This window comes from Excalfactoria chinensis, chromosome 3 (assembly GCF_039878825.1).
Source record: "Excalfactoria chinensis isolate bCotChi1 chromosome 3, bCotChi1.hap2, whole genome shotgun sequence".
Classification (NCBI taxonomy): Eukaryota; Metazoa; Chordata; class Aves; order Galliformes; family Phasianidae; genus Excalfactoria; species Excalfactoria chinensis.
Window position 1 is genome coordinate 96,016,234 of NC_092827.1, and position 69,900 is coordinate 96,086,133.

At 47.7% G+C, this 69,900-nt stretch overlaps 3 protein-coding genes across 3 annotated transcripts; 1 reads left to right on the forward strand and 2 right to left on the reverse strand.

Moving 5' to 3' along the window:
* Window positions 1-30,556: 30,556 nt before the first annotated feature.
* On the reverse strand, window positions 30,557-41,129 carry LBH (LBH regulator of WNT signaling pathway). The gene is made up of 3 exons (XM_072333538.1): window positions 40,970-41,129; window positions 40,645-40,747; window positions 30,557-32,986 (listed from the first exon to the last, which is right to left on the reverse strand). The coding sequence occupies exons 1-3, from the start codon at window positions 40,993-40,995 to the stop codon at window positions 32,795-32,797; spliced, it is 321 nt and encodes a 106-aa protein (XP_072189639.1). The 5' UTR covers window positions 40,996-41,129; the 3' UTR covers window positions 30,557-32,794.
* Window positions 41,130-41,314: 185 nt separating this feature from the next.
* Window positions 41,315-52,014, forward strand: LOC140249943 (uncharacterized). Its single transcript, XM_072332219.1, has 3 exons — window positions 41,315-41,511; window positions 50,023-50,426; window positions 50,735-52,014. Exons 1-3 carry the CDS (start codon window positions 41,315-41,317, stop codon window positions 52,012-52,014), a joined length of 1,881 nt encoding a protein of 626 aa, XP_072188320.1.
* A 7,943-nt stretch (window positions 52,015-59,957) lies between these two features.
* On the reverse strand, window positions 59,958-69,782 carry YPEL5 (yippee like 5). The gene is made up of 3 exons (XM_072332046.1): window positions 69,679-69,782; window positions 63,360-63,533; window positions 59,958-62,097 (listed from the first exon to the last, which is right to left on the reverse strand). Exons 2-3 carry the CDS (start codon window positions 63,498-63,500, stop codon window positions 61,873-61,875), a joined length of 366 nt encoding a protein of 121 aa, XP_072188147.1. The 5' UTR covers window positions 63,501-63,533; window positions 69,679-69,782; the 3' UTR covers window positions 59,958-61,872.
* Between the last annotated feature and the right edge of the window lie 118 nt (window positions 69,783-69,900).

The following is a 69,900-nucleotide window of genomic DNA, read 5'->3' on the forward strand; positions in this document are numbered from 1 at the left end:
CAGGCTGTGAAGGGAACAAGTCTCATCTGCTCCCAAGGCCATGCAAGCCTTGACTAGGCTCCAGATTAAACAAACCCTGCTGATGGCACGGGAGCATGGCTGACTAATTCTGAAGCTGCAGCCACACCACTTGTAAAATGCCTCAGTGCTGCTGCAGGCTCTGGGTCATCTGCTCCAGCACGAGATCAGGGCCAGCAGGATCTGCCTGCTGACACCAAGCATACGCTCTGCTCTTCCACACTGTCCCCACCACCCCCTGCATGTGCTACTCCCTCCCCACAGATCGAAGAGGGGATTTACGAATTGCAGGGCTGAGGGCAACATTTCCGCAAGGCAGCTCCATTGCTCTCCTATTATCACTGTTGCTTTTAAAAGCAACAATTGTGCACAAGGAGGAGGAGGAGGTCACTTGAAGGATGCCTGAAATTCTTTCCAAACCACAGCCATTTCTGACCCATCACAAATTTCCCCACTTGCTCTGGCCTGTGAACTCTCTAAAATGCAATTAAAACAGAAAAAGCAGAGGCCTGAAACCTCTGATTCAGGCAGTCTCTTTGACATTCATTAATGAGGACAGCCTTGTGCAGTGCTGATTCAATAGGATTGACTGTCTGCTTCCAGCCCCAGTTCATCAAAAGTTCATTAGATCTCCCATCCAACAGAAACCCACATGAAATTAATGCCACATTCCCAGAAGCGAAGGGAGCAGCTTATTTAATGGAGGCAACTCACACTCTTGCTCAAACCCTGCCCTCACGGCTGGAGCATCCAAGCAGTGTGAGATATATGGGGCTCAGTCAGGGAACCACTCCCTGTCACAGCATCTTCTGTCTATAACCACACGCTCTGTGTGCCCCAAAACCCTGTTGCCCTGGTGAGGGGGTGACTGTCAGACACAGGAAGCAATATGAGCTGGAAGAGTGTTCATGATGAGTATTAAAGGTTTAATCACATTCAGTCCCAGGGGAAGTTGGCCCCAGGCCCATTGTCTGGGCACCATGTAACTGAGCTACCATGAAATGAAACCTTTGAGTCGAAGGAGAGAGGATGTGCACCTAGGAACAATTGGGTTTAACTGTGAGCAGTGCATCCCTTCCCCCTATGGGGCTTCAGCCTCCTTCCCCAGTAAATCTCCTACTGGGTCCCCTCAGCACATAAGGCCATCTGTACAAAGCTCACAACCTGATCCCTGCGGTAACATTATCTTCTGCTGTTTAATAACAGTAGATAGAACTATCTGCACTGGGCCACCTGGGTAACTTGAGAAGCTCCAGGAGGTCCCCTTCCAGCCAAGGACCATCCTGGGAATAAACTATCCATTGCTTGGGGCTGCTCCAGTTGTTGGCAAAGCAGAATCCAGCTCCATCTGCCCAGGATCTGCACTTGGCTGTAGTGACCCCAGATGGAATCCTATGCTGAGGGCCCCATGCTTGGACCTTGTTTCTTTCTTCATTGCAGCCTCACGAAATACTTAAAGCACATCTTGATAAGAATGTTGAAGAACTCAGGTCCCAAAATGGATCTGTGCAGGACACCACTCATTACTGGCCTCTACCTGTGCACAGAGCTGTTAACAACAACTTTCCTGCTACGATCATCCAACAAATTCCTTATCTTCCTAATAGCCCTGCTTCCTAATTGTCCAGGCTTCCAATCCATCTCTTGCCAATTTAGAGATGAGGATGTGATATGGGACCATGTCAAAGGCCTTGCAGAAGTCCAGGTAGATGACATCAGTTGCCCTTCCTTTTCCACCAACACCATCCATCATGGCAGGCCACCAGATTGGTCACACGTGACCTTCCCTTGGTGAAGCCATACTGACTGTCTTAGATCACATCCTCATCTCCCATGCACCTCAACATCTCTTCCAGGAGGATATGCTCCAGGATCTTCCAGGCACAGAGGTGAGGCTCACCGGCCTGTAGTTCCCTAGGTGTTTTTTTCTCCCTTTCTTGAATATGGGAGCAACATTTCCCCTTTTTCAGTCACCAGGGAACTTTCCCTGACAGCCATGGCTTTTTTAATATGATGGAGAGCAACTTGGCAGCTACGTCCACCAGTTCATCCAGGCCCTGGGATGTGTGTTGTCTGGCCCCACAGATGGGGCTGCTCTGAAAGTACTGCCTCCTATTTTTTTTACGTTGCCCTTGATTCTGAGACAGATGTTGGGTGGATGACAGCAGATGCCAAACCTTCCCATTAATATCCCACTACATTTGCTGCTGTGTGACAAGTGGCAGCAGAGGGGCAGTCTGACACAGTGGCCTCTAATGTGGGAGTCCATATGAAGCAAAGCGCTGTCCCTGAATTCCCTCATGATGAAAAAATGGCACCCATTGACATTCACTGACATTTGCTGAACATTTAAGGGCACCAAACAGTGGAGACGAGTACAGCAAGGCAGTGGGTGGTGTGTTTCAGCAGAGGCGACAGCATCACCTCTGCTAGTACAGGTTTGTACAGGCAGGGCATGTAGACTCTTGTTCATTGCTGGCAAAAAAACTACACAGCTAATGGCAGTGGCTGTATGGCAAAGTGCTGTTTTGTAGCTGAGAAAACTGCTCTATCAAATAGTGTTATTGTGCTCTTTGTGTCTATTGTAGTTTCCATGGAAGTAAATAGGAGGCGTTACTTTCAGAGTGACATACAGACATGTTCAGCCTCATGAGGTGATCTCAGACTTGCTCTTCTCTTACAGTGGGAGAGATTTTGCTCCCCCCATCCCTGTCTGGTGGCTCAAGAACTTGAGAGATCCGGGAAGCCTGACTGACAGCGAACGCTGAGGTACCTCTATAACACCAATACTTGGTATCCACAGCAAAGAAATCCTGAGGCCTGATGATTACAATCAGCAGGAATATTCTGCCCTTCAAGATTTCATCCAGTGCAGGGCTAAACTGCTGTGGGAAGAGTTTATCTTTTAAGTTTACACCGGTCCAAAATTATATAGCTTTTAAAAACCAGCCCTTGCCTTCTTCCCCTTCCCAGCCCTCCCCTCCCCCAAGAAAAGTGGAACATTTTCATGCTTCTCTACTTCAAAGCACAGAATTACAAAAAGGCTGCCACGGATTTGAAAAATACACTCTCACTCAACGTGGAGCCAGACCACTGCCTGGCTTTTACCCTGAGCTCTCAAAGCTTGTCTTAAAAGAGATTAAGCATCAAAGTCCATTTTACAGATGGGGGAACTGAGTCATATCTTGGATAAGCATCTCAAAGCTGTAGTTAGAGCAACATTGGAAAAGCCATCTGGGGCTCCTGACTTCTGTACTGGTTTGTCATGCAGTGACAGAATGAGCAAAATACCCTTCAGACCTGTCATAAGGAAAAGCAAGAACTGCAGATGAAATGCCCATTAAAAAGATATTAATTTGTACCCTCCTCCAACTGCAGTTAAAGTGATAAATTCCTTCCACGGACTGTGAGAAACCATTTTGAAACCTGTGTGTTTAATGGCAGATTCTTTCCTGTGATTTGCAATGAGAAAATACATCAAAGACATCATTGCCACCTCAGATGAGAGTGGCTTACCATGGCTCTGCATGGCAGCAGGCATGGAAAACCATAACTCACCCACCCCACATCCAGACCTAAATGCGATCTAGATGTGTGTGTCTCCACATGCTTCCTCAGTGATTTCTAGACAGATTCCCTCAGCTCTGAGCTGGGCAGGATGCACTGCAGCAATGAGGATGACCACTGCACGGGTGCTTGGCTCCGAACCAGCCTCAGAGCAGACCCATGGAACAAAACACACTGGCAACCATCAGAGGAGAGGAGGTGGGATCTGAGGAGGGTCTTGCCATCCTTGCTATGGAAGAGCTCTCATCATAGAAGAGCCCACTGATGGGGATTCTAGCATCTCTCTGGGGAGATTATTCTAGTGATGGATTGGTCTCAGTGCAATATCTCTCCCTGTGCAGCTCGTACCCATTGCCCCTTGTCTTCTGCTCAGGGCTTCTTGCTCATGGCTAAGTGCTACTCTCATTTAATACATCCCAGATCAAGAAAAAGGAAAAGCATCCACCTATAACATGAAAAACAATATGTAGTTGACATTTGGGACTGCACGGAACAAACTCCAACAATTCTAAAGGACCTGGTAGTATTTTAAGTTACACAAGCTTGACTTTTTTTCTCCCAGATATCTGTCTGTGGCCATAATTAGATTTGCTGGATATAACAGCTGAGTGACAATCATGTTTCCAGGGAGAAAACAGTAGGTACAGCTCATCCTCTAATGTGCTCTTATCTCCAGCTTCCTCAGAGGCTGCTGCCTGAAAAGCTCCCTCCTGGTGAAGGCAGAGCCTGAGGAAATAACTGTGAACAGAGACATGGCACTCTGCATCCCAACAGCCTCACATGGGGGGCTGAGGAGTCTGCTCCGTGCCACATCCCTGCTCCTCAGGGGCTGGAGGGAAGATGCAGAGGGTGTAATCAATGGCAAGCAAGACACACTCTAATTTACCCTTTTTATAATGCAAACGTGACTGAATTAATAAGCCCTGCAAAGCACAGGACTGCCTTACACAACTTCTAATTACTCGGGGAACTCAGCATTTCTGTTGTAGGAAGGTTGGCTATAAGCTTGTATTATCTCGACGGTACATCAGGCCTTGCAACATTAAGAGAAATGCTTTCTGCAACTTTGCACAGCCAGGTGTCTGAAAGCTTTGTATCGACTCCAGGATCTTCATGTTTCCCTGCCATTGTTTCCTCAGGCCAGAACATCACCCAAACACACTGTTATTGAGAAGCAAACATGCACAGAGTGGACACAAAAATAAATAAATAAATGAAAAGACCTTTGTGTTGAAGGGTTATTTCCTAGGAGCTGTCTATGTTACAAAGATAAAAGATGAGACTAAAGGGCGTTTGACATGTTGCATGGGGCCTGACTCTGAAAAGCACTTAAGAAAGTGAATAAAGCTCTTAAGCATATGTTCTCCATGACTGGAGCTTGTGTTTTATTAAGCACTAACATGAGTAAATGGGTGTTTGCAGAAAGGGGAATTAGGCTCTGACCTGCAATCCTGGACCAATCAGATTTTTTCCAGTGGCTTTAGCAGTAGCCAGCTAAAAACCTACTCATCAGTCACAACCAAATGTCCTCATTTGATGGGGATTGGCATGCCAAAAGTTCTAGACGGGGCCAGAAGCAGAACTCCTCTGTCCCTTCACACTTCATGCCATCAGTAGCGCTCAGGAACTCCTTAAGTTTCATTGTTCCCCTGGTCCTGGGGGGTAAGCCTCGCTCCATGTCATTCCTCTTCTCCTCAAAGCAAAATCTACAGGCCACTGATTTTCTGGGCCTCAGGATAACACTGGTTTTGCACAGCACAGATCTCATCAGTGTTACTGCTGGTATGTTATCTGTAGAACCACAACCAGAATCAAGCCCAAATATAAATAAATAACAATAAAAGAAGCAAAATTTGGTATTTAAGGCATTTGCGGATTCCTCCCATTTCACCGCTCTTGGGCTTTTACGTGCAATTAGCTCTCCCAAGGTCCCGACTGGGGACCATCGCATTAAATAATAACTCAACGTTGGATTACAGAAATGGCTCTATAAAATCTTACAAGGCACGTTAAATGATGCATGAAAAGGTCAGCTGGGGAATAGGGATTTCTGTTCTATGAGGTCACTAGTGAGATTACAGCAAGCACAGCTATGCTCAGCCTGCCCTGCTGGCCCAGCCTGGTGGCATTTGCCCTGGCCCAGCAATGACAATGCCAGGAACACAGGGGAAGATATACAAGATAACTATGGATGGACACAAGAGGTATAGTGGCACATGGTGTTAACAGATCCCTATGTACGCTTGGTTCAAAACCACAACACGGTGGTGCCCATGGTCACAAAAAAAAACATGGTAAAAACAAGAGGGCAGAAACAGCCCACAGAAGTTACTTTAGAGATGGAGAAGGCACGTATAGGGAGGCATCTGAGAGCAGTGTTTTACTGGGAAGGTGGATGAGATTACAGTGCACGAGTGTAAAACTCCAGGCACCAGAAGGCTCTATCTACAAAAAGGGGAACAAAAAGCAAAAGCTTCAGACTGAAGCTGGCCAAACTAAGTCAGAACACAAACAGCACAAGTGCAGGAGTCAAAGCCCAAGCACCGAAGGAAACAAAAAGCTGGGACTCCATCTTTTGAAACAGTCAAAGTAAGCTTGGAAAACTGCCTAGAGGAAAAGATTTAGCCAGACAAACAGTCCAGCTGACTCAGTGCAGGGTTTGTGAGGTGAGGTTGTACAGACTTAGCTGAGGAGAAGGTCAGGCTGGCAGTGCCTTTTAAACTTGTGGACAGTGTAAGTCAGGCCATACTGTACAGTCTAAATTATTTCCAAAAATACCCCATCTTCTCTAATAGACTTCAGTGATATAAAAGCCTACAGCCATCAGACCTCCCTAAGGTCCCATGCTGTCACTGCAGCCCTTGTCCCTGTCTTGCTGGCACAGGCACCAGGGTCCTCAGAAATGCTAAGGATGCAAAAGACTCTATTTGTTCAAGGATGCGGAGAAGGAAAGTCACCATTCAGCCATGACCCCTGTGCAGACGAACCAGGGAAGCACAAGTGAACTTCTCCTGTAGTTAGTTTTAGGTATTAAAATAGTTTCCTGCTTCCATCAACTTCTCCTGATACAGTAATTAGCGTGCCTTCCTGCAGAAGGAATCCCAATAAAGATGAAGCCATGACCTGGAGAGAGCTGGGCTTCCAAGGAAGTGCTAATTAGTTCTCATCTGAGAACCACGGTTAAGGCAAATGAGCAGGTGTTGCTAGAAATTGGAAATAATCTGTACAAACGTGTTCTTCCCTATGTGACAGCCCAGCTAATTACACCTCCTTGAGTTCACTCCATTCTACAGAATCTCGCTCTGTCCGAAGCGTATTGCTGCCAGGTCCACAACTTTAACGCGTTGTGTCAGTGCTGGATTAACCCTTCCTGCCATCACAGCTTGAGAGGACAGATGTTGCTATCAAACTGTCTCACACCAGAGACAGCAGAAAAACCTCTTCCAGGGCAGGTGGTCGAACCTGGGAAAGCCAGTATAGCTCCATTTTCAGTGTCCAACTGATGAAAACTCCATAGAACCTTTTCCTCTGCTATCTACCTGGTGGCCAAACCCATAACCAGACCAGAAGCATTCAGGACACTTGGCCCTGCCACCACCCATCAGGCCGAGGTACTCTGCAGGACACCGTCCTGTGTCTGCTGTAAATTCTCCAGCCTATTTGCCTCACCTGATGTCAACACTGGAGTGGTTTATTCATGTTTACCGCATTCCACTTCCATGGCACGCAATCAAAGCTTTGCACCCTCCTGGAAAATTAAAATGTCCCCTGAGGGAAGATGGTAATTAATACACTGAAAAGGATGATTCCACAGCAGTAATCAGAAAGCTAATTATTTTTTATATAAACTCTTCTGTGTGCAGGCTTTCACAGGTACAACGGTCTCATTCCATTGGGTTGACTGGGGGCCAGTGTGATGTGTGCATACAATCTGAGAGCTGAAACTGGGAAGAAAATGGAAAGCACAAGCTTTCCATAGGAGGGGAGCAGCCAGCTGTGTCTTCCTTTGACAAGGAAGAGTTTTCTAAATGAGAAGAGCACCCTCTCCATACCAAGTCACCTCAACATTATTAAGCAGCCATCCCATAGTCTTAATTCCTGGTTTGCATTACATCTCTATGAGGAGACAGAGGCCAATGCATCCAACAGGCAGTCAGCATGATCTTGCAGGTCTTCTCCAACCTTAGTGTTTCTCTTATTCTAAGTACACATTTGTTGCAGGGCATCTAGTAAGCTGCCACAACTGGCAGCTACTTTATAGCCCAGTGCAAGGAATGAATGGTCACCATACACGACTCATTGAAGCCTTGAGGCCTTACTTTATCCATAAGACATGGAACAGCCCTTACCATGAGGTGGAAACCTGGCCAACAGCGAGCAACTGATGCTCAGCATGACTTTCTGGGCACCCTGCCTTTGTGACATGGGACAACAGTGGCCAATATCAGTCTGAATTAGCTCTGCTTAAGAGATGAATGGTACAGAACAGGCTTAGCAAACTTGATGTGAAGTGTGGTTTCAGGCAAGCCCTGTGATCTAGCTGTTGGTATGTGCATAAAATCATGCAAGGCTTCCTCTTGACCAGCTCTTCTTGCTCTTTGGTCCTGGCAGCTCCTATCTGGGTTGCACGGCATCTGGCAAAGAGCTGGGAGGCAGGAGAAGATCAAGGAGCAATCCCTCTGCCTCTTAGGACTGCAGAGGTGGATAAAATAAAAGCACCCTTTCTATTGGGCAGACGCCTTCCAGCTGTGGAGAAGCGCACTTTTCTCCTGCAAACAGAATCTATTCTGCCACCTCTGATGCTGTTTCAGTTTGCAAAGAAAAAAAAAACTGCTAATGTACGTGCCTGTTGACAGAGCAGATTTGCAGGATGGTTTATGGCACCTACTGTACTCTCGGCTCAGAGATGTAAAACAATATCCACTGCAGCTACTGAAAAGGCTTGGCTAGAACAGCCACATCCAGAAGTATCCAGCAAGAAAAAAAAACAAAGCTATTAAAAACACTCACACACAAGCCAGGAAACATCTTATTATAGATCTAAGGAAGGGAAATTAAAAACCCAAACCCACACTCAGCATATGCCCGGCTATATTTGTTTGATCCATTTATTATCTTTGCCAGTACCACTTAAAAGCTGCACTACTCCAGAGTTTCATGCTAAAAAAAAAACCAAACCAAAAACCCAGCACACAAGATGACATTGCTGGCTTACAGCTGAGGCCTATCCTGTTTCCCTGAACATTTGCTGATCTGGCATCAGCACAACTCCAGGGGAAGCAGGGGGTGGGGGCTGTGATCTGACTGGAAGATGCAGATCACAGAAAAACAGACTCTTTCTGTATTTATAGCATTGCTCTGCTGGAAGGGCAGCAAGTGGTGATCTTTAAAGCTGTGGTGGAGAATGCGCTGCTTTGAATGGGCTCCTTTGCTGAAGATGTGCCTCCTGTCTGCACTTCTAGGTCTGCAGTATTTAAAATAAAAACCCTGGGAGCGCTACACCACACATACAAAGAGAAATGTGAAACAGAAAACATTACAACTAGCTGAGTTATTGCTCCCATAGTGTAAAGTCTGGAAATCAGCACTATAAGTTCTTCATTAAGAAGCACAGATGGTGATGGATGACAGGCCAAGCTGACCTGCAGCTGGGAGGGCTTCTGTCCTCATAGCAACCAGCCACCCTGGGATCACAGAATCTGGAAAAGACCTGCAAGATTATCCCATCCAACCATCCACCTACCACCAATATTACCCCACTGAACCACGTCCCTCAGTACAACATCTAAACGTTTCTTGAACACCTCCATGGGCAGCAACTCCACCACCTCCCTGAGCAGCCCGTTCCAGTGCCTGACCACTCTTTTGAGAAATATATGTTTCCTAACATCCAACCTGAATCTCCTCTGGTGCAGCTTGAGGCCATTCCCTCTAGTCCTGTCTCTGGTTATGAAGAAGAGGCTGACCCCCACCAGGGTGGGGCCCAAGGTATCATTCCCCTTAACTTAGAAGAAATTTGGCACCTAGGTGGACAGGGAGCTACTTATGTGTCCCTGATGCAGCAAGCTTACACAGGGCTCTGAAACACTCACTTTTATTAATAGCCTGGATGTCCCAGGCATTTTTCCTCTTTGGTTCTCATGAGTTATTTTCACTGCACAGCTTCCCAGGATCACTCAATTTTGGGAGTTGAATAGACCAACTGGCGGGATAAATCCCCACATTTGGAAGGAGGAAAAAAAAAAAGACCCAGAGAATCAAGGGTGATTCTATAAAAAGAGAAGAACACAGGCACAGCATTGTGGGTACAAACAAGACTCAAGCATGTATCTGCCTTTCCGCTGCCAAGAAAAGCTCATTCGGTCACATGGAGTTTTAAAATGAAGAAGATGTTGGTTGAGCATCTTGTGCCACTTCTCACTTCTGATGGCACCTGGTCCTCAAGAAGCCCTCTTGGGCAAGCACGCAAGGTATTACTCAACGGGGAGAGCTACAGTTTAGTTCGAGTTCTGCTCAACAGCAGCACCTTTGTCTTGGGAAAATCAATAGCAAAGGTCTTCTGGATCCTGAACTCAATCCAGATTGTGGAAACGGCAAATAGTGCAGGCATGAGCTACAGGAGTGAACACTCAACATGACCTCCCAATGGCCTCTGAGGTTCATTTCCTCCAACAGCAAGGTATAAAAGGAGCTGGTAGAAAGGTTTTAAACAGCTTAAGTGAGAATTGTACAACACGAGTCTTCATAAAAGTCCAACACAGACTGCATAGAGGTATGGGGACATGTGCACTGAATTCACGCATAATGCTATCTTGCACACATACCTGTGGGACCATAAATACATACCCATGTTTGCACATGCAAGAAGATTCCTGTATCTACTGAAATATAGGGGCCATCCTCTACTGTACAAATCTCTGGGAGATGTGCATGCCAGGTAAAATCATCCCAGCCCACACTGAAACGCAACCCTTTTGCTGAGCCTATAACGTGAAATACTCTGAAACATGCTCCTTAACTCATTGTGTAGGCAGTACAGCATAATCACCAATTACATGATTACAGACTATTTCCCCCCTTCCCACATTCAGTTCCTACTCTGGATGGTGATTACTCACTGAATGAAAGCTTAATCTCTATGCCCCCTCCTTTGTTTTTCTATTGTACAAGCCTTGTTCTGAAGGTACATCTATTATCATTCTCAGGGCTTTCTGTTTGATCTTGGCCATGGTCTGAGCAGTAACAGACAGAACGCTAACAATACAGGAAGAATAACTTACAGCTTCCATCTCAGGTATCTGGATCCAGATTTGGTTTGGGCTTGCTATGAGAATATAAAATCTTCTGTCAATTTCCCTGTAAAACCTGCATGAGCATATGCAAATCGCTTTGGGTTTTTGTTTGTTTTCCAAAGCTTGACCATAGCGAAGCCTAGATTGACCGGGCTGGAAGATAGACCAGGCTCCATTAAATTTTGTAATTCCCAGAAGAATGAATATTAGAGCTGCTACTATAAAATAAAAGAATTTTGCTAGAATTTTCACTGGGGAAATTAAGAAAAAACAAACCCTGAGTTTTCACTATATTTTCAGCAATGTCGGAATATCTCTAAATAAGAAAATTTTAGCTGGAGGTAGGAACTGATAACACAAGATATGTCAGACTGTTGGCTGAGGCTAAAGCAAGTGGAAAGTGAGCGATGGTACCTACATGCACCAGCACTCAGCCTTGCAGTATGAGATGGTGCCTCCAAAGCAGCTATGGATCCTCTCATCACAGCCCCCTCGGTGACAGAGCAGTAAGGGAATCTTGGGAAGTGGCGAACCTGGTCTGATGGACTGAAGAACAGTAACACACAAAGCAAATCTGTCTAGTGCCCAATCAGCTGGACTGTGCTCTCTCCATGACGTATATGACCATAGACCATACATGTGTTTTACATGGGATGTGTGTGTGTATCTGTGAGAAAGGCACGAGACTTCATCTGCAACAACGTTCAAAGCTGATGCTTTTGCAAATGGAAAATGTGAAGATACTCTTTTCACGGTCACTAACAATGTGAATGTTTTAGCAACTCCCTCCACATAGCTGAGTTAAAAAATAACCTTTCTATAAAAGCACCACTGTATTCTAAGGTCAAATAAGTCACTCCAAGGCGTTCAGAAAACAATTTGCTATTTATCTTGCTGAAGAAAACAGCTCCCTATTTTTTCCTCGTCTTCACTTTCCAGGGTTCTAAAACCCCCTGGAGGATAACTATTTTGATAAATTGCATAACAGAATTGTATTTCAGGGCTGCACATCTCCGTCACAGAGTATGGAATCAGTGTAAGGCAGCCTGTTTTCATGAGCTATTTTGAGACGCGATGGCCAACACTGGCTTTCTCAGAATCCATCAGCACTGCAGGACATGTTTTTTTTCCCAGGCACGCACATGTACACGCATCGCTGCATGTCTCCCATTGAACCAACAGTTCCCACATACCCCCACTCCAAACAGAAGTTTCTACTCAAAGAAGAGGACAGCCGAGGAGACGCTCAGCTCCAGAAGGCCCGGTAGCAAAAGAGGAAAAAACAAAATCAGCTTGCCCTATGGTGGTTCTCCTAGCTTTGATCTTGATAACTACTGCATATAGTGACCATCTACGGTCAGGAAAAAACTAGGCTTACCCTGGGGAGGTCATTTATTATTAACCGAAACCCTTTCCACCTTGCTGCCTAAAGAAAACAAGCATATTCAGCAGAACTGGTCCTTGAGAGTCAAAGCGGGCTATCATAACCTCGTGTTACTTTTGGCAAACAGACCGGTATCACCTACTAGCCCAGGCTCGTCTGTGTACAGCGCGGCTGCCAAAAACAGGATGAAGAAAAGGATGACACACTGCTAATCTGTAATCATGCTTGTTCAAAGTGCGAATGGAAAGAACGGGCACCCTTGACCCTGCAGTCCCCTGTTTATCACTGGAGTAAGTGAAGCCATGGCTGCAGCCAGATAACTTCCATAGCATGAATATGTCTCTGTCCTAGGCAGAGGGCCAAGGAGAGAGCTGTCACTCCTACCTCTTCAGCTCCAGAGCTTCTCGGCTGGGAATGCTGATGACAGTAGCAGCGGCAGGGATGCGGGGACACTGAAACTGGGCTGTATCAGATGACCAACAGCTCCTGCTGCAAGAGAACAGAGAGCAAGAACTCACTGTCTGGACTCTGTCTATGGCTCAAGAAGACCTAAAAGAAGTAAAACCCAGGAAACAATAGGAAAAATAAGTAAATCTTTCCCACATCCTTTCTTCCCCATGCTCAGTCTGGAGAAGTGGAAAGCAGTGGGGAGCACTGCCTTGCCTCCTTTCCACACCTGCACCTCTGTGCCCTGGTAATCACTCCGCTTTGTCTTTGAGATGGCAGAGCTCAGATGCTGCCCTGCATCTGCTGCCACATGCCTTGTGCAGCGCGGCCTGTGTAAACAGTGCACATCTTGACTGTACGATGTGGAGATGTGCGTAAATGTCTGAGTCACGGCTCTGGTGTGATTGACAGCCCTCTGCTCCAGAAGACTGCAGAGTGCTTAAGCGGTGGGAGCTCGATAGGCAAGGATGTTATGTAAGCGCGTGGTTATTTTTGTTCAAAGTTTAGTTTTGTGCTCTCAGAGACTAAAAATATATGCATACAAAGCTAAAGGACGCGGTTTCAAAACTCATTAAACAGTCGTGCCCTTTCTCTAATCGTCCTCTTCCTATTGTCAGCAACTGCCAACTGCTGAAGGCAAGGCTTCTCCTTCATAACCAGCCTCCTCTGCTTTCTTCCTCCTTCAAGACTACAGATACACTTGGGACAACACGGAGAAATACGACAGCAGTACTGGTGCAGAGAATAAGAAAACTTACTTAAAGGTGGCCACACGTTACCATTGCAGATCTAAAAGCAGCTCTAAAACCAAGACCATGCCCAGGGCTTGGGGCAGCCCCTGTCTGTGAAGACTTCTGCTAAGTGCTATCACCTGTGACCCAGATGACAAGGATGAAGGCTATTCTGCCAGGCAGCTAAGGGCAGCACTAGAGGTTGTGAGCTACCAGGAGAGTAAAGGCAGCTTCACAGCTCACAGCTGCCTCATTTTAGCATAAGTCCCTGTTCAGTGCAAGAAGGAATCAAGTCTCACACAGGTCCAAGCCCTGATCTCAGGGCAGCACGTAGAGATGGCTTGGCAATGTAGCACTGTCACTTCCCTGCTCTGCTCACAGTTTTCTAAGTAATCTCGGGTCAGTGCCTTAAACGAAAGCCCTCAGATGTCTATTGAAAGGCTTTTCTCGTGCACCAAACAGCAAAGTCAGGTCCCCTCTGTGGGGATTTAGTCTTTCTGTGGGCCTTGCTTCTTTAGAGAAGCATGGCCCTATCTCCCTAAAAATCAGCAGTGTACACACTGAGAAGGGATCGAGGGGCTGGGAGGTGATCGAGAGGATGGGAGCAGGAGCCCAAGTGAAAGGCACGAGCTAAGCCAGCGCTTCTGCCCTGTGAAACTTTTCAGATTGAATAAACTGGTTCTGTTATCATTGAGAAGCTTTGAAGAAAAACACTGAACTTCTAGAAGACTGCCTGCTGCTGGTTTAAACTTCAGACAGTTAAATGACACAGGCTAATTCTGGTGCTCTGCTACACCCAGACATCTATCCCTGCTGGCAGGTCTAATGAGGACTTCAATCTGCACAAGAAATGGTTATTCATCATCACCTCTCCTTGCCCCTTATGTAAATGTTCTGCTTTGTCTCAGAAGAAAGAAAAAGTCTATAAATAAAGCGTAAGCAGCTATTTTTGGAAAAGAATTTTCTTCCTGGTGTACGTGTCCGTGTGTAAACAGTCATCTTCCACATTTCTGTCAGCTCATCTAATCTCTTAAATACTGACGTCGTTTTCTTTTTTCCACTGCCTTGCTGTCTTCTTCCATCTCTCTCAGGGATTCTTTCAGGGGTCAGGTTCTTCAAACCCAACTGTGTGTCCTAGCAGTGCCCATCATGGCAAGTGGTCTCTGGCCCTCAGAGTCATCCCTTGACCCCATGTCCTGTAAAGACCTGAATCCTCATCTGCCCAAGTATTTATGCCTGCATATTGCATATGCTTTGATTTCACTTATCATCGTGTTGAAGGAGTATAGAAAATGAAGTTGTAGTTTGGGAAGGGTAAGTACCTTGGGGAAGGAACAGGATAAAAGGGAAAGCAGCTTTATGAGCAGAAAGAAGCTGCTAACAGCAATGGCAAAGCTTCCCACAAGAGACAGCAGCCTCATGTGTGCTGATAAGAGACAGGGTTAAGTGAGTGGAACATCACATGCCTGGGCTGTTCAAAACTCTCCTTCCTACGCAAGCAACAAGAGCTAGAGGTGGATAACACAGGAATGTCAATGAAGAGCTAAAAAAAACCCTTTCCTGTATGCGGTTTTAAATATTCCCAGGAACTCAGAGCTTGTTCTGAAAGCATCCAATTCAAAGCCCAGGGAGGGCTTTTCACTCCCCTGCTTGTGATAGCTCCACTTATCATGCTGCAAGGCAGGCAACAGTGAGGAGGCTGGAAACACTGAACCGGACTTGCTGCTTGTCAAATAACTTTCACCAGAAGCAAAGGACCAAAAGAAGAGACAGAACAGACTCAAATGACAGGTTAGGTAAGAAGGCAGCAAGCACATCATAGAAAATAAAAAATAAAAAGCAAGTGTCTGACATATGCTCTGTTCCTTCTGCCTTCATCCCAAACTGCTCGCTGCTGCCCAGTGGCACAGACAAGCTCAGACAGACCTCGAGTCCAACAAGAAGTGCTGGTTCCTAGGAGGGACCATCAAACACATCATAATTTTTAATTGTTTAGCTGAAATCCCAACCAGATTGAAGACAGCGAGAGCTTTGCCACTGCATTCAGCACAGGCAGAATTGTGTTCTGTGGGCACCACACAGCTACATTATTTCTTGAAGCCCAGAACTCCCTCTATTTTTATTGTTCTTTTTAATCCTCTTTTACTTGCCACAGCTCTCTGGAGAGAACCTCATGTCTAAACCCTTAACATGGGCATAGGAAACTCAGGAGCCTTAGACCACCTGATCTCATTAAGGCTTTCTTACTAGTAATTTGCCCCCTTTCAGCCATCTGAAGTTCTGCCTTGGGAACTTTCTCTTCAGTCCCAGCACTTCTCTGTGCTTATGAGCACTGAGTACAAGCAGAACATCCTGTGGGCAAAACATAGTCCAAACTGGCCCCCATCCAAAGCTTTCACTGGTTTCTTACTGAAAGAGCCAATTTTACCTGGGTCACGACATGGGGCTTGCAGAAAGTTCAAACCAGCGTGTGGGTTTCTCATGTGAGAGAAACTCAAAGGTCAGAGTTTCTAATTTCCTTGAAACAGCTTTGAAATCTTCCACACCAAAAGACCTGTCCTTTGATGTGATGTCTGCTGGAAGCTTCCTCATTGCCTGCCTGGGTAGAGCAGTGACAGCTAACTTGCCAAGACCATCAGGATTTGTTTCCCTGCTTCCTGTGAACCTTAGGCAAGTCTGTGGGTTGATTAGCAGATTTTTGGGTCTTGAGGATGCTCAGAGCATTGTCACAAGGCTGGAATTAAGACTGTTTTCAGAGAGAGAAGGATGGCCTGGCTACAGCTTCCCTTTATTTTCCTCTTTCCCCTCCTCTGCATTCTCTCCTGCTGCTGCTTTTGTGAAAAGGTCTTTACTGTGCCTCAAAGGAAAAGTGCCTCTGATGGCCTTGCTTTTCCCCAGCTGCTTGGGGCCATCTGAGAGCCAGTCCAAAGGCTGCTTTTGTCATAAGGAAAGCTTCTTCCAGACAGAGGAAGGCGATGCCTGGGGCTTCTATATTCACAGCCTTTCTATTTCTGGCTCTCCCTTTTCACAGGGCTTTGTTCACTAAACCCTGCTCTCCCCAGACGGGTTATTAGTGAGAATACTTACCTCAGAAGCAGAGTGAATTTGGGGAGGACAGGATGCACACAACACCACCAGTGCCAGACCTTAGATCACCCCCCAACCACCAAAATCCAACTCTGGCACAGTCTACCCCACCGATGATGGGCATTTTTGCATCTCACTGATCTGCCTTTCCCACTTCCAGGGAGTCTGCTAGAAAGGAGGTTCATTAATAGGGATGTCTCAAAGGCTTAATCTTGCTCTGCAGACTCCCATTTTCCTCTCATGGTGGAAAGCAGAGAGTAATCTTATTTTCAATACGTAGAGTGGTAGGCTGTGTAGGCACCAAGTCCAAAGCATTTCAAGAAAGGTCACTGGAATAATGCAATGCATGAGGTCAGAAAGCCTTGAGGAGCTCCAGGGAAATAACATGAGTTGTGAAGGTAACTGCAACAGCTCCAGCCACTCCCTCTGATCCCCAGCACTATGATTTCAGCCCATGGGATCAGCTAGGAGCAGATCTCCCAACCTGGGATTGCTGCAGATACCACACAGCAAGTTGGGTACCCCTTCCCTTTTCCCTTATCCCATGTGGCAGCTGCCTGCCCTGTTCCCAGCACTTCATTTTGGCTACAGACCTTCACTTCCTTAATTCTGACCCTCATATGCATCACCACTGATAGTGCTACCAGTCCAGGCAGGGGGTGCTTCGCCATCTCTTGTCTTTCTGATACAGAAAAACTCTGAACATCAGGTTTACCCCATGTTATAAGTATTCCAAACCAGGTACCAGCAGGTTTACCTGTTTTTAATTGTGACAGACTCCAGAAGTAGATTACCATTTTCCCACCCACTGAAACTACAGTTCACCCTGCCATAGATTCTCACCAGAGGCTCTTCCAAACAGATATTTCTGTTGCCTCTTGAAACCAGACAACGCTGGGGCACAAGCCTGTCTGACACACACATATCCTAAGGTCAAACCAATTATCACACTCCTTGCCCACAGGCACCAAGGCACTTTTTGTGCCAACCTTACAGCGTTCTGCCCGACTCCAGTCAACCACAGCCTTATCCAGGGAGGTTTCTTGTTATTAAACTCAACAAAAATATGAAAACAAAACAAAAAACAAAAACAAACCCAATACCAAAACACATTTGCTGCCTTCCCAGCACTTTCCAGTACTCACCTGAGTAGAGAATGTTTACTGTATGGCTCCCTTTCCAAGCTTAAAGCCAGCTGGTCATACAGCTAGAAAATTCTCTACGTTGAACACAATTTTCGCCAAGATTTGGCATGGCAGCACTCTGATAAGGTACTGATAAGGAGAGCGCGTGGTGGTTTCCGTCAACACATGAAGTCACGCTTTTCCCAGAAAGATACAGCCAGGGACTTGGCTGTAATATTGGTCAAATCCCCAGGCTTCCAACTACCACTGACAAGGTCTGATCTGCCCAAGTGCACTTTAATCCTTGTCTTATTATCCCATCCAGTTACTGCTGTTCAACATCCAGCCCACCTCCTCAGTCCTTCTGATTTAAGCACACACCCATGGCACCAAGCAGATTAGAAAACACCTGTGTGCTCAAATCACAAACGTGCACCAGTACCAGCTGGTCTAATCAGAGTTAGTTCTTCCAGAAGTTTCTAACGGGGTAATAACAGTCTTGCCAAAACAGCTCTTAGTTCCCTAAGCACTTGCTAGGAGGCATAGCAAGAACAGGGCTTTCTAGAGCAACTATAGAGCTCCTCATATGGAGCATCACTTTATCTTCAGAGGGAAGACAGGCCACAGAACATCTGCTGGCTGGTCCCAGGAAGGAGAGGACCTCTTCCTGAGCATAGTCCAACCAAATCAACAAGCTCAGGGAAAACACAGACAGATAAGTCACCTGGCAGGAGTCATTATTCATGAGCAGCTTCTACTGAGGAACAGAATCAGGAGTGAACTTCTCTTCTGGGGCTGCTTTCACTTTCTGTTGGGCACCAGAGCCTCAAAGGGGAATTAGTTATTCACATGGCTGCAGTCATGTCATCCCATTGTTTCCATGCAGTCAGGAGGCCACCAGGGGAAAGGAAGGCAAAGACAAGTGTGCCAGCAGGGAGCTTTAACCCTTGCTCCCTGCCAGCAGGCACACCTTGCAGAAGATGCAGTGGAGTTGGTGATTTCCCACCTCTTGTCAACGGAGCAGAGCAGAGAGGGGCAGCCATATGACTGAAAGCACTTCTCCCTCCCCAGACATCTACTGATGGTGGAAGAGACAAGAGAGAGATGGAGAGAGATGGGAGGGCATTCTCTTTGGAAAGCTAATTCAAATATATGCCAAATACAAGCTGAACAAAAGCTGTCTTTGGATTTAGCTCAGGAGGATATTCTTCAGCACTGTACGGCACCTCCATTAAACAGGGATGTTTCGCTCTTGATGGAAGGACTAGAGAGAGATGGGAGAGAGGCAAACCAGGAGAAAGTTTTGACCCAGCTGCAGAAAAGGGCCTTTTATAGACAAGATGGGGGTGGCTAAGAGATGCCAGAAAACCTCCCTCATTATCTTCTTTACCCGTGAAAAGTGAGACTGGCACCTCCTCGGGCTGCAAGAATGAGCCCCATAAAGGTGATGACAAAGTAAAACTTCCTGTTTCAGCTTGACCTGTAGCCAGAACTGCCTTAGTGACCACTTGATCCTACCAGATTGTGAAGTTCCTCTGGATTTGTACTTAAAGAACAGCTTTGACGTAGCACTGGTCGCTTTTCTGGCACAGTGTTTGTATGGATTAGGACTCAGCCTCTCTCAGACAGTATGAGGGCAGATATGACATTTTAAAGCAAATGAGACATACAAAACTTGGTCCGTAAGAAAGATCCAGCCTCCAAACTATGACAATTATCTGCAGAAGAACCAGAATTTCACTTACGTATCTGCTGACCTACCAAGCAATCACATAACGCTTTGTTGAATGAGAACTTCTGCTTCTTTACACCTCTGACATGGTTTTCTACATGATGTTTTAATTTCTTTCGTTTTTTTTGTTTGTTTCCTTTCCTCATTTCATTTCCTCTTTAAATTCCAAGACAGCTGCCTGTGTGCAAGGATAGCAGCTGTTTTATTCCTGGAGTTAGTATGCAGCCACAGGACAGATAAACACTGGGCTTTCTGCAGGAAGCCCAGCTTTCCTTCTTCCCTGATTTGTTGTTGTTTTCCTCAGGCTGAAGTTAACATCTACTTAGAGAAAAACAGGCATTTGGGGTTTTGTCTATGGAAAGAAAGGGCTGACTCTGTCAGGAGCAACGCGTGTCCTTTCAGAAACAGAAATATTTTCACTCTTGGATTTCAGTAGGATATTTTTGCCATGTTATGAATCCAAACAGAATCACGCAGGCACCGAAACAAGAGAAAGGCTTCACTGAAATACAGAAGAGTAAATGGGATCACAGCTAGGCTCTGCACGAAGAGCACAGCTTCCAAAGAGAAGCTTCTTCTGCTGTGCCCACAGATCCCATTGGCACAAGAGGTGCACAGAAAGGGATTGAACTGCAATACATGTTTTGGCATCGTAGAGTACCCTCACATCACAGCTGCTGAAGCTTAGTAAGTCACTTGCAGAACCACAGCACTTCCTACTTCCACACATAAAAAGAACAAAATCCTTTCTCAAAATTAAGGGTTTGTATTTTGGGCCTGTAGAACTGCAGGGTATGGAGCTTCCACATGCAGCAGGGCTCTTGGTGAGCCCATGGGCTGTTTCACAGCAGCATTGGCAGCCAGCTCTACCCCTACCAAAGCACCTTCAAACCACCCCTTCAAACAGCTACTGAAAGGCTAATGCTTCTCAAGTGTCAGCAGCTCTGGTAGACCTAACCATCGCCTACACTGGCAGAGCCTGTTGTGCCGGACAGCGAGGTACCTCTGCAGGAACTGCCCTAAGACAACACACAAGCAGTTGGCATGGCCAATAGCAAAGCAGCAAGCACTCATGTGCAGGCGTGCACTTTGGGCTGATAGCGACTTGGAGAAATAAAAGTCCCTGGAGAAAATGGGGAGAAAAGAAAGAAGAGCAAGGGTGGAGCCTCAGCATCCACACTGCTCCACCCTGCAACCAGCGAGTGCTGCCTGCTCCTCTGCAGGGTGAGAGCCCAACGCTGGGCCTGCCAAGCCCAAAGGCTGGAAATGTTCCTTTCCAAGCAGAAGGCAGCTGAGACTCTTTGACAAAGATGAGTCCAGCTGCTGGGCTTCTGGGGACACTCTAGAAATGACGAATCTCCCAATAAAACCATCAGAACTGGCAAATCCATACTTCCCCCAAACGATTTCTTTGCCTGTGGGAATGGCTGTGTTGAAATGCCTATGAAATTCCTGCCATGTCATTGAATTTGCATGCGTTTCTTTTTGGTTCCTTCCTTCTTCAGCCCTCTTCCTCTGCCAGAGTGCAGACATTCCTGAAAATCAGCTAACCACACTCCCATGCTTTACAGCCTGAAGACCTTGAAACAAATGAGCCTTGAAGAGTAATTGTAGCATTACGGGCACCAAATGAAGCTGAATTATGCAGCGTTTAGTGGATGCTGCTTAGTGGATTGGTTTGGGGGAAAGTGTTATATAATTGAATTTTAAAAGGTTCAAAAAGAATTCAGCTGACACTGCCTGATGGAAAGCGGCGTAAAGGTGCAGAATACAGCCCTCTCTGTGCAGTGGCCGGGTTGGGAAGGGTCTGGCACTGTAACATGAGCTATAGATGGCGAGTGAAACAGCGGGTTGAGTTTCTCATGGGTTTGATGGTGCTGTTTGTGTGGCAGAAGCCTTTTATCCTCTGACAGTTATTGCTATGGCAGAGCTGAGGGGCAGGAGTGGCTCTAGCTACAACATGCAAGCACAGTGATCTGCACTTCTTCCAGAAGGTCAGCTGAAACTGGAGGGGAAAAAACAAGTTCCCTAAATGACACAGCAATGCAAGAAAAAGCTTGTGCTGCTTTCTACTCCATTAGCAAAAAGTATGACCCTGCCCATACAAACCTGTACTCAGAAGGAACTCGCTTTGCAGAAGGAACTATGCCTTTGCTGGGAGGAAGAAGAGCAATGGCTCAGACACAGCATCTTGTCATAGCAGTAAGACCTTTTCCATGTAGAAAAATAGAGCTTGGGCCCTGTCCCAGAAAGCGAACAGACCTGAGGGAGATTACTGATAACGGAGGTGTTAGGATCTTTCTTTTCTTTTTTTTTCCATGGACATACATTTGTCTAGTTCTTATGTAGCATCCAAAAGAAAAGCAGCAGTAATAGAACTGATGAACCCCACACAACTGCTCCACAACGCGGCACACATTCAGCAATCACTAGAGGTGTGTGTTCAGCAGTCACTGACCATCCCTGCATGCATTCACATGCGGTGCACGTCTGCACATCTTACAGAAGGAATCCAGTATTATTATCTCTGTTCTTCACAAGTAGAAATTAAGTTGAAATTAAGCATTAATTAAGAAATGATTGTAGAAGGTAAGCAGCTTACTCAAGCTCACACAGGAAATGGGTAAGGAATGAAGAATGGGAAACAGGTGTTGTCCTGACCGTGCCATCACATGGCTGTGGCTTCCTACCAACACTTCAGTTTTGCTGAGGTCCTGGAAAACAAAATGTTTGGAAGTCCCATATTCTGGTGTTTGTTAATGGGCAGTACCTTGAGAGAAGGTAGGAAGAGTGCAGAGGAAAGCCTATTTAGGACCTCACCTGTGCTTTGCCTTGCTTTTCAGTCTCCTTGCTGTAAGGTTGGAGGACCGGCAGTGGGAGTGATGGGAGAGTGAGAAGCAGGAGCTCTGCTGGGCTGATCAAGAAATGCCTGTGTAGCAACACCATGTCAGCAACACACAAAGGGCCTGGCATTCCCAGCAGGGAAAGGTGCTCGCCCCTCACAACACACTACAGATGAGCCTGCATGTGCCTGCTGAGAAGCACTGGCACAAACCCAGCAGGATGCTGCTCTGACACTGATTCACCCCACAGGTTTGGGCAGCTCGTTTCTTCCTCCTTCCTGACTGCCCACACAGGCAGAGCACCGAGCACCAGGGCTTGCTCCATGTCAGAATGAAGCAAGAGTCTGGGGGAGGCAGGGGCCAGGAGGGAGGCACGGTGACAGTCTGACCGAGGAATGTGTGACCATGCCCTACAAGGCTGCAGGCATTTCCTGACCCACAGATTCTGCCAGCCTCACTGCTGCTGAACTCTCATTGCTGAACACAGGCACTGGCCCCACCATGCCTGGAGAAAGAGATGGGGGGGTGCCCAGAGGAGGCAGTCACCCGCAAACCTGCCTGAGTGCAGCTGAGGCTTTTGGTTACCTTTTGGCTTGCCACTCGCTGCTCGGTGTTTAAACACAGGTGTCCGCTGCTGTTGACACTGAGTAATAAATGGACATTTTTTCCATTGGAAAGAATCTCAAGAATTTCCCAGTTCTCTTTTTATTCCTTTTTCCTCATGCGTCTTCCTAAGGAGGCTGTTACTGCAGGGAGCAGGGCAGCCAACGTGGGTGTGACAGCACTCAGCTGTGCCCTTGGGTCTTATTTTTAAATCAGCCCCTGCACTCCTTCCTCAGGACACAGCCATCCTTTAAACTGAAGCCTTCCTTCCTTTCCACACTTCCAGCTTGTGTTTGATGATTTCTGCTCCGTTCCCTGGACTGCAAATCAATACCCCAAAACGGAGGTAGCAGACACCTCCAGGGCTCAATTACCCTTCCTCTTTCCTATGGCGCTCAAACCAGTTAATCTGTTTCCCTAAGATAAACCAGACTGCCATACTTCGGTATGTCCCAGAGAACATAGGACAGACCCCACAAACCCCCAGGCCCTGCCAGCACCATACTCTATGAGGAAATCCTTATCAGGTGGCAGGGTAGCCCAACAACCCCAAATACACCTGAGGGTATATCTTGTGCAAGCACAAGATGCTGAGTTGTGTTTCTACACACCGATTTGTCCCTGCATGTGCATTTGCTGTATCATCTTCTCCTTGTTCTTCTAGGACTTGGTTGGAAAGCACAAACACATCTCCAGACCTCCTGCTTGTGCTTATGCCTGAGGGCTTCCCAGAGGACCAGTCCTATGTATGTACCAGCCCTACCATGGGGTGCTCTAAAAAACATGAATGTGGTATTTTCCTACAAGGTTACATGGAAAAAAATAAAACAACAAACAAACACACACACACACACAAAAAAAACCAACACACACAAAAGCAAAGCAACAAGCCCTCATTGCAATACAGTGTTGTCCTCTTTGGACAGCTCTGCTTGTGGGTTGCAGGAATTTTGGTGGCATGCCCAGCACAGCAGGAGGGTTTGAGGACTGTCTGGGAGGAGACAAGCCTCCATGCTGGAAAGCTGCGGTCCAAAGGTCATAAATTATCCTCTTTCCTCCTGGGTATATTCTGATGACTTCCCTCAGCCCCCTGACTGCTCCATCCACAGCCCCGGGGAACACAGGACCGTCCCTCTCATCCCCAAAGAGGGAACAATGGGAGGAGGTGAAGGGAGGGGACGGGTTCTGAACAAAAGAAGAACAAGGTCAAACCACAGGTGAGACACTACCATTTCACCAGGAAAGAAACAGGTAATGACGTCAGTTAGCACCCAGCAAATGAGTTATGGCATTCACCCTCCTCAGCCTGCAGAGGCTATAAGCAGCCTTTCATCTATGCCCTGGTCCTCCTCCTCTGCCGCCGCCTCCCTCCACTCCTGCCCATTTATGATACAGGCTTATGACAAAACAACTTATTAAAGGAATTACGCAGCTGAGCTTCTAACCCTTTCCATGCTGGATTTTTCCAAAGCTTTATGCTTATCAAGTAATCGTGCTCGATACACGAGCTACCTGTCACAAGCTCAGCATTTATTTTTCTAATGAGGCCTCAGCTCTTAAAATGGCTTGCATGTTTTGTTGAGAAAGCTCAGTCACATGGGTGCAAAGGTAATCCAGGAAAAGTAAAAAGTATTGTCAGCACACCTCATCCTGGGGGTTGCCACCGCCTCAGGACCAGCACCTCGGGAGGTCACTTGGTGGCAGGACACCTTTATGCTTTTCTGTGCAGACCACTGCACCCATGTGCCATGTGGGAGTCCATGTGCTTGGTGCTCTGGGATTGTCAGGGGAGCCCACATGATGGTCAAAGAACCTGTGCAGCCCTGCTGCCTTCTGAGATGCCCCTGGCACTGGAGTTGGAGACGGGGCCAGGAGCCACTGGATCTCTGGTGTACACTGCCCGAATTTGGACTGGGGAGATGAGTCTGAAAATATGAAGGGGTACAGCTGTGTGTAGGTTCATGCAAGGCAGGCTGGCCCCTTTGCAAGCAAATGAGATCAGGCAGAGGATGCAAACCAGCCTGGAGCTAAGTGCTAGGTCCTGCTGGGGCTTCACCGTGAGCTGACACTCATCTCTGAAGAGTCCTGATCTGTTCGTGCTTCTCTGAAAGGAAGAAGCACCTTGAATTTTCTTTCACTTTCCCTCGACCGCACTGCCACTGTTTACCTTGGTCTTGCAGTTGCTGCTCTGCCCACCCTTAAGTGGGCAGGGATGGCAGGCATGGGCTCACCCTGCAGAGAGGGCATCCTCTTGGCATCATCTACAGGAAAAATAAAATTAAAACATAAAAAAGCAACCAGAAAAACACACAAAAAATTGACCCTCTGCAGCAGCCCACCGGGTCATGTCACCCAGCCTCAAATCTGGCAGGCAGCACCCCCAGCAATAGCCAGCGGGCTCCTCCAAGCATCTGCACACACTGGTGATACGTACCACAGCGTATAAAATGTATATCTCCTTATAATTAGGAGTGTTCAGGGTGATGACTCAGACATTCCAGTCAGCTTTTTTCTCATCGTCGGTGTGTGAACTGTAACTTTAGTCATTTTTTCCAGTGACTTTGGACTTTAAAAACAGTAATTAGCCAAGTTAGCTTGTTATCAGCTCCTGCCAGTAACCCATCCTTGCCATGGTCCTTCGCTCTGTTTCGGTCACAGATGAAACTTTAGCACTCAGATTTCAAGGCTGATGTTTGTCTGGAGGAGTGAGGTAGCTGAGCAAGGAAAATGAGCTCTAACCCTGCAAACACTTCCACCTGCATCCCCACGTTAAGAATTCACATGGTTTCACTGAAGTAGCTCCAGGCTGGGTCTTTATATAGCATAGTAAATAGCAGGCAAGACATGAAATAAAACTTTAGAGGCATCATTTTCTCACTTCTCTTTCTATTAATGGCTACGCAGGCATCAACTTACACTGAGAGAAAACACCATCCTTGCTAATGATGCTGCCCCCACTGTGTTTTCACAGCGCCTTTCATCTGCTCTGCTCATCGAGCATTTCACTGCACACAGATCAGCACATACTGCCGCATCTGCAGCTGGCTGCAAAGCAAGAGGCAATCCGTTACCACTGCTCACGGCTCTTTATCCTACAAAACGCTTCAAGAGGTGTTACACGGCCTTCATTCAGGGAGGAAACAAGGGAAACTGCTGTTTCCTTTGCCATGCTGCTGGTCCCCATGTATTCTTCCCTGGTGGGACATCTGCTACCACACCGGTTGCAAGGTTCTGGCAAAGGAAAAATCATGGAAGGATTCAGATGTAGCCAGCCTGCACAGGTGAGCCATCACTGACAGCATCTGGGCTGGACTGTGTGGGAACAGAGAAATGCTCAAGAGCAATACTCAAGCCAGCCACATTTTCATGTGAGAAATTAGAATGGAAAGAGCAACTCTCCCTGAATCATACAGGCCACGAATTCCTGGTAAGTAGATGGTGTTTGTCATTTGTTGCGATGCACACGGAAAGACAACAGTGTGGTCAAAGGCACATCTACAGTGGAGGACACCCTGAAAGGGAACCCATGTGTGGAAGCAAGGAAGCAGCCAGGATCAGGCTGTCCAGCAGTGCCAAAGCCAAAAGACGGGTAAAGTTCATCGCAGAAATCATAGAATGGCTTGGGTTGGACGGGACCTCAAGGAGCATCAAGATCCAACCCCACTGCCACAGACATGGCTGCCAATTGCTAGATCAAGTACTAAGCACATATCCAGCATTCAGCATGTTGTGTCTCTCTGAAGTCAATGGGATCTACTGTAGATTTCAGTATGACTGTGCTCTTACCATCTTCTTTCCACATTCTTACCGTCTTCCTCTCACTCTTCCCAGTCCCCGTTTTGTTGTTGTTTTTCTTTTTTCTCCGTTTCATCTTATCTCACAAACACTCTGTTGGTTCGTGTGGGTTTTTTTTCTTTTGTGGTGATCAAGGAACATGAAGTTTACATGGCTGAGCTCAACACACTGTGCACAGCTCAACATCTTCATGCTACAGAAGTGGAGGCCTCGACACATGAAGACACAAATCCTGTGAGGCGGGAGCACAAGGGAAATGAGGGGTGAGGTTCAGCTTCAGTTACCTGAGAGCCAGGCATGCAAACTACCTGGTTATCTAAATCTCTTTCTTTAAAGCCGGAGGACCTCCAAGAAGTCATTCTTTCCAGATAGGCTGTTAACATGAATCATCTTCTGGAGATGTTTACCTCCTCCGTGGAGTACAGGAAGAGACGAAACAATTATCTCAGGCTAGGCTCTCAGGCTTTAATTAAGATGAAGGCAGCTGTGCGTGATGAGCCCAGTGCCAGGACATGAGGTGCTGTTGGTGCTTGCAGCTGGGAGCTTTTCTCTGTCCTCCTATGCAAAACTCAAAGAAAGTATCTTTCCAGAGCGACTCCCGATATTTTTTTTCTTACCGAGCGTCCTCAAACTTGACGGCTATTTATTTCACCCAGACTCATTTGCAGACAAGTGCCTGAGGTTTTGCTGGGAGATAAAGATACAGAAATCTTCTAGAAAGCACTGACCACTCACTTCAGTTCAGTGTTGTATTTCACAGGAGACGTGGCCAAAAATATTTTGCAGAGGTCAGTGGAAGTCACAGAGATTTAGGTGTTCAGATGAAGCAAGATCACAGAGGAATCCTTTACCCCTGCAGCAGCAGCAGACGCAACTGGGAGAAACCAGGGAGGCCAGTGCTGGCAGTGCACACTGTGAGAACATGGTCTTACCGAAATACACGGGGCAATGCAGAAAGGCCCTGGGAAGGGCCAGGGCACCCTGTGTGTGCTCAGTGGCACACAGCAAGGCTGTCTGCACCCCATAAAGACACCTGCAAACCCTGGCCTTCGCTGCAAACACATACCCAGAGCAGGCCCCCACTGGGAACTGATATCTTACTGCTGCACATTTTGGCAAACCCTGTTTTAGCTCAGCTCCCACAGGGAGATAGGTCACAAGATTCAAAACTACAAAGCTCCCTTGTCTTGGTGCAGAGGATCATAATCCCGGTGTAGGTCAGCCTGGCGAGGCAGACAGACCCCAGCAAAACCCTTACTCCCACCTGCAGAGTGGGTTTGTGCACAAAACAAAAGCCCCTTCTCCAGCACCTGCTGCAACCCCCACGCCTCACCCCTCCTGCAAAGGTGTCAAAGGTAATGCTGGAGCATTAAGGGATTAAAGCAATTGCTTAGAAGGTGGTGTGGATGGTGACAAGCTTCTCAGGAATGGGAGGAGGGAAGAGGGGGCTGAGTGGCAAATCCTGTGAGCACACTGCACTCTGCATGCTGAAAAGGGTTTTCCCACACAAGGTTGTTTGCAAGGGTGTTTACTGTTTGCAACTGCTGCAGCTTCCGTGGATGCCTGGCTCCAGCCAGCTCAACCCCACACCACAGGACACTGGGAGGGCACCATCCCATCCCCAACCGGGCACTGTTTGGAAGGGGTCTGTCATCACCCCACTGGCAGCACCCAAGGCAGAGCCTCCAGCCACAGCGCTAGCAGCCACCCCCATGGAAAAGAGCAGTCAAACACTGTGCAGGAAAGCCTACGCTTGGCAAATATTTGTCAAGCTGATTGCAGCCCGCCTGGCTCAGGCTGCTGGATGCAGACAACCTGTGGGGAAGATTTTCAAACACCTGAAATTCCTCCACCCTCTTTTCTTCCATGAGCACAGCTTGCAGCCAACTCCACCTTTGCAGAGATGAGAGCATCAGCATTTGGAGCCTGCAGGAGCAGCAGCTTGCAGTAGAGCCATGAGTCTGACCATGCAGCTCCCAGCAAAACCAGCAGCCACACAGAAACCCAGAGCATGGGATGTCTGGGAAAGCGGTGCTTGCTGCAGGGAGTGCTGTGGGAAATACCTGCCCACCAAGCTCACTGGCTGCAGGAAAAAAGAAGGAAGTGTTGAAAATAAAAGCAAGGCTGCTGTGACATTTTCACGAGCGGCTTCTGACATCCTCTCCCTCTCACACACTTGACTTCCTTGCTTATTTTTATCAGATGAATCTGATGGTCGATGCTACAGTAACAGTGTGGTTACAGTGCTGGCAGCGAACAAGAGCTCAGTGCATGTTTCCTTTGTGGCTTCCCTCCCCGCTCACTGCTCCCACCCCTCAAGCCTCTCAAAATAGAGTGTTTGACATTGTCGTGTCTCACTTGTGACTGCAGCTTGCTGTGACAGCCGGGCTGCACATCCCAGCTCCTTCTCACCCTGCTGTTGTGCCCTGGGCTGAGTGTGAAACACAGGTCTCTGGGCCCAAGTGCAAGGCTGGAGGGTTGTGTTGAGGTGGAAAAAGCACAAAATGGCCCTTGTGGGGATGCCAAAGGTATTGGTTTTGGTGGGAGGGATGAGGGTAAGAACAGAAACAAATTGCTTACACCACCCACAACAGTGCCCTCAGGGTGGCTCAGAGCCACCCACTGCATCACCAAGTAGTTATAATTTGGTGATGCAAGTTCCAGTTTGACCATAACAGATGGGTCCAAGGACCAGGAAAGACACAGATATCTGGATCTGATCCTGGACAACTTGCTGCATAAGGTCCTGCTTGAAAAAGGTTGAACCAGCTGACCACCTGAAGTCCCTTCTCACCTCAACCATTCTGTGAATTAGAAGCCTGAGACCAGTACCTCACTGTGGAAGTGCAGCAGCTTCTACATGAAGGACTCTGTACCCATGGAAGAGAAGAAACCAAGGTACCTTAGCTAGAGGCTGATTCAAGAACAGGAGAGTCAAGCTCCATCCACACTGCATTTTTTTTCCTATAGCATAAAAAACCCATAAGGGTTGAGTAGAACACAGTTCATCTTTGAACTGTGAGGTTTACGCTGATCATGCTCCCTGTTAAAGAATTAAATCTGAAGGCCCTTAGTATATTTTAACCATCCACCTCATTTACATAGGCAAGATCAGAGCCTGTTACTGAATTACAGGAACTTCTCTCTACATATCTGAAAGATATGAGTATTCCATGGCCATTTGCTTACCACTTCATTTTAGGGGAAGATTTAATTCCATTAAGTATACAGCTTGAATTAATGAATACTAGCGTGGTCAGATCTCTACTCCAAACAAGTTCAGAACCACACTCAAATGCAGCTTCTTCCAGATCTTCCTCTGACAGAACTGCAAACTGAAGCATAACTACAGGTACACTGCAAAGCATGACTGATGGCTCCAGAGCTGTCCTCTAGACCCAAAAGGGCCAAAGCAGACAATGCACATAGGTTGGCTGAAGCCTTGACAGCATACAAGGCAAGATATCTTCACAGTTGTTGCTCAGGGGAGGTAAGATGCACAGGTACCATACTACTACTAAGCACAGCTGAGAATAGGTGCAGCTCTTCATGACTGTGACTTCATGCTTTGCAGGGTTAAGCCTGGACATCAGATATGAACTGTAGATAAAAGGTAACACTGAACACTTCTTTGCTGCAGCCCTTCACACAGAAACAAGCAAATGTAGGAAGATGGAAGGCAAAGATGCTGCCCCGCGCTCTCCCAAGTTGATTTGGGTTCACAACCCCATAAGACATGCTCTGAGGTGAGCACAAGTATCCCCAGGTTCAAAGGACAGCCTCAGCCTGACAGACATGATACTTCATGTTATTTACATTCACCTTGCAAATCAGCACATCTCATACCAGAAACGAGGGCTTGGTCATTCATTACCTGGGCCAAAAATCGACCATCCAAAGCCATCCAATACTAAGACCAAAGCCAGTATGTTTGGAAAGCATTTTCAAACTTTATTTACAACTGTCACAGTGACAAAAATGTAGTTTGAAAAAAATGCTAGCTTCTCCCTGAGGCTCAAAAAGAATTACAGAAATATAGAATGTATATCCTACAACAGGAGTAGTTTTACTGGAGTGCTTTGTTCTTTAGATGCGTTCAACAAATAGAAATATACACGATACTTCCACAAAAAGGATGCAGACAGAAATACACAAGTCTTTAGGGCAGACAGCAGGTCTTGAGTCCATGGATTGTCATCTCATTGCTGCCAGGTGATAGTATCTTTGATATACAGCTTTGACTTGGTGGTACAGACTGAGAGTAACACTTAGAGATAGGACAGTTGGCTGGTATACAGGTGTATAAGCTCATTCGGGTAAGACAGCAAGATTCGAACAAGTGTTACAGATACAACAGCCGAACCCATCAGAGAAAGCGGTATCACTACATGATGACCGTTAGGTGATAAACCATCCACCCAGACAGGCAGGGAGAATATGACCAGGCTTGCAAGGCTAGAGACCAGCTGTGGTGTGGGAACACTGCATTTCTCCTGCTTCGTGCAAGCTCCAAACTCCCACCTGCCTTAAACAGTTATGTAGAGCTGAAAAGTTATTGCCATTATGTTTAAAACACAAGCAAGACAAGACTAAAATGATCCTGCTAATATGTTAAAAGCAGTTCCCGACCCCTGCCAGCGTTCAACTACTCATGAGGTATTAAAAATACAAATACACATGTTCAAATAGATTTTAAAAATGGAACCTGTTACAAGCAAAGGAGGGTGGCATTGGGATTATTATGAAAGTTTGGTTAAGGCCTTGACATTTCTTTTACTCTTCTGTGACCCCGGATTTGGTTTAGGTAGTAACTGTTCTCATCCTATTCCAAGAGCAACTGGCTCCCTGAGCTGGCCCGCTAAGCCACAAGAGCATCACTTTCCAGGAAAACGGTGAGTTACCCCACGTGGCAGCAGACTTCCCTCCTACCCAAACAGAGACAGACTGCTCCTCACTGGAGCGGGATACGGTGAGAAGGACCCAAACACAGACTTCATAGAACAGTCTGCACTCCATTAAACACCCACGAACAGCTATCTCATCCTTGCCACAAAACAGACGTCTTGTCTCCGGATGCTCAGGCTAACACTCCCCAGAGAGCTCCCCTCCACCTCCTCACTGATAATCCACACTGTCTGGTGTTTAGTCTTTGTATTACCTCCAGTCTGGCAGCATTCCCCTTCTGCAGGTCCCTGCAGGAGCAGCTAACCCTGTCCCCAATCCTCTCAAGCCCACTGACCAGAAAGTTGAGATATGAAACTCTACAGCCTCAAAGACGTTGAGGCAAGCAGGTGCAATCCCCACCCTTCAGCTTTGGGCACTGGAACAAGACAAGACCAACCACAGAAGCCTTGGCAAATAGGAGAGAAAAATCCACGTGTTCAAATCTACATTAGTTCATGCTGCAAACGGATGTCTTTTACATCAAATTTGCACTACCTCAAGCTAACCGCCTGCAAGATCAGCTAGGGCCTTGCAGCAGTAGAGATGACAAGCAGCAGCCTAACGTTACCCTGCAAATACAGCTGTTCAGCATTGAAAGGTCTAAAGGCAAACAGAGGGTGAAAAGACAGCTTTGGGAAAGTGACTGGTACAGGCTCAAGAGCGAGAGCAAGAAGCCCACTACTCCTAAGGATGCTCACATAACCCTAGGAGGTGCTGAACTGGGGAAAGCTACAGGTCCCTCAGCACTAGAGCATTTCGTGATGCTTTGCTACAGACCCTTCCACCTCCAGACACAGAAAATGGAAGCTTTAGGAAAAGCAAATCTGAGATGACCGCTCTGTTCTCAGGCTCCCGGTCAGAGGCAGCTCCCAGCTGAACACTGCTCTGCTTGGCTTCCCTCTGCATTCCCCATCCCCAAGCTCCTCCCTCCAGCATCCCTCAGGTGGTCACCCTCCATCACGTGCTTGGAACTTCACTGCTGCCTCCACCTCAGAAAAATACAGATAGTGATCTCGAGAACAGCAAACATTTCTCTGCGTTACTTCCTTCCTTCCTCAGAAGGTCTGGTGACACCAAGGGCTTCAGTTCTCAATACAGAGAATACAAAAAAACTAAAATCTTGCAGGTGCAAAGTTGAACTTGTCTTTTCTCTTTAAAAAGACTTTCAAAAAAGGTGTGGCTCTTCCTTCAGAAGGGTGCAGTCCCTTGCCTCTCCTCAGATGCCATTTATTGCTCCTTGTTGTCCTCCTTTGCATCTTCACAGCTTTCCTCCTCTTCCTCCTCCTGGACCAGGAACTCCTCAGGCGGCCATCTCAGCTCCCCGCTCTCCACATCGCCCTCCGTTGGCTCCACCACGATTGAGGGCAGGCGGTCCTTCAGCTTGCAGTAACAGTCAAAGTCAGAGGGATCAGGGAAAATCTGAAAGAGCCAAGAAACAGCCTGTGAGAGGAGCAGCTCTCAAGCAGCCTTAGCTAACATCCGACTCTCCAAACTTGGTTTTCAGGGTGGACTAGTCTGGACACAGAGTACGCAACTGGGTGATGGGAAAAACCCCTCAACTTCTTCATAATCTCTGAGAACTTGAAATCAGCACAGCCCAAGAGGCTTTCAAAGCACATACGTTTACTCATCAAATAGGCACCCGCTTTTGGATATTTACCCAAAAGCCTCAACCCCTCCTCCCACCACAGCTTTTGCATGAATGCTCATGAGTTTGCAAACTGAGCTATCTCAATCTGCAAATCTGATCTTGCTTCCTGCTGTCAAGTCAAGCTACACTCGTGCTCCAGGCACTGCTGCCAGAAGGGGAATGAGGCACAAGGTAGCACAGCACCAGAGCAGTCCTCACCCTCACAGCAAGGGTCTGTGCCTGGTGCCATTCCCAGGCAGCAGGAACAGTCTGCATGAGAATTTCAGCTGCATTCTGGTAGTGTTCTGCATGCTACACATACTATCCATCAGCAGTGAAATTCAGCAGGAAGATGAGCTCTTCACAGTTCCATAAACTGAACCAATGGTCAAAAATAGGACCCCTTTTCTTAGGGCTGGAGGTACCTATGGCATAGCTAAGAATTATGCATCCCAGTACAAAGTACAAGGACCTCCTTATCTCCAGCCCCTCAAAATGCAAAGCAATACCTCACCCCACACCCACAGAGCAGCAGCATCAGGGCCCATACCCACAGGTAGTGCCATTGGGCTTCAGGCTTTGATCCTTCCAGAAACTAATGCAAAAACACAGGTATGGGAAAAGCTGCAATCAGCCATGCTGGAACGTTAACAGTTGCTCTGCCATTTAGTTATGCAGACCCAACAAAACAGGAATGCCCTGCTAGGGGAACAGCTACAAGCCCCACCTCATCCTGAGAAAAACTGTTCAGTGACAAGAACCAGTTCCCATATCAGATCCCCCCTGTTGGTATCCAGAAGATTAAGCAGCTCTGTCTATTTCAGAACATTTTATCTGCATATCCATTTTCCATCATGGCTGCATTAAAACAGCCTGAAGAGGCTTATCACCAAATGCTTTTTCCTGGAGGTGTAGATGACATGAGGAGCCATGTACTACACTTTCTCTAAACACCATCTGAATTCATCCAAGCCACAAGAGCACCCCTGCAGAGAGCAGCATGGCAAACCTCACATTGGAGCACTGCACTTGGATGCTCATTTGGGAGCAAGAATCCATCTCTTCTGATCTTTGTAGCTCCAGCTCCAAAGCAGGTTCCTGGCCCAGAAGCCCTGAGCTTGAAACACCACACTCCTCATGCCAATCATGCAGGTATCCCACCACCCTGGGAAAGCCTTACCCAAATCCCACTCCATCAACTTGTTCTTCAGCCTAGCAACTATTAATCACACTGATACCTCTTGCCAGTGTCCCCAGTTTCTTGTATTTAGCTACGTCTCTCCCTTGAATTCAAGGCTTTGTAGGAACTAGGTTATCAACTTGAAAAAGCCAGGCTGCTACCTCATGTAGTCAGGCAGGGTAACTTTAGGAGCAGATGCTCAAGAAAGTGAATTGATACACAAGTTCCCCTCGCACAGTGCCACTCCAGGATAAGTGAGACCAGAACCATTTCTTGGGGCTTGATGGCTTTGCAGCCAAAGGCAGTTTCAGTCACTCTGTGCATTACTGGAAGTACAGTCAACAGCTCTAAAGCATCAACCCCATATCTCAACTCAGCACAGGAAGAAAAAAAAAGTACCCTTGATATTACATTGTTTAGAAGGCTGCAATGGAAAAAGAAGTGTGGTTCAGGAGGTTATATAAGCTGATAGTGTCATGAAAATAACCTCCTGTGCAAGAAAAATAGCAGTCTAATAATTAAACTAACCTTTGGCTGCTATCATTTTAAGCACATTGGGTCAAATTGGAGCAGTTTCTTTGAAAACAGTCTGACAGGCTTTATTTTTCCCCCCTGTCCAGAAGCTAAGCAGTCATTTCCTTATTAAAAAGATCCCTGAAACGCCGTGTGCAGCTTTTTTAATGACAAAAAGACTAGCACAATCTTATCTCAGATAGCTGCAGGACAGACCAAACCCAAGAAGGTCAAGATTTTTTCCACTAAGTCATGTCTTTTAATCGTAGAGGCAGCACGAAGCGAGATGTTGCAACTCCATTTTCAAGGGGTGTGGACCATCAATGGAAAAATTATACAAAGGCAAATTTCCTAGCATGTGACAAGCAGGGCAGCGCTGCCGGCCAAGTGCAGGGACTGAAGGGAAGTGGTTTTCAGATTAAGACTTCGTTTGCACATCCAGGGAAATGGGATGGAAAAGTCTCCTGGGTCACCCCCAAAATAAGTTGAGTTGCAAGGCTCTTTTTACACAGATTAGCAAGCACCAGCTTTCCATTAATCCACACTGGCTGTGCTGCGTTGCATTTGTCACTCCCATGAGCAGAATCTGCTCCCACTCCAGACTTAGACAATGGGAAGAAAAACCTCTGGAAAACACTTGCAGTGAGCTCCCCCCACGAGTGCAGCAGGCTCAGAGCCAACCTGCCAGCTCTGTACCCTCCTGCACAGCAGCCAAGACAGTCTGGCTGTGGAAAACCTGCTTAAGAGCTTCTCCTCTTGCATTACCCAGCTCACCCACATGGAAAGACGAATCTGCATTTCCCCAGCACACAAAGAACACAGCCTCTCCTGTACTCATCAGAGTGAGCCTACTGCTGACCTATCTGTCCCCAAATGACAGCCACCAACCAGCTGTTTGGGAAGGCCAGCCACAAGCAAGTTCAGAAGCAACTCAAAGATGCTTCCTCCCTTCCTCACCGCCTAATACAGCATGACAGACTGCAAGGCTTGCAGGCTTCCCCAGCTCTGTGGCATGTCACAGCTCCCAGCCCATTGCAAGAGGTACCTGACAACTTTACAGCATAAGCAACAATATGCACTCGTGCTCTGCTCAACACTGCTTCTCATTTACAGCAGCAAGACCGGTTTTCACGGGCCTCTCCAGATGATGTTCTGGGAACTCCAGTCTTTCAATACAGTAAGAGCAGTGAAAAGCAGTACTTGAAACAAAAGCTTGAAATGATCTGCAGAAAGTCATGTTTGCCTCCGTTTCAGATGATCTCGCTCTGCTATACTCAAATGAAGTCTTGGCAACAAGAATGGAAAGTTCCCTTGGCCCTGGGGAGGCTCAGAGCCTCTCTGAGCATTCGCAGGGAGAGAAACACCAAAAGCAGGAGAGACATCAGACAGCTAAGGAGATTAGTTCAGAGCTACCGTAATCCAAGGGACACCTGTACACCCAAAACAGCACCCACCTGCGTCCTCCGTTCCACACCAAGAGTTAAAGTGCCCATCTCCCCTCCCGTAGAGGCTGAAAGCTATTTCAGTTATATTGCAGGGAAACTAAGGTAAGAAGATCTTTCCAGATTATGTTACTGTTTGGGGGGAAAGTTTTACCTCATTGTGGTATTACTAATACAAGACACAAAGGTCTGCACTGAGATGCATACCACTTCAGGGACAGGATATACCCTGAGGTACACACACCACCTCCCCTCCCAGCACTAAAACGTGAGTTTTAGGCCTCTCCAGCAGTATCAAGTTAAAAGTCTGGTTTCTGATTTGAAATAGAAGTTCTTGAAACTAAACTCTGCTGTCACCAATAGGCACGGCAACCTCCTTCCAGGAAGTATTTAAATCATCTCGGTGCCTTCTGCAGAGGAATTTTCCAGCTACAGAAAGCAGCGCTGCTAAGTTTCACTCATACAGTAGTCATGACTTGAAACTGAGCTCCATCTAGTTATGCACACAGCGTGACTCAGGTTTATGAACTATGACAACTCCTCAGTCACCAAGCACGTCTTGGGGGACAGAGGCAGGGAAACTTCAGCAGCATAACACCGTAACAATTTTCCATCAGAGTAATGAGACATCAAGCAGGGAAGGGAAAAAAAACACACACTGAAACGTTAGGACAAGCTGTTTGTCCTCAGTTGGAATTTCAGCAGAGCATTTCTTCCTGCACAGGATAGCTGGGAAGGTATTAGTTAGGGGCTAGCAAAGAAGTTGCACTCACTGACACCAACTCAGCAATACTGATGTCCCAGGCCTTTGCCTGGAGCACCGGATGGGGCAGTAAGCCTATTCACCTAGTTTCAGTCAGTCTGACGTCATTCGCAGCTAACTGTGGCTGTGATTAACCCAGACAGATCCCAGAGTGATGCGATCATGACTTAAAGAGCTCAAGTTCCCCATGACAACCAAACCCCAGCTGATGGCATGAGGCAAGCTCAGCCTCTTCATGCCAGTCTCCCAAAAGGCAGCCCAAGGCCCAACAGGACCGGCCAGTCAGGCTGCAGCGAAGTAACACACTCAGCTTAGGACACAATATTTGCTTAAAACAAACACTTCGGGCAAACTGCTTGCAGCTGTGCTCAGATCCACTCTCAGGAAACAAGGCAGGATCCTGCATCGCTGTTTTGACAACATCAAGTCAGCCTTCAATCGGGCAGCAACACCCGTGCTGCTGCAAGATGGCATTAGAGGACAAGGTGGCGTAGTGCTGACCAGGCTTTTCAGAGAACAGGTCTACCTGGTGCTGAGACTGCAAGCAGCACATCAGCTCCAAGGGGCAGGGAAAAGGACTGGCTCTGCGGGGACCGCCAGGCAGGAGGGGCACAGAGCCCTCCATAGGCACATCTGCTTGTAGCAGGGGCATCTTGAGCCATCAGCTGCATTTCAATGAGTTTTTTTGTTTAGCAGTCCCGTGGGAATTATGGGATATCTATTAAAGATCCAGAAATAGCTCTCCACTGCAGGCACAAGACCCAGCATGACATCACCTCCTCAGCTGCATCTTCTGTTTTGTCTGTGCCTCCCTGCTCCGAGACTCGCATCCAGATTTCCCCATTCACTTCCACCACCTTCATGTAGGCTCAGAGCAGCTTTACTTCACAGATGCAGGAATAAAAGCCGCTCCGTACTAAAAGGCTTTGAAGTTTGCACATCAGCTTGCAAGCATTTGGCACGCTAACTGGAAAAAGGTATCTATACCGAGAAAGCACATTGTGCAAATGAAACCACATACAAATTACTGAGCCTACACAGACAACTCAGTTATCATAGGTATGAGACTTCTGCAGCTCAGGTTTTCACATCATCACAGTCATGTCCAGCCTAAGGAACACCAGGAAGCACAGCTGGGGGATGCACACCTCCTGGGGACAGATAAGCACATTCTGGAGTGTGAGCAGAGCCAAGGAGCAGGAGGAAGAAAAGCTGATCAGCCACAAGTCCCATCCGAAGGTAACCAGTGGGACAGGCAGGAGTGTCCTGCACCTGACATTCAGTATCATGGGGTGAAAGAACACAACTGCTAAGAGTTTACACTCTGGAGGTGTTGGTTTCCTCAGTTTACTTCCAAGGCTTTACTAGGAAAACAAAAGTACTTCAGAACAGTAGTTAATGAGTTAGGTCACAGATCCTGCACAGCCCCAAGGGCAGCACACTGAACCCCAGCTTCATGTCATCTCTGCAGGAGAACAAATCCAAGTTCTACTACACGAGAAGCTTTGGAAACTAGAAGCTCACCTCTCATAGCTCTGGATCCACTGTTTCGTTTCCTGTAGCCAAGAGTGGTCACGCTCACTGTGAGCACGCTGCTCTGCAGGTGGGTGAGGGAGGATGCTGCAGCTTAGCTCAAGCCTCACAGCAGTCATGCTCTGTTAGCTCTGTCTGGTTTTAAGTTATTGCGCTACAGCTCTCAGAGCAGCATACCATTTCCCACATACTCAATGCTCTCCCCATCAGCAGAATGAAGCAAGAAGTTCCAAACCCCAAGACAGAACAGGGTTCATGATATAATTTGCACTTGATTTGTCCTTGCTATTTTAACTTCAGTTTTCATCTGCTTAAGGATGATTTCAACTTCTCACTTTGCACAGCCACATATTCAGCCATGCAGTTAAGAGGAAGAAGGTTGCAACCTACTCTCAATCTTCTTTGCACTAACCTGATTTAGAGGCAGACCTCATCCCCAGCCCACACACCGCTCAGCAGCAGCTGCCCCCTCAATACTCCAGGCCTTTCTGCCATCAGTTCAGCTTACAAGAAAGCCAAAGTCTAGCAGGCAGTTAGCAGCTCCTGTGGGCAATGAGAACCCTGTGACCAGATCACTACAGAGAACAGATCCAAGATAGACAAGCCCTGCATAGATGTGAGTTGTTGCATTTACAGCACCCTCAGGTTCAGATGACCCACTCAAAGCTGCAGGTTTGCTCTCCAGTTCACGCTAACAGACTCACTGAGGTCATCAGCACTAGGGGAAAAACCTCACTGAAGCTATCAGTCATGAATAAGAGGGGCACCCAGACTGCCACCCACTGCACAGTTTGGATAAGCAAACCAACATCAGACCTGAGCGGGCCTACACACAGTGCCCCATTTAAGACACTTGTTAGAACATCTGGCAAAGACTAGTGCAATAGCTTCAACTTTCACAGCCATTCCCACTGCAGTGCACATTCTCTGTAGCAGAGGAAAGCAAGGCCATATGCTTTCCACTAACTCAAGCACTAAAACAAAACAGCTATTTCCACAAACAGGCAATAAACCAAATTATTTGCACTGTTCAGATGGAGAATCCTGACCAAAAAAAGCAATGCAGTCCCATTTCCCCCCTCACACACAGAGCTTTGGCTTCTGCCCCAGCCGTGGCCCAAAGTTCTGTTGTTTTCATGCCTCAGAGCACTGTCACAGGCTCCTAGCTCATTTTTCAGACATAAATATGCAAGCGTACAACAGCACACCTCATCATCTGAATGCCCACGTAGAGCAAATGCCTCCGTATGGGCTGTGTCACATCTGCAAAGGAAGAACTCTGTACTGCAATCTGCCACAAAGAGTCACCCTATGTAGAGTAACACAAGACCTGTGCGTGTGCAGCTCCTACGTTAAACCTCACCAATAAGTCTCCTGCCAGAGCAGGGAAACTTGGATCTAATAGGCAAAGATACACAACTCACCCTGTGATTGATTGGAAGACAGAGGCTGGAGTTTGAGACCACCCCTTCGCCTCAGCTATTGACTAAGAGGTTAAAAGCTAATTACATTATTCACCAGTTGCAGAATGGATGCAGCTCATGCCTTCAGGTACTGTGCTTGCGTGCACACCTCAAGGCTTGTCAGCGCTGCACCCGGCCTCTCTGTATCTTACAATAGACTTAACCCTTTCAAACAGGGGGAAAACCAAGGAATAGCTTGGAAGATTTAAGTGTTGTACAAACAAGTCCCTTCTGCGGCAGGCAGTTCATTTGCAAGCCATGGTTGCAGAAACCCCAGCAGCCTCTCAGCCTGGTGTCTGACAGGGACCTTTCCTCAGGGCATCTCTCTCCCACTGAGCCTCTGTGCACACCCAACAAGCTGGGATTTGGGCACTTCAGAAACAAAGCACTCTGCTAAGCACTCTGATAACTATGCGCTATTTTACACAGATTCTTCTAGCCAAGCAAGCGCTGCAGCTCACTGACCAGCTCTTACTTCAGGACTTGCTATAATATTTAGCAGAGGAAGCCCATGGTCCAGCCCAGGCAGCTCCGCAGGGAATCGAATACTCACTTGATACGAGAGCCCGTCCTTACGGGGGCTGAGTCCGATCTCATCCATAGCCGGGGTGCTCATCATCACTTCGGTCATCTCGGCTGATCTCAGGTAATCGGGGCTGGAAACAAAGAACATCATTCAGACCACATCAGGGCTCCGGGGGGACCGAGCGAGCTTTGAGCGGCATCAGAGAGATCCGCGAGCCGAGTCCGGCTGCGGCCTCTGGCTGCTCCCTCCGTGCCCCCAGCCCAACCCTGCGGGCAGGAGACGGAGCAACGGGGCTCAGCGCCTCCGCACGCCTCCCCAGCAGCTCCTGGGCAGCAGGGCAGCGCCCACTCACCAGGGCAGGGGACAAAGCACAGACATGAAGTCCCTGCGGAGGCTGCCCACGCCCTCGGGGTGGCGGCAGGGCACCGAGGCACACGAGGCTGCCGGAGGGCGGGCGCTGTGCGCTGCGAGGGACCGCCGAGTACAGAGCAGCTAAACGCCGCACCACCTCTGAGCCCCGCCGGCAGCGCCGCGCCGCCTTAAATAGCGGAGGGGGCGTGGCCTCCTCAGTGCCCGCCCCTCCGCATGACGTCAGCATTTTCATGAATGGCTTCTGCGCGCCACCCCGCACGGCAGAGCGCGGCGTGGGAGGGGCGTGGCCGTGGGGCGCCCCGCCCCGTCTCGCGAGGGCGCGGAGATGGCGCTGCGTGCCGCCGCTCAGCCCGCAGCGGGGCGCCGTGGTGCTGGGGGTCGGGATGTGCCGTTATCACGCGTGGGGTTGTACGAGCTGCGAGGCTCAAGCGTTGCCCTCGGTTCTGCTCCAGCAGCCCTCAGGGCTGCACGTACACGCGTGGGTGCGGGCATAGGTGTGCGTGTTTCCTCCGGCCGGATGTTGTAAGCTTCTTAGTTTCATATTATATAATGATGGCGTATGTGGGTGTTTGACATCAGGCACCTCCTTCCCTGTGCCAGATCACTGCCAGCCCCAAGGAGCTGACCCAGCAAATGGGAGCTCAGGTGGGTACCGGTGAGCCCTGCGGGTCCCTCTCACTGCTGTGCTGACGGGCTCTATCCTAAGGCTGGACGAGGCTCAGCCTGCAAAGCACGTTTGTGAGGCTGAACAATTGACGTCTGGGCCGGGGGGTGCTCAGTTCCCTCCGATGCACCACCAGGAACAAACCTGGCTCACTCTCAGTGCTTGAGGGTTGTTGCTGTTAGTGCTCGCTTTGGCAGGAAGCCACTGTGAGGCTCATCCTTCTAATTAGCCATAGGTGCATTAATTGTCCTTTTGGAGAAGGGCTGAAGCCCAAAGAAGAGGGATCTGCCCTGGCTGAGGTGTGCACCGGCAGCACTGCAGCTCTTTCCCACCTTGAAGAAGTCCTCAGGGGCTTCTCATTGCATTTACATTTGCATGAAGGTGGACAGCTCTGGGGTTGATGGCGTGGTAGCTGTGGGGTCCACAGCATCTCTGCCATCTCAGATCCCCTGCATCCATACACACTGCGTTATCCATCTGGCCAAGGGACAGGTCGGGCTGCTCAAGCAGCCATCACTGGTGCCATGACACCCACATTGTCGCCTCCATGCGGCTCACAGGAGCTCACAGCCCCATGTGTCCTTCAGGGAAAGTTTCTTAGCGAATAAAATAAACTCCTCGCTTGGAATTGAAAAACAAAAGCATGAAAACATTGGAACATAAGACCTGCACACTGCCCCACCTGGCACCGACCCCTCCTTCCTGATACTGGCTGAAAGGCATGCCCTATTTATTTCCTCAGGAGAAAAAAAGATAGAAATGAAAGGCTGTCACTCATTCCTTCCAGCCATTTTCTGCACAGTGTTGCCTTTTGCAGCGACTTCTGGCCTATGCTTGAAAGAAAAAGGCAGCAGAGGGCCTAGAGGGGCTGGTGAGTGAGTGGTCCTGTGTGCCAGAGCCCTTAGGCTTGTCCTGATCAATAGGTGTGTGCTGAAGGGCTCTGCTGGTTTGGGACCTTTGCTGGCCCAGCTGTGGTGGGTGAGCAAAGGAGAGCAGAAGGGAGGATGGGATGGAGGTCACGGACATAGCACTGGTTGAAGAACCCAGAAGTAGCCATGCAACAAGCCCATTTTCCACCTGACTTTCTTTTCTTCTCTGTTGCTAATGATGATGCATCACATGAACACTCCATCCCTGCTGGCCAGTGTTTCACCCAGCACCCTGGGCTTGGATGCACTCAAATGTATGCTGAGCAAGGCAGGATCAGGCCTGAAAGCAGAGCTTGGTGCTCAGTGAGCCCTCATTTGGCTCATATATGTGTCCTGCTAGCACCTCCTTCTGGTGCCTATGGCAAGTGGCATCATGTCTGTTCTGCCAAACCTGGCCCTGCTCACACCCAGCGCAGTATTTCTGTGTTACACACGCAGATGATATCTCTAAAATGTCATTTCACTGCAGCACTTGGCCTACTGAACCTGCGCAGCTTGCTCTGTGCTCACAGCAGCCACCCGTGCTGAGGAACACGGAGCAATGGGCTGCCCTCCCCTGCCCAGCACAGCCCCAGCAAAGAGGCAGCAGACATGTAGCAAGGCCTGGATGCAGCAGGAACGCAGAAGGGCAAATTAGGAACAAAGTGTGTCTGCGTTGGTATTTATATCCTGTCAGCGTAAATGAAATGCGTTTTGGCCAGAATCGGTGTATGGAAAATATCTTCATTTGAAAAATTGGATCCTTCACTGAATCATCGCCCTCCCCCTTTTCGTTGCACTCAGGTTTTATTTATTAACGGATGTATTTCATTCCCAGCATGTCCCACTGATGCTTGGCTCCCTGCTTGCAGGCAGGTGAGGCCCCATGAGGAGGGCTGGTGCTGCAGGCCTGGTGGCATGTCACCTCACATGGCAGCAGGGCCTGAGAGACATCTCTGTGCCCCAGGGGAATGAGGCAGGGCCTGAACCAAGTGTCGGGAAGGCATCAAAACAGGGGAGCTGAGTAGAGCTCCTATAAGGAGCCTTGTTTCTTCTTTCTGCGTGAAGAGGAGACTCAGTGCAAGTCCCCGTGGTGTGCCCTGATTCAGGGAGCTGCTCCCAGGCTGCTGCGTTGCCCATCGCTCTGCTTTGCACGTGCACATGTGCAAGAGGCAGCACGTTCCTCGTGTGCAGGGCTCCATCCCAGGTCTGATGCAAGTCTCTTACTGATGCCTATTAAGTCAAGCCATGATGCTCAGCTATGACCTTAAGTCTGACCTACATCTGTCAAGGAGCAAGAATTAATCCCATGAAATCCTCAGCTTCCTACTTATGCATGGAGGCCAGTCATCCTGTGCCTTCTGCCCCTAGAGCCTTCTGAGGCAGATCAATTCACTAGCTGCTTCTTGAGGGACACCAGGAATGAAGAGACAAAGTGTTTGTGCTCTGCAGCCTCTAAGGGTGCTCCTTCCTCTCTTTAGTCTTGAACTGACCCCAAGGGGAGATGATGTTGGTATGAAGGACACTGTCACAGTCTGGCCCAGGCAAAGGGAATGTACGTAAATTTGTATCTTAATGTACAGAACAAAGTTCTGCCATGCTGAAGCAGTGAGAAGAAGAGCAGATTTCTCTACGGAGAAATCCCCTGTGTTATTTTAGTGGAAAAGACTCCCACCGAGTGCTTGGTGCCAGCAGGTTCGTGGGTGGGCAGGAGTCTCCCCAGACAGAGCCTCAGCCAGCACCAGCTTTGCCTTGCAGTCGGGGTGTTTCTGCAATACAGAGAACTATTGCTGCGGCTCCCTTCCCTGCCTAAAACGAGCACCCTGCTGCTGAGGACATAAATGACAAACACAGTCTCAACCAATGCTGTGACAAGTGGCACTAGTCCTACTAACCACCCCTCGCAGCACTCTGTGCCCCTCTATGGGCACTGCCAATGCCTCAATGCACGGCTGTTTCTGGGCTGTTTGCCCATCAGTGTGTGCCAGCCTGTAGCAGCTTATTGGGCACAGGTGAGGGCAGGGACTTCTTTCTCCTCTGGAAATTAAAGGTCTCATCACCGCAGGACACAGCAGTGCCAAGTTGGTTCAACAAACTGAGCCAACAGATTCAAGAGGGTCAGTATCTGTGGTGATGTGGACTTGACCAGCTACTGGACCACCACCAACATCTCACTTGCAGCACGATGCTCCCAGCACCACGGTGCACCCTGCTTCTTGTGGAGAGACTTGTCCAGCAGACACCTGCCAACAGGGATGCAAGGCATGATGGTGCAGCAGATCCACACAAGCCTTGCTGTGGGCCGCTCAGTAGAAAAGCAATCACTCACACTCCATCTAAAAGCGTGTGATTTAATCCTGGGGGACCAACAAGGGGAGATCCAAAATAAACAACATCTGTGCATTCACAAATAGGAAATGGAGTTGCTTTCATGTCCTGAGCCTGTTGATTAACCAGTGCTATTGTTTGGCTTGGCTCTCACTGCCTGGTAACTTGGAAGGAAGGTAACTAAAAGGGATCGTTTGGTTACACTCCCTAAATCTGAGTGTCTTTAAATAGTACATGAGTTTGCAGTTTGGCTACAGAGGACTGATGGGAAAAGGTAGCAGAAGAGTGCAGATGGCTATCAGAAGGGAACCTGTGTTTAGTCTGCTTGTGCCAGATGGGAATGGAAAGTTTGCTCCCTTGCCAAGTGTTTAAAAGAGGAAATAGGATGTGATTTTGTGCCTCCCACTCCTTTCTCTCCCCCGAAACCAGCACGCTGCTCTACTTCCACTTGGTGTAAAAAGGAAAGAATGCAGCTTGGACCACTTCAAGCCTCGGAGATGGCTAGAGACAGATCTCATTCCTTTTTGATGTGTGTATTGTGTAGAGATGGACGGAACAGTATATTTTTACACTCAACTGATCCAGCACTACTCAGCACCTGTCTGCCAGTCTCTCATATTACTCAGCACACCAGAAACTAAACTGCAAAGTTCCCAAGTTGCAGAGATGTCCTGCCCTGTCTCAGGCCAGCAGGAGATGGACCTCTACCGCAGCCCCACAGCAAGACCTATGTCGAATAACACCTTGGCTGAGAAAGCCGCCTGTGAGACAGACCACAATCTCTCTCCTTGAACTCCTATGATTTCTTCTGGCTCATAGAGCTCCATCCTTCTGGAGGAGGTGGAGGCTGAGATAATAATGGGTTGGGGGCTCAGCAGGTGGTTTTAGGACATGCTGGGGCTGACCCCAAGCCTGTCCCACTAGCATGGGCCTTGCAGCAACCTCAGTGATTCAGTGCATCAGTAAACACTCAGGTTAACCTCAGAAACAGCTCATGGTACTGAATGCCATGAATCACTACTAAGAGCTTTGGACCTTTGGAGATCTCTTGTGCAGCTCGTGCTCAGAGCAGGCTGACCTGCCAAGGTGCAGTTGCAGAGGGGTGGTGGAGCTGAGTTCAGAACATTTCCAGAGCAGAGACCCCTCAGCCTCCCCCAGCACCTATTCCACTGTCTCACCACACCAAAAGTGAACATTTTTCTTTCAGTCTAAACAGAATTTCCATCCTCTATCTCCTGCCTGTTGCCTTTTGGCCACTCGATATGTACCTGAAAGAAGAGTGTGGTTCCTTCTCTTCATTAAGCCTCCATTTTAGGTGGTGGATAAAGGGAGTTAGATCCCCTCCTTTACTTTTTCTTCTCCATACAGAGCAGACCAACCTCCAAGTAACTTTAAACAGTGTCCTTGCTGGTTAAGGAGAGCTCTTGAGAGCTGTTTGCCAAGCCTGAGTAGAAATGCAGAGAGCAGCACCATCACTGCTGGGTACAGCTGTGTATGGGCTGAAGAGCAGGGTGGGATGCAGGGGTGGGATTCAGTCTCACTGATGCAGAGACTTCACCCAAACCAGCTTGCAGAGCTGTGATCTGTACTGCATGCCCTGTGGTCACCTGCCAGCCCACATTACCAGAGCTGTCAGCCCTCTGAGACATGAGTGTGGGGTCACAGGGGCTTAGGCTCAGCAGCCTCCCCCTTCATTTGTCAGCCACTCCACAAGCTGGAAGAGAACAGCCCTTCCCAGTGTCTCGTGACAGTCAGGATGATCAAGTCCCAGTAAAAAGCATCTGCCAGTGTGACTTGCTGTGGGTTTGGAAGGAGATCAAAAGTATGGCAGCAACAGCACTGAAGTGTTTCGCATACAGTGACACTCATTTTCCATATCTCTCATCTCCCGACAGCAATGGGGCAGTGCCATCAGCTGGTGGTGTGCTTAATGGTCGCACTGAGAAGCAGCAGCACAGAAAGTTGGGAGGACAATTCTGACTTTTTGGAGGTGAAAAGTGAGGTGCTTGAGCTGGGAAGGAAGACAGGTTCAGCTCAGAAAGCCAAGCTCTGGGTACGGCACAGGGCACAGCTAATAGGCAGCAAGGAGAAAAAGCATGGAAATGCCCATGTTTTTTGCTTCCTCCTTCTGCATTCATTTGTCTTTCAATTACCGCAAAGTCTCCAAGCAATAATTAGGAGTGGGCACATGGACACGTTGCAAAAGTTCTCAGATCTAATTGAGCTCTCTTGAAAGTAGACCATTTATAAAAGCCTTCTGCAGGAAGAAAACACAATGTACTCACCGTTGGTACAGCCAAGAATATGCAGTCCTGTGGCCTGTCCACCTGCAGCACGCCAGTGATGAACAGCAGCACAGAGCCTTTTGCTGCAGTAGTAGGCGAAGGGTTAAGCGGCTTAAACCTGATCCCAATACAATCACTAGGAATTTTAGAACCCCTTTAACAGAAGTTCTAGGCTGCTGGGCTTGTGTCTGGATGCACAGGGTATTCCTAACAGAAAGGAACTGGATGAGGCTGGTAGGAAGGTGTTATCCTCTTTCGTGCGTCTGGCTTTCAGAAGGCAGTGATACCCCCAGCCAGTCCCTAACTGAAGTGAAGAGGATTTCAGTGCTCCAGCAGATGCCTAGAAATGCCCCTTTTGGCTTTCTGCTTGTCTGGGACAGGAGCATGATTCCAAAGCAGGGAGCTGGCCCTGCCTGACACCCAGGCTTCCTTGGTTAACAGACAGAGCTTGGAGGCATGGAGCCACCAATCATTTAGCCACTAAAAAGGGTTGGTTTGGACTAAAGCTGCCAATCTAAATCAGCAGAGAGTCATAGCAGGATTTCAGACAGCAGGGTTAAAACTGAGTACAATGAAGCTCTTGTGACTGGCTTCAGACAAGGTCTTTGGGGAAAGATTCTTCATCTGGCCTTGACAACCAAACCACCAGCAGTATTCACTTCGGATGAATCTAAAATGAACCAAGCTGACCTTCTTATCAGTTTGATTAATGCAATGAAGAATTTCATTATTTATAAATAATAAGCTGAGCTGTGCTGGGTGCCAGCCTGACCTGCTGCTGCTGCATCCCCAGCCCAGCTCAGCTCCCCAGGTTCTCCTGCACCCCAGCATCTGAGCCCTACAGCTCACAGAGCGGTGGCACACTGACGGCATTGGCCAAAATGCCCCAGTTGCAGCTTTACAGGAAGGAGCAAAGTCAGCCTGGAGCATCCAGAGTGGGGATGGAGGGAAAAAAGAACCACAGTCGGGTTTTATTAAGATTATTTTAAAATACTGAAAAGACCAGGGGTCAATGGGGAAGAGGAGATGTTACGGCTTTACTTTTAGCCCTCATTTCACTCCCCTCCCCTTCAATCCCTCCTCCTAGCAGCACATGTCCATGCTGCCACAGCTGTGGCATAAGAGCCCATGGACTGAAAGAAGCAAACATGCAGCTGCAGAGCAAGGGTCTGAAACCCAAAGCAGGCTTCCTTAGGGCCCGATGCCTCAGGTGTCATTTGAAAACCGCTCAGGGCTGTTTCTCCTCAACCCTGGCACAGGATTCTTTATTCTTTATAAGAAAAAAGTCAGCCCAGCTGGGTGTGTTTCACAGGGGATGGCTCCCGGGAGGATTTTAGACCCTAAGGCATGCGGAGAAAAAAGAAGTTCTTGAAACATTCAAAGCTTCAAAGCGAACCATTTGACAGAGCCTTCTGCGATGGTGGCTGCTGACAGCAGAGGGGGTCCTTGGGCTGTTTTTCCTCCACCTCCGTGACTGAGCCCGGCGTCTGTTCTTGGGAAGCGGTTGAAATGATGGAGCCGCGGAGCAGCTCTGCCTGCCATCACATCCCCTGTCCCCTTGAAGACGGTGTCCTCCATGACAAGAGGCAGAGCTGGTAACCGTGCTCCTTTTATAAATGGCTTTAGCTCCTGGGGACGGAAGGCATTCTGTGAAGCTAAAATATTAAAACTACCCTGGATTATTCATTAAACATTGGTGATCATCATCACATTTGCTGTCAGATGTTTCGACGTTGCTGTTCTGCTGTGGGAGAGAAGGTATCTTTGGTTTCCTAAGGAAGAAGCCCTGGGGTCACGCAGTCAGTCTGTCTGTCTGTCTATCCAAGCCGACCTGGGAACCTCGTGCTTCACTCAGGCTGAAGTTTGCATGGCCCTGGGAGCAGCGAGTGTTGGCTGAAGGACAGCGCTTCCCTCATCTGCAAAACAGGATGTTCCATAACCAGATCTGATTTTCCACCGTGAGAACCTCGGGCAAACGTAAATTGATATTAACTCGAAAAGCAAACACAAACACGGGCTTATTATTTATCATTAAAACATCTCAAGAAGGCTCTCGAGCCCTAAAAGCAAAACTTTGATGCTGTATAAAAGAATTATGTTCCTGAGATGTATCAGCTCAATAATTAAAACGGCATCTATGAAATATAAATGTAATATATTAATAAATTAAATTAAATTAAAGCCACCGAAAGCCAATTATCTTGTAAAAGATCTCTGATAGCTGAACTAATGAGATGTAGAGAGATTAATTTAGATCCCCATTTTAGGAGGTGATATAAATTGCTGTAATGCCACATCCAGTTACTGGGTTGATATTGAGACTTGCGAGGTACATTTTGGAAGGGCTTTTAAATATTCAGGATGAAGTAGATATTAGAATGGCATTAGAAATAATTAAAATTGAGCTGTATTGTCACATCTCGTGATCCAATTACATCTTCTAGTTTACAAAGCTGCCTTTCAAGGTATCAATCTGCAGGGGCTGGGGGGCTTACAAGCAGGGGTTTGTGTGTTTTAATAGCCACAGTACACTATTTATTCTCATTGCACATATGTGGGGAATTCTTTGTTTGTAGGATGGCTCAGCTTGGAGGTCCATCATCCCTGGAGGTGCCCAAGGCCAGGTTGGATGGGCCCTGGGCAGCCTGAGCTGGTGGGGTCAGCCCTGCCCATAGCAGTAGTTGGGTCTGGGTGGGTTTTAGGGTCCTTTTCTGTCCAAACCATCCTGTGATGTTATGGTTTTACGATCTGTGCTTAGGCCAGAACTTGCTTGCGAGGAGCTTTGCTCAAACCTGCATAGCTGTAAGAGCATCTAAAGGCCCCATGGCCCTCCCCTGCCTGCACTCAGGTCTGCTGCACCTCGTACTTCCCTCACTGAGCACAGCAAGCTTTCCCTGACCTGCAGGAGAAACACAGCACAGAGGTGTGGGCAGGGAGGATCGCGGGGCCTTGAAACCTCCAGCACAAGGCGATACCGACAGCCCTGGTGCTGTGAGCAGCTCCCCGTGGAGCACGATGACCTTGGGGGCCGTGAACGCTCTGGGCACAGCAAGGAGCAAGCCTGGGAGGTGTACACAGCCCTGCTAGGACAGGTGGGATGGATGTGCCTGGCTCCTGGAGCACAGCCCAAGGAGAGCCTTGGGATCAGGCGTGAGCACAGCCCCAGCACAGGGGAGCAGGAACCCAAGCACCGCCACACCTGCAAGGAGGACAGAGGGTCCCCACTATCAGCCTGGGCAGCGCTACGGAGGGGTGAGTGCAGCTAAGGGCAGGGGGACTGGGTTTCATGCCGATAAGAGCGTTTTTCTTTTAACCCTTTTCTCTCTAATATTCTCTTGTTGCTCGTGCAGCTGCAATCGGGTTAACTTTGGCCGGGTTGTTAAAACCTTAAAGCAGGCAAACAGCACGTTCGCCTCTGCTCTTGTTGCTTGTAGTTTTGAAGCAACTCTTTCAGTAAAGGCAGAAATACCCTTAGGAGAGCCAAAGGAGCAAAAAGAACGTCTCACAATTAAAAGCAGAAGGGTAACCGCTCTGCTCCCCCATCTCACCTCTCCCTACAGTTTTGGACAGAATGGCAGAGCTGGCTAATTGGGTTATTCAGTGGGGTCCCAACCCCTGGGGTCCCAACTCCTGCAGAAGCATCCAGCAAGCAGACCTGGAGTTTGGCAGATTAAAAGAAATGGCCAAGTCGAAACTTTTCTCCCGAAAATCCCTTAAATGTGCAGGAGCGTGGGCTGTGTGGTTAGCGGCCAAAAGTCAGGCTGAGGAGAAGGAGGCGGCCCAAGCAGAGATCCAGAGGCTGAAGGAGGAGAACGGCAAGCTGAAAGCAGAGATAAAGGCCCAGAGGCTGAAACTGGAGGAGGGCAAAACTCGGGAAAGCATTGCGGCCGTGGAACAGGTGAGAAGCATCCTGCAGTACCAGGAGGTGTGCGAACAGAAGAAGGCCGTTGTGAGCGAGAACGTGGCACTGAAAGACAAACTGGCTGTCAGCACCAGGACTGTGGAGGAGTTTCAGGGAGCGATCCGAGCACTGGTGCAGAAAATACAGGCCCTGAAAGAGAAAGGCACAGACCACCGAGCTTGTGAGGCCAAGGTGGAGAAGTTAAAGGCAGCATTAGGGGCAAAGCACAGCATGGCCAACCTTGCCAAAACAACCTGCCAGGAAGGCGGCGAGCCCTGGGATGGAGCTGCGTGGCTCGATCCGGAGGGCAGCCCCTGTGAGGAGAAGTGCGGGGCTGCGAGCCCGTGTCTGCCAGGTTGCGAGGGGGGGGAGAGAGGTCAGCCAAACCCCGCTGGTGCCCAGGCTGCTGTGAAAAAGGAAAGTGGGGGGATGGAGGAGGGGGAGAGCAGGGGAGAGGGGCAGCTGCAGGCAGATGGAGGAACCGGGGGAGAACCAACTGGTGCCCCAACCCTGCGCCAGCACAAGGCAGCGAGCAGCCAAGCCGCAGGGCCCGCCTGGGCGAGGGAGGACGGAGGGGGCTCAGGCAGAGGGCGAGGCGGCAAAGGGTGGAGAAAGCCCGAGAACAAAAAGGACTGGGGAGCGACGCACAGCCCCGGCCTGGCCGCCGCCCCGGCCCTGCTCCCATCGGGAGGAAGGTGGCCGGGCAGGAGGCCGTGGCAGAGCGGCACGGGCCCCAGGCTGGGGGCGAGGAGTAACGTGGCCAGGAGGGAGCTGGGCACGATGCGCGTGAACATATGGAGGCAGCTGAGGCAGCACGGGGAGGACATGGCCCGCTGGGATAACGCCCCGACCAGGGCGCTGCTGGAACGGCTGCTGGAGATCAGCGGGAGCAGGGAGGGGGGCAGGGCCGCGGCCCCCGCCCTCCCCGTGGTGGTGTAGGGCAGCCGCTGCCCTTCCCCGGGCTGCGGCCGGAGCAGAACGGGGCGTGGGGAAGCGGGGCGCATGGAGAGCGGGTGTGGGATGTGTGGGATGTGTGGGATGTGTGGGATGTGACTGCCGCAATATGAGCGGGCGTCTCTGGTGGAGAGGATGAGGGAGAATGAAACGTTGAATTGGGGGTGGTTGGTTAAGGGGGCTTGTGAGGTGGGAGGTCGGTTTGTTTTTACAGGAGGGAAGATGACTCTTCCAGCAGAAGAGAGCAGGCCTTGCTGTGCCCGCTGGGCCGCAGGGAGTGCAGGCAGCGGCACCAAACCTTGCTTGGGCCAAACGAGCAGGGCTGCTCCTAGGGACAGAACCATGTGAGTTCCAGGGATGTCCGTATACAGGAGTGAGCCCAGACTGTGGGACTGGCTGCAGCGTTTATTCTAATGTTAACAGCAGTGTCACTAGTATTATTGTTTTAATGAAGAATTAAAATAAAGAAGAGAGAGAGAGATCATGTTAGAGCTTTTGTATTAATGCCATAACCGCTCTCTTAAACAGCAGAGTTCTTCTGTTACAGAGAAGGGATGGAACAAACAGATAACAAACGCGGACGGAGGATTTGCAAGCAGCTGTCTGAGAACGAGAGCTAATAAAGTGCATAAAAATATGCAAGCAAAATGCAGCTTCCTTGATCTTTAATTTCACCAGAAAGCCCTCTGGCTATAAATGGTTTGCATTGGGTAACGGAGGTAATAGCAATAACAACGTTTGCTCTTCTTGCCTTCCATAGGTAGCACAGAAAAATAAGCATCCATTCCAAACTATTAATGTTACTAATTGCATGTTGCCTAGCTTTCTCTTCCCAGATGTTATGTTGCTTTGTTATCAGACGGGCACAGATGTAACCCTTCACTCCTTCCAGTTCGGTTGCTGCAGTTCAAAAAGGAGAAAAATATAAACAAAGTGAAGCAGCAGGGGAAGAATTGCATCCAATCTAAAGGGATCTCCATCTCCAAGGAGGGGGAATTCTGTTTCCCTTGATGAGGATGGACACACCTCCTGTTAGGGATGGTGACTGTGATTAACAGACTAATATTGCATGCGATGCAATGGCTTTATACGTAACACAGGAAACATGTGGCTGTGACTTTGTGAATCTGTAAGACATTGTAATGTGAGTACAGTGAGAAGGTGAATAAATTCTGTCTAGACATCTAATGTACAATAAATCACATTAATATATATACATATCATTAATGTAGCTTTACAATACCAGAATGCATCTTCACGTAGCATTTAAGTGTATTTTTATCCTGTTTTCCGGTGGATCCATAATCATTTCTATGGGATGCAGCTGTGTTTGATTGCACACCCAATGCCCAGAAATCACCTCTGCACATCTAAGCTGTCTGATCATACATGCATATGTAAAATAGCTTGAATTGAAATGTGTGGTTTTAATCAAACAATGTTTTTTTAGAAGTGACACTTAAATCACTAGAAACATTTTAACTCTGTACTAAATGAATTCTATTAATGCTTGGGATGGGTTTGAGCTATTGTTGCAAATAATAGGGCATCCAGTTTGTACATTTGTGGTCCCAGGGGCAGTAAAACAAGCCACCAAAGCAAGGTTTGCAATGCAAAACAAGAATGAGAAAGTTGCTGTTATTACAGCCACACAAAGAAAGATGCTGAGTGTCATTCATGATCTAAATCCCTCCTCAGCAAGACTCCATCAGCGACTGAAATGTTAATCTAGTACTCTGGGAGTGTAATCTTGGGTATTGGGAGAGCTTGGTTAATTGTGCCGATTATCCAGGCTATTAAAAGCAAATATTAAGTAAATTGTGTGGCGGCTACGCAGCAAAGCCAAGAGCTACAGACCCCTCTTCAGACCCACATGAGGCAAGACCAGATAGGAAAGAGCAAATGCCTCCAAGAAGATCAATTGCTCGGTCCTGGCCAGGAGCCTTGAGCCACTGGAGGGTTTGCAGAGCCCTTGCTGGACTCGTGTGTGACAGCTCATGTTCACTGACTGTCAGTAGGGGTCTGTAGGCTTTACAGCCCATGAGGCATGGTGCTGCCATTGCCAAGAACACGGCATGGGCTGTGTTCTAGCACTATAAAACATAGAGATGGAGGTTTGTCAGCCTTGCTTTGGTTAGAATTTGCTGTGCAGGGAACTTTGTGTGAACTTGCATAGTTATAACAGCTATCATCTAATGATCTCCTGGCTATCACCTACCAGTGCAGCAAACAGTCCTGGAGCTGCAGGAGAAACACAGCACAGGGAAGCACGCAAGTATGGCTGTGGGGCCTTGAAACCCCCAGGGACGTGGCAAAGAACAAACTCATGAGGCTTCAGAACTGGGTGTGAGCAGCCCCAGGTGGGCTCCAGCAGAGGGGAGGCAGGAACCCAAGACCACCACGCTGATGAGGAGGATGGAGGAGCCCCACCATCATCGCACACCGCTGGGGTGAAGGTCTTGGGGCCACAATGCGTGCAGCCCTCCCTGATGGCAGAGGGGGGAGCACAATGCAGAGGAAGCTGCAGCTAAGGATGCCTGTGTGCGCTTTGACACTGATATTGTTAAGGTTTTTTTCTTGTATCCCCTAATATTCTCTCTAATATTTTAGATGATACAATTTATGATTGTAAGAACCATTATAAGCAGGTGAGTGAACACTCTTTGATCAGACTGTTAAGAGTTTTAAGTAGGCTGTCAATAAATTGTGTGCCTTCTAACATGAGTCGTATTTCTGTGGCCCACATAAGCAGCTCAAGTTGTGGTGAAACAACCCTGACTTCAGCAAAGGCAGCTCTGGGCAGCAGTGCCAGGGCCTCACCAACCTCTGAGTGAAGAATTTCTTCTTAACATCTAACCTAAACCTCCCTTCTTTAAGTTTAAAGCCATTCCCCCTCGTCCCATCACTATCAGATCGCACAAAAGGCCAGTTCTCCTGTTTGTAAGCTCCACACAGCACTTTTGTTTGCTGTATCACAATTTAACTGGTCCAGTAAGTTAATCAGTCTAGCAGGAACATGCATAGCAATAACAAAGGTGGGGAAACTGTTCCACAGCTGTTGTATTACTCCAATGGTCTTTCTTCTCCTCTTATCTGATATCTCCCCTTCCCTCCTCCTATTTTGGGATATTTTCACAACTCCTTCAATGTACATCAACTCTGGTAGGAAAGTCTATTTTAGCCAACACCACAGATGTTTCAAAGGCAGTCGCTGACTCAAGCCTGTCTTGTGATAGAAACAGCGTTGTAGCCTTATTTGCCACAGTTTCTTTAGTCTACAAAATAATACTTTCAAGAATAGTTCTTGGTCTTCCTTAGCCCTCTTAGTTCACATGGGGTGGGAGTAACCTGAAGAACAGGAGAGTGGAATCACTTCTAGGAGGCTGTAGCCAGCTGGTGGCAGATGTGAGCATACGCCTGAGTCCTTCTCAATGCCATTGCCCTCATCCTGACTCCATCTGACACGAGAAGGATTTTGGAAAGCACAGTTTAGACCAGTGCTGGTTCACTGAAACAACCCCTGAGGACACGTTGGGTTCTATAAAGCTTGGCTAAGATATCTCCCCAAGGCCCACAGCTGAGCCTCCAACCAGGGTGATGCTTGTGGCAACTCTTCCTTCCCAAAACACAATGCCTGGGGTCTTGTAAAGGCTTAACAGGTCTGCAAGTGCTCGCATTTATATCAGAATCTACCCATACATTCTGGGGCAAGGACTTCAGTGTAGTGCTCCTGAATCCACGGTAAGTGTATCGGCCACAAGCACAGCTTCTGGTTGGTTCTCCTTCCTCATTTAAAGGAAGAGAGGAGAGGAGAAAGGTAATTGCACTGGGCTGTTTGACACCGCAGTGCAGCCCTCTGTAGAGCAGGAGGCAATTTAGTTAGCTCCTGTCAGACAGTTCTGCTCTTTGTGCAGAACGTACCTCCCAACTTTTCCAGCCCAGACACTGGCCCTTAATCTTCCCGTATTCTTAAAATACTCTTTTAAATAATAATAATAAAGTCAGGAAAAAGAAATCAGTCAAAATATATCAGCTACCACCTCCCTCTGCATTGTTTCTCAGCCTCATTATGTCACCTGAACAATAGGAGTTCTCTGTCTATTTTAAGGCACCAGCTGCCTCGGAGAGTTCCAAATCCAACACCCTCAGTGCAAAGCACAGGAAAGATAAAGTTGCATAAGGTTTCCTTCAAGTCTCTCTCCAACCTAATATGGTTAAAAAGGGTTGGCCTGACACATGGCAATAGTGCAATAGTGCAATAGTGTTGCTGCATAGCTTTGAGAAGAGCTTGACTCTATTTCAGAAGGAAACAAACACAGCCCTCAACTATTGCAATCAGTGCACTGCAGCTCAGAGCTAATGCAGACGGCTGGGGTGTAGCTGCTCCCGGAACAGAGACTGGCAGTGAGCTGAGTTTACGCTACCCTGTAAGGGTCAGCTCACAGAACTACTCAGAAGGGAAGGCAACAGCATGTCCTGTCCTTAACAAGTATCTTAAAAACGGAGTTGATGTGTGGAACATCAGTGCTCTGCAGAGAAACTGGATTCACCCCTTATGGATGTGTCTAAAGCCATGCACAAAGTAGAAGTGAGATCAATGGCTGTCATTCCTTCCTGCAATCTGGACACATGAGGTATCAGAGAAGAGCAAAACACCCCTTTATAGAACAAGCAGTGAAGGGACTATGTAAGGCAGCCCACCCGCTGTGGATGCATACTGCGGTGCTCAGCTGCAGCCATCTCTTTTTCTATTCATTTTAAGGTGAGAATGGAAATCAAACCCAACATCTCCGTGCAGGGGTCCTTGTCCCTGTTTGCTTCTCCTGAAAATTAATTTTGCCACCTCCATCACACCCCACCAGCTGCACTGGGTCAGCTTAGGATCCTGCTAAAGGTAAATTGGTGTTGGTAATCAGAGAGTCAAAGCACGGAGTAGTCTGAAGTATTGTACCTGTTAAGGGAGAGACAGAAACAGTCCCACGTTCATCCTAAAGACCTGCAGGCTCGGTTTCAAACCGAGGTGGAATGTCAGCCGAGGAGTCCTTGTTTGGGTCTCTGGTACAAATGCAGTTTCCCATCCCTCTGCCCAAACGGTGCTGGTGTTGGCAAGCTGGGCTCAGCTCATCTTTTCTAGCAAACTAAAAGGTCTGTGCAAAGAGCAGCTACAACATTAAAGCTGCTTGGCATTTTTCAACATACAACTCTCTTTTCAGCTGTTTATAATGTTACCAAGCATTACTTGGATTGACATTTCTTATGCTGGAGATCTGACTTGGGATGGGCTATTATGTCTTAAAATAGTCCATCTCGGATGCAGGGACAGGGTAACCATATTCTGCCCGATCCATTGGAAAGCTGGCATTTTGAGTGTTCTACTTTTGTGACCTAAATCACCACTTTCTGAAGTACTTTTGGCTACAGTAGAAAACATATTAAGAAACCTCATCCCAGGAGTGGAGGCTTATTGAGCGCATCACTCAGGTAATGCTCCCTCAGCAGGCAGACATGGGACAGACGACACATTGATCCCTCCTGAAACAAAGTGACTGATCTGTTATGCTGGTATAGTAATACTAGAATTGACTCTTAACATTGGCAAAAGCAGGCACTGTCCCAGATCCTTCAACTGTGCTGGTTCTGCCCCACCTGTCTGACCCTCTCACATACTTGGAAATGTAAATAAATACCACAGTTTGTTCCTTCTCTTTTGTTTGTGTAAGGAATGGGCTTTTCTGATAGCATTGAATGCTTCAGACAATAAGGACAAAAACAGGCCCGCTTTGAAGCTCCATTCACACAAACACAAAGGACAGAAACTCCACTCTGGTTCTTCTGTCCTTCCTGTTAAGGGTGTCTTACAGTGAGGACCTTCAATGAGGTTTGAAGAGAAAAAGAACTTAAATTCAGCACCATCCACTGCTTTTCAGGGGACCTTAGGATCTCTACAATGCCCCAGGTTTGCTTTCCCTGAATCCCAAACCCTAGCATTTCCTTTCCTCTTTTATCCAGAGATCCTCTTTTATCCTTCCAGAAGGGTCCTTACTGAGCAAAAGGCTGTAATAGGTTGCCAGCAGCTTCACCAGCAGTACAGAAACCCATTAAATAACCCCATTACAGTGAACAACTAGAAGACAGGCAGGCAAAGACTAGATTTCTCCCCTTACTTCTTACACTAAAAAAGGCATAGGAAGGGAGACCCTTACACCAGAGTGAAGTCTACAATGGGAAGTAACAGTGAAACCAAGAACACATTATGCAGTTTCATCTACAGCCTATGAGAGGGGACTCTAAATTGTGTAGCTCTTCAAAACCCGACAAAAACAGGGTCTAGAAGAACAGAGTCATTAGGATTGGAAAAGACCGCTATGATCATCCAGTCCAACCATCAACCTGTTGGCCAATGGAGAGTAATCCTAATCAGTGCTCTAAGCAAACATGCTGCTGCAACATCATAGCTGAGGTTTCTCTTCCTATTAAGAAAAAGTTAATTAATTGGTTGGCCTTCATCCACATCAGTGCAACAGCTTTCACTGCTACGTCTTCTGGGCAACTGTGTCCTGAGCTGCGGCTTCGTCAGTGCCTTACCTGTTAATTTACCGAGCACCTTTTGACTTTGTTTCCTACTATCTGGTGGAGAACTGTAGAGACAAGTCTACCCAATAAGAAGCAGCCTATGCCAACTTGTCACAGCCATCCTTACAGCCCAGCATTTTCTCAGTCATGGGATACACGTACCATCTCATGAGTGATTTTGAACATCCATAGAAAACCTAATTACAATGCTTTTTCAGTCCACAAACACAGTGTCCAATCTTTTCACCTTCCTAAAGCTGCATCCTGCTGAAATAGCAGCCTTGGGGTACACGCAGACAGCAGCTACAGGATGAGATGGTAGCAAAAGCCATGGCACCATTGCTAGCCCAAGCTGAAGCCTAAGCTTCTGCCCAAACTGAAGTCTCAAAGCATCAGTCCCAAGGTCTTCATACACACACAGTGAGGTTACAGCATGCTCTCATCATCCCTTATGTGGCAATATAAAGCTAGTAACCTATTACAAAATAACAACAAACAGCAAGGTCTTCTCCGTTGCTATCTGTGCTGTAATGGCATCTTGTCCCCAATAAATAAGTTATCTGTACTCACACACTAAGCACCTCAAGGAAGAAGTATCAACATGTATGAGGGGAGACGCTCCCAGAGCCATCTGAGTGACACAGAGGGGAACAGCACATAGGTGGAGGGCGATCCAAAGCCTCTCAGATTCCATTTTAACACTGCAATGGACTCAAGTCTCATGTGCTTTAATCAGCTCACCTCTACTGCATTCTTCATATCATAGACTTCGGGAAAAGTCATCTTTAACATCTTAGCTTAACATTGTACCAAAGTGAAGAAGCCTGCACTGCACCACCGCAGTGATCTCTCACCTTGGTTCTTCAGCTAGTTTCTGAATTGGACCAGCTGCTAACACAGAAAGCTTCTCCCTAACATTTGCACGCATGCACAAACAATTCCAGATGCACGCACATCCAATTATACAATTCCTAAGCCAATTAGTAAAGGAAAGCTCCACATTTCTTGCAGAAGTTGGACTTCTGCTTAGCTTGTTGTCTTCCCAAAGACGGAAACAGAAGGTCACCACCCAGAATTCCATTAAACAATAGATTTCTTGCTTTTTCTTCTTCAACAGAAATAAACTGAAGGCCTCCTAGTGCCCAAATGATATGCCTGAAGCACTACTTAGCACTTCCAAAACCCAACCATACGCTCTTTTGCCACCCATTCAGAGAGATGCTCATCTACAGCTTATCACCATGCTGTAGAAACTCAATTATTTAATCACCTGAGGAAAACAAAGACAGGTTATAACATTCATTTGACAGACTCCATGCAAATAAAACAACTGAAGAAGAACAGAAAATACCAAGTCAGGACAAAACATACTTTATTGTACTGTAATGTCAGAAGTACAAGAAAAGTACTGCAGAGAACCATGCTAATGGGGCTTCTGGGGTTTGTGAAAGACAGAAAGAAACCCAAGGTAACGGGGTACTACGGTACTCAGTGCAAAAACTGATTTGAGGCACAAGTACACTACTGCTAAAGCAGCTTGATTCAAGCACAGCTCTGGTATGTGATCTACTCTATTTTCCTTCTATATAACGTTTCTATAATAAAGCTACTTTTTAAATCAAGTAGGCAGCAAATTCGAGTCAGGGGTGTCCAAATTGCCACTAAGCAACCCAAAAAAAAATTAAGAAAAATACTCTGCATAGTCAGCCTCTGCATTTTAGTTTCAGATACGGAGCTGCAGCTACTGAAGAAGTTACTCCGAAAGGTAAGAGGCCAGATCTATTTGTTTCTCCTTGTACACGTGGGTAACCTATTTCACCTTGACCACAATTTATCCAATATGAAAAAAAAAAGAAATAAAACCCATCTTGGATAATGAATCATACGTATCTAACATTCAGAATAACTGCAGCCCTTGAGATCTCAACTTATGGCTTAAGACAACGAAAACGTTTGGGCACCCTTGAGCTAAGTCAACAAAGAGCATTTTTTTGTTACCAGGCAAGCAAGATCACTGTTTTTAAACAGAGCTGATCTCTACAGGAAAGCAGGAACCCAAGTCACTAAGTACTACCAGGCGACACGGACTGCTGCCCAGAAAGAGAAAAATGTTAACACCACAAAGAAAAAAGTTCAACTGAGTTGAATGAGTTTCAACACCAGAAGCGGCATTTGAAAACAAGCTGTTCAGTTAATCTTTGCACAAGATGCAGATTGTATAACTGGATGCATGAACAAACATGCTGGCAGTCTTCTCCTTTTACGCAGCAGCTGTGTTTAACGTAGGAAGTTCTGGGTTTGAAGAAAGCCACTTGAAGAATTAAGGTTTGCAATTGCCCGTCGACTTAATGAGATTAGTAGAGAAACAAAACATGTACTGCCGAAACAGGAGTTTCTCAGTGGATCCTTATCATTACAAACACAGCTTTCGCTTTGTAAGCAACGCAAGACTAAACAGACAACTATTATATTATTATGATTATGGGTATAAGTTACATCTGTTAAAATTAAAAAAGGAAAGCCAAGCAGTTTTGCCCTATTTCAAAGAATAGTTTCCAATCAACACCAGTTTATGGTGACTGGGACTTGACAAATAAACAAGGAATGGTGACATCTTTGGGTCAAGAATGACAAGAGATAATGGGCTCTGTGCTACCAATCAACCTCAACAAGAATATGGCACAAGGGCCAGCCCAAGCTGTACCAACACTGAACCTTTAGCACTCGGCACAAATTCGGATCTCTTTTCTTTAGCTAGCAAATCAGGTGAAAAGACTGAGTAGGAAAAAGAAAAAAGGAGCTAAAATCTTATGCCAAAAATCGGAATCTACTTAAAAAAAAAAACAAAAACCACCTGTAATTTTAAAATAACTTTACACTGACATCAGTTTGTGCAAACTAAAACAAGAAACCGAAAAAACAACCATTGATCTCTCTCTAACAAAAGAAAAACTCTCCCAACATTTTCCTTTTAGCTCATCGTACCTGCAGATACTGTCTCAGATCTAACAGATGGAAACGCAAGAGAGAAAAACTTACAGCAACTGCGAAACAATCTTTCTACAAACAGCTGCTGGAGGGAAAAGTAAAATATAAAGGACCAAAGAAAGGAAGGTTCCGTCTGAAATAGTCTCACAATCTTTCCCACTCTGTAGTCCACGAATCCGACTCTGATGCTAAGGTGACAGTGTATGTAAGCACATTTTTTTTTGTTGATTTTATTACTGTAAGTTTCAAACGAAGAGAACCCGATGGAAGATTCAGGCCTCTTCAGGAATTGTCAGATGGAACGTGCTCCTCAAATCCTTCGCTCTCTCGGACCAAAGCTCTTTCCAGGATAACACGGCCTTCCTTGTAGCGCTGGCTGTCTTCAGTGGCAAATTCATAGATCCAGCCCAGTTTGCTGTTGCAGTTCTTGCAGCTCACGTCTCGAACCATGTGGCGTCCAGTGAGCATGACCCGATCCTGAACTTCACTGTACTGCAGATTTACCACCTGATAAGGATGTACAGAAAATAAGGAGTAGAAAGAATTAGCTTGCCTGGAGCGAAGCTTGAAAACAATAGGCATGACTCTCAGTGCTTTAATAGTAAAGAGTTTGTGGCTCTTGAAAGCTCACGTGTAATAGTCTGCAGCCCTGAAGACCTCCATCCTAGAAGAGGTAATGCTTTTGAAGATGTATTTCTCAAGGGTGTGCAACCATCACTGTTTAACTAAGAGGCATCAGATTCTTTCCTAATGAGTACATGAGTGCAGGGTACCACGTTCAGCTTTGGGTGAGAGGGCCCTAATGAACTCAACCAACCGAGACCAAACCACTTGTACATCTACCCTGTCTATAGTAACTCATGTCACCACCTACTTCCACAAACAAGAATTAAAGTAGTAAGGTGCACTTCTTAAATACCTTGGGATGCTTTTGAAACCTAAGCAAAAGGAAGGTTCTGTGGCTGAGGATACAGACACACTACACTTTTTTGTGTGTGTGCACTATCCAGGCAGTTTAAAATACGCTTTTAACTTGCTTGGGTAGCAGCACCACAGAGCCAGGATGTGTAATTCTCTGATGAGGTTTGTCAGAACTACATCCAAACTGACAGCACATGGCAGGTCTCTAAAATATGGGGCTTCTACCTGATTGTACCTGCTCCCTCTACGTTAGATCATAGAATAGCTTGGGTTGGAAAGGGCCCAGAGGCTCATCAAGTTCTATCCCCAACAGGCAGGGTTGCCAGTTGCTAGATGAAGGACTAGAGCAGGTTGCCCAGGGCTCCATCCAACCTGGCCTTGAACACCTCCAGGGGTATCCATAGCACCTCTCAGCAATCTGTTCCAGCACCTCACTGCTCTCAGTAAAAATGACACCTAATTTAAATCTCCCTTCCTTTCACTTGAAACTGTTCCCCCTTGCCCTATTGCTAGGAGATGTAAGGCTCCTGTCTGCAAGAATATAAGAACACAAAACTCAAACTCTTCCTGTGAGATGCATTTAAATAATCATCTAGATTTGTTTTCTTTTAAACCGAATGAAGGAGCAAACGCCTCTGAAACTCTGAAACAAAAGATACTCTTGCAATGAGTTTGAGCTTCACATTACAGAACCTCTGGCACGATGCCACAGGTATTCACAATCCTCTTTTTAAGGCAAACTAATTTAGATAGCTGACCATTAAGAGTCGTTGCCAACTGATGACACATTCATTTCCCAGACAGTCGTTTTTCTAAAGCAAACAGCTCACCCTCAGCTTCTTACCAACCTTGTTAAAAAGAAAGGCTCTCCCTGTGGCCCCCGTAAAGCGAGTGGAGATGAGCTCGGAACGATTGGTCAGAATGGTGTCGCAGTTTGCACAGGAGAACAGGCGAGTGCCGCCAATGTGATCCAGAAAAATTCTTCCCATTTTTAGAGCTTATGTAAGTGAATAAGTCAGGACCTGAAAGCAAGAAGAAAGACCACATACTTTTAAAGAAAGCAATGCAGCAGACAATCAAAAGAAGCCCCCCACACACTGCTGAACATCCCGCACATCAGAACTACACGCTGCCTCCATCCCTTCTCACCAGCTTAAGAAACATCAAACTTAACCAAAACGATCATCTCTTCTCTACAAGTCACCATCTTACCAGTGAGATGGCACACACGGATACAAATTACATTAAATAAAGCTGAACCAAAACCCTTTAATACAGCGCAGATGTTTGCAGCCCAGTCCACTACTGGACCATCCAGTTCTTAAAACAGAAAGCTTCTACTTTTTCCCTGCTTTCTTCTCCTCTAATATGATGCTGAAATTCCATTCCAGTACACGTTCCCAACTACTCACGTACCTTAGTCAGCACTGGGAAATGAAGCACAGACGAGGACGTTGACTCACCAAAACAATTACAGTGTAATCATCCCAAATCACTCCGCCCCCCCGCCTTTTATAAATACATTTCTCCTATGCTTTGCATATTTGTCATATGCAGCCACTCGCTACCACCATCCAGGAGGTTTCTGTCTCCTGCTGGAGCAGACTGGCCTCCTGTACTGCTGTCAGCCATCTGAGCATTCATACCAGGCAGCTTTAGGAATAAACGTTTAAAGCTGTCTAATCTAAACACAAAACACTGCCGTTTACCCAAGCACCTTCCAAAACATCATCCCTAAAATATGTGAGCAACTCCTCCATCAGAGAAAGAGCTTACAAAGTAACACAGATCTGCAGCCCTTTGTAGGCAGCCAATCGTGGCAACTTATCAGACAGTCAAAAACTCAAATAACAAAAGGTGAGATAACTAAATAAAGATGCTATTTTCATTTCAATTGCATAAAGGTTTGAGGACCAAACAAGTGAAGTATGTCTCCTTTTGTGCTTCAGGTGTGGAGTCAGGAAACAGGGCTTTGTGTGGCTGCGCACAAGAAAAACAGCGTAAGTAAATCTGACACACTGCGGTACAAACACCATTGGGGTTTTACGTTTCAGAGCAGGAAATAATGTGCCATTTATTAGAAAAGTCATCAGATGTGCCCATCAAGTTGAGTATTTTATGCCATACATCCTGAGAAGCACAAACACCTGAACTAAACCTATTTCAAGTTTAAGCACTGAAGGAGGGGGAGCAGCTGTTTACAAGGATGGATAGTGATAGGACAAGGGGGAATGGTCTTAAACTGAGACAGGGGAGGTTTAGGTTAGATATTAGGAGGAAGTTTTTCACCCAGAGGGTGGTGATGCACTGGAACAGGTTGCCCAAGGAGGCTGTGGATGCCCCATCCCTGCAGGCATTCAAGGCCAGGCTGGATGTGGCTCTGGGCAGCCTGGGCTGGTGGTTGGTGACCCTGCACATAGCAGGGGGTTGAAACTGGATGATCATTGTGGTCCTTTTCAACCCAGGCCATTCTATGATAACACAGCATTCTATATCTCATCTGAAGGATGCATGAACATTCAAAGCAATGGAAGGACACTTGCCTTCATGGGTGATACAATGCCCATTGCTCTTAGAAGAACAAATGGAACAGGTTTTAAGTTCAATGAAGTATTTTAGAGGTGCATGTGAATGTAATGATGCAACTCCTCGTGACTGCACTCAAAACGTGGTGTTTGCCTTCCATTTATTTAAATATCAAGCTATTCTAACATGCCTTTATCTTCCACAGCAAGGGAGAGAAAACCATAAATCTGAACAGTGACAGCATGGTTCAAAATCAACAGACAGTAAAGTGTAACTTGTTAAGTAAGTACTGAAGCCTCCAGCCAGAAGAAACCACAAACACAAGCAGTAAGAGCAAGGATGACAGACAGAACCTCTTTAATCTGCATCACAACAAAGCAGCCTCTTAGAAACACACTCAAAATTTCATGTAACCCTACCGGAATTTCTAACATTTAAAATACCCACTGGACTCATCCGCCCCTCTGCAGATTTCATTCGAAAGAGCCAGAAACCCTCTAATTCCCCCTCCATTTTGATTGTAACAGAACCTGAGCGACCTGATAAGGATCCAGCTGAAGACTGGTCACCTTGCATGACTCTTTACACTATGGCTCACAGCCGTAAGAGGTAGGAAAGTTAGAAGATGACTGCTAGCAAGGAAGTCAAGGAACCACTTTTCCCTCCCATATAATTTAGAGGAGAGAATTTTAACTCAGGCTTATTCTCCCCACATTTTCTTTATGACAGTATGTGTGTATATATACATATATATATATATATAGCATATGACAGTATTCACTTGTAACACCAGCAAAGGTGGTACACGATGAGTATGCAGCTCTCCCCTTATGTAAAGCTCCTGAATTCTGTGGCATCTGCTCTCTCTATACTAGAGAAAACAGCAGCAGCACAGCTGACCAAAGGAAAGCAATTTTCAGTTGGGAAAACAGAAACAGAGCGCGTGGAATCCTATTGAGAATGGAACTGGGACTCGTATATACAAGCTGTGTACAAAGTCACCCAAGAGAAGCGTGATTTTCTTTCTCCTATAGTTTTCACTTTCCCTATGAAAGGTGTCAGCATCTACTTAGGATTATACACACATTAATGATTTGGGAGGGGAAAAAATCACTATAGACAGTGGAAGGTTCTCTTAATTATGACAGATTAAAACTTGAGTTCCTGCAATCAAGGGAAGAGCAAACACATAGCAAGCATACTTACCCACTCATCTGTACTTTGTATTTACAGATAGGGGAAATAACACCCATTTGTGCGGAGCTAGCCAATTTCCATTGCTGTTCACAACCTCAGAAAGCAGCACTACTGTATCACACCAGTGCCACTATGTTAACCAGCGGAACTGATTCTACGATGCTAAGGAATAATAGACGCTTTTCGGCCTACGTTTCCTTCTTTAAAATCAAACTAACCATTCTTCATTGGATACGTGTCTGTGATGAAGTCACTGCCATCCTGCCCTCATACACATGACCAAAGACAAGTCATAACCTTAAATTACTGGATGCAAAATAAAAGTGGCAGATTGATTTACTTTATATCCCATTAGTACCTGTCAAATCCACACAATTCAAAGAGGCGGGTACTTCTATGAAGCGACAGCACTCATGCTTAATGTGCAAAGTCAGCACTCAGAAAAACCACCATCAACCCGCACCCTTGAAAGCACCTTTAGAAAAAGGCTCAGTGTGACGGATAGCCTTACCTAACTAGTAAGGCTTGTTGACAGTGCACTGCTGTGACACTACAAACCTTGATACATATCCTTAGTCATAACAAAACATTTCCTGCCTGCATGCTTCTCCCAGTAAGCGCACGGACAGACAGGAAACACGAGCGCTGTGGCTGTGTGCTATATGCATTCCTATTGCAGCGTGCTCCCGCACTTCCACCTGTTTTTAAGTGTTGATTTGGACAACACTGAGCAACAGCTGTCAAGGAGCTGACATTTAACAACTGAGATTTCACCACTATCTGCACGCTGAGCTCCAAACACTGGAAGCACTATGCGGTCGGTATTTGTAGTACCTGATCTGTATGCCTTCATAAATAATAGAGGAGTAACGGAGAGAGTATTTTATTAACATTTTAAAACTAACAGTCATCATTTTCTCATTTCAGAGTGCATCTCTTGAAGTCACGGGACCATCAGTGCTTGGGAGAGCCAGCAGGCACACACTGGACTGCAGAAGCCTCAGTGCTGCTTCAGCACCATCTACCGCATCTCAGATCTGCAACAGAGAACAGCTGCTAGTTATACCAAGCTATGACAGCCCCTCTTCCTCCATTTCTCTTAACTAATACCATTTGCCTCTGTATGGTGAGCCAACAAGCACTCTACCCTCCTTGAGGAATGATGATGCATTCCCCTAGGCACGTTAAAACCTGCTGAAGAGGTACTTACTTTGGAATCAGGCTTAAACTTCATCTTCTCATCTCAGGAACAGGCCTTAAGCTTCCTCTTCTCATCTCAAAGACCAACAATAGAGGAGGAAAGAAAAAATACTTAGCACAGCTACACAAGAGCGCACACAAAAGAATCCCTTGGTAAGGGAGAGAAGAACGGAACCTGTTCTTTACCTTCCCAGGGTTCTGCTGCTCACACACCAGGGTGCATCTGAAAACAGCCTCCCAGCAGGTCTGAGATCTGGCAGTCCTCCAATGCGGCTTTGGTGACTGTTAAATCAAGCAGGGCCCAGCCTCTGCCTCTATGCACAATTCGTTATCAGAAAGTAAGAGAAGCAAACTCAAACAGTGTGCTGCGTTTGTCAGAACCACCGTGCGACTCCAGAAAGCCGTACAAGGAAGCTGATAGTTTGACTGTTAAAGAGGCTTTAGCAACAGGATGAACACTGCGCCCAGATACAGCGCGTGGCATCCACCCCCATCAAGGCGCCTTGCCCCATGAAACTGCACCGGGCAAGTTACAGCAGTGTAATTTCCTACTGCAAACTGGCTCGTTCAGGTAAAGCTTCTCATGCATACGCTGCACTTAAATACGCTAACATACATGATGCTGGTGTATGCAAACACTAAGACAGGATTTTGTTTCAAGTTTACAGATAGCAGAGGCACACAGATGGGTGCTGGTTCCTAACACAGCCCCCGTACCCCAGCATCTCCCCCACAGTAACTTACATCATCTCGGCACTCTTGCCAGATAACATATATTGTATTATTTTACAAGCGGTATCAGACTCGGGACAAGCAGGTACACAAAACAACTTTTTGTCACTCGATCTATTCCACAGCTTTCCAAAAATCCAACTCATTCGGATGGTACGAATGTTCACCACAAGGCAGCAATGGTTAAAGTGAGTCATACAAACAAGAATCAGATACACAGCATTCCATGGTGAGCAGACAGCCACCACATCCACTGGCTGGAAGGTCAATACTTTAAGGGCATCTCAACAACAAATTCTCACACCCTCTAAGAAATTCCTAAGTGCAGGTAGAGGCAATGCAATGAAGACAGCCTTGATACTAAATACACACAGGCATTTTATTTGTATGTTTTATAACACATTTCTTCTTTTAGAGAAGCCTTTCCTAAGGGGGTTGTATAACTCAGCAAAAGCTGAGTGACTCAAGATTTCAACATAGGTCAAACGATAGTAAACAAACATGAACCAATGACCTAAGCTTGGACAACACGGCTTGAACTTGTGATGGCTACCAGCAGAGGGAAAGCTAAAAATATAAATGTATAGAAGTGCAGCTAGGCTGTCAGATGACAAGTGACAAATCCGGTCTGTTGTTGTTGCCTTCTCAACTGGGCTTGAAGGTGCAGTTTCTATCCTCCCCTTTATGCTAGCCACGTCTGAAACCTATCCGCCATCAGGATTAAAAGGCCTGAAACCTATTCACCATCAGGATTAATAGCCACCTATCAAGCATCCGACCTGCAGTCTGAAAGCTAAACACTTTGCAATAGGCAGAGAAGTGAAAGCAGGAGATGCCAGAAGGCTTCAAAACACAGTTTGTGCCCCACAGGACAGGTGGGTGGCCGCCTTCACTCAGTATTTCCTTGACCACAGCGCTCTGCAGTCACAAAGGACCCCCCCCCCCACATCACGCCCCCTCCCCTCAGCGCCCTCGGGGCCACACGGCGTGGCGGCCGTCAACCCACGCGTGCGCAGTGCGCCCGTTGCCCCCGCTGCACACAAAGCCCCTCGCGGGGGCGGGCCCGGCCGCGAAGCGTCACGTGACGGCGCGTAGCCAATCGCCGCCGGTTCGGCCCCCGGCGCCGCCGCCGGGCGCTGCCGGCAGCGCAGGCAGCTTGACAACAAACGGAGCCAACAGCTGACGGGAGGCCCCGCCGCCGCGCCCGCCCCGCAGAGGGGCCGGCCGACACGACGAAGGGCAGGAACCGGCCCCGGAAAGTTGCCGCCGCCGCCGCCCCGACGCGGAAGGGAAAGAAGTGGAACCGGCGGGGCCGGGCGGAAAGTTGTAGCCGCGGCGGGGAGGTGCTCCGCGCCGGCCTCGGCCGGGAACGGGGCCCGGCGCTTCGTGGAGGAACGGGCAGGGCCGGTGCCGCTCAGTCGGGGCCGTCGCTGACCGCCGCCGCCAACCTCCTCGGCCGTCCGGCCCGGCCTCCCCGAGCAGCTCGCCGCGCTGCCCCCCGGCCCCGCTTACCTGATGGAGGGGAGCGGCGGCTCCGTGCCCGGTGTCTGCCTTCCCCCTCCCCTCACGGCTCCGACGCTCTGCCGCCTGGCCACGCCCCCTCCCTTATGGACACGCCCCCGAGGCGGGGCCTGGGCGGGGGGCGGCGCCTGCGCTGTGTGAGGGAGCGGGCGCTGAGGTGATGCGCTGCGGGCGGGTGTGGGGAGCGCGGGAGTGTGTTCCGACGGTAATGAC

What these genes read in the sequence shown, in the direction of transcription:
- LBH (XM_072333538.1), bottom strand. Translation starts at nt 40,995, where the DNA reads ATGTCTGTGCTTTGTCCCCTGCCCTG. An exon ending in GTGCTTTGTCCCCTGCCCTG is followed by an intron (nt 40,748 to 40,969) that starts GTGAGTGGGCGC and finishes CTTTGTTTCCAG; the next exon opens with CCCCGATTACCTGAGATCAG. An exon ending in AGGACGGGCTCTCGTATCAA is followed by an intron (nt 32,987 to 40,644) that starts GTGAGTATTCGA and finishes TGGCTCTTTCAG; the next exon opens with ATTTTCCCTGATCCCTCTGA.
- LOC140249943 (XM_072332219.1), top strand. Translation starts at nt 41,315, where the DNA reads ATGGCGCTGCGTGCCGCCGCTCAGCCCGCAGCGGGGCGCCGTGGTGCT. An exon ending in GTTTCCTCCGGCCGGATGTT is followed by an intron (nt 41,512 to 50,022) that starts GTAAGCTTCTTA and finishes GCCTGCACTCAG; the next exon opens with GTCTGCTGCACCTCGTACTT. An exon ending in CTGGGCAGCGCTACGGAGGG is followed by an intron (nt 50,427 to 50,734) that starts GTGAGTGCAGCT and finishes CTCTCCCTACAG; the next exon opens with TTTTGGACAGAATGGCAGAG.
- YPEL5 (XM_072332046.1), bottom strand. Translation starts at nt 63,500, where the DNA reads ATGGGAAGAATTTTTCTGGATCACATTGGCGGCACTCGCCTGTTCTCC. An exon ending in GAGCCTTTCTTTTTAACAAG is followed by an intron (nt 62,098 to 63,359) that starts GTTGGTAAGAAG and finishes CATCCTTATCAG; the next exon opens with GTGGTAAATCTGCAGTACAG.